At 44.3% G+C, this 72,089-nt stretch overlaps 1 protein-coding gene across 2 annotated transcripts; it reads left to right on the forward strand.

Moving 5' to 3' along the window:
- The first annotated feature begins 9,723 nt into the window (after window positions 1–9,723).
- On the forward strand, window positions 9,724–38,283 carry LOC144497104 (class I histocompatibility antigen, F10 alpha chain-like). Of its 2 annotated transcripts, XM_078217882.1 has the most exons (8): window positions 9,724–9,899; window positions 10,258–10,518; window positions 14,894–14,989; window positions 19,975–20,250; window positions 20,436–20,714; window positions 28,762–28,923; window positions 33,483–33,629; window positions 37,489–38,283. In XM_078217882.1, the coding sequence occupies exons 1-8, from the start codon at window positions 9,848–9,850 to the stop codon at window positions 37,491–37,493; spliced, it is 1,278 nt and encodes a 425-aa protein (XP_078074008.1). In that variant the 5' UTR covers window positions 9,724–9,847; the 3' UTR covers window positions 37,494–38,283. The 2 variants fall into 2 exon arrangements, with proteins under 2 accessions (XP_078074008.1, XP_078074009.1); XM_078217883.1 differs by lacking the exon at window positions 14,894–14,989.
- Window positions 38,284–72,089: the final 33,806 nt, after the last annotated feature.

Below are 72,089 nucleotides of genomic sequence, written 5' to 3' on the forward strand. Positions count from 1 at the left end.
TATCATCTTCTTCTCCTCGATTGCCGCCATCTCTGCCACCTTCTTAGTTGTAGTAGAACAACAATACTTCATCAGCTGCACAATTATGATGATAATCAAAATAAAGATAAAAAGATGTGCAACTCGTTGCAGTATATTCATCCCAATCGATTCGATCCAGCCAGTTGTCCAGCTCCCCATTGAAAACTGCCCTGGTTGTTTCAACTTTTCGACGTCCTTCCGAATGTGGGTTACCAGATTTGTTATGTTCTCTGAAGTGTCTGGAATATAGGTACAGCACTTTGGTCTGATTGAGGCACATGTTCCGCCTCTGGCCACTAAAATAAAGTCCAATGCCATACGATTTTGCAACACAACTGTACGCATTGCAACCATCTGGTCGCTGATCTCGGCCAGTGCTGCAGCTGTATCATTAGCACCTTTTTCTCAAATTGAAGTAATAGCTTCTATTTCCAAAGACAGTTTCATGTGTGAATAGGGTGGCATCATTATACCCAAAAGGTGGTCCAGTCCCACCAAAGCTCGTCTTCTCCTTTCTTTTGGAAATTGGTTTGTGTAGAAAATATATGGGACCACATATCCCAAATAGCAAGATCCCTTCCATCCTGAAGGCAACCATAGGCAGGTTTTGCTTCCACAAATCTAATAAGTTCCATTTAGAGTTGGATAAGTATTTTCCTCTTCAAAACAATATGGAATATTGCAGACTTTATCATCACTAGGTTGATCCAAACAAATTTTGCTGGTTATATCTACTGAATATCTCCACTTGATAGGCCCTAAATCTATCCCATGTCTCTTCTTGCTCTCGATGCATACCATTCCCTGGGCCTCTGAGTCTGCCCCATTTAGAATAAGGCTGGGAGCTGGATTGGTGGTGTCAAAAACAGGTGAGTACCTATTCATGTGACCTGGCACCCCTGTGCAAGATCTATTTCTATAAAAAAAATCTATTCTAACACATTCCTTAATGAATCCTGTCACCGTTGCCCAGTGATCTCTAAAAGTCTGAGTGAGCTGATCCCACACAATTAAGTCTGCCCACAATATTGGGACCGGTCACAAGGGAATTCCTTCCTCTGCATGAATGGGAATGTGAGTGCACATCCAACATTTAGATATGTCATCAGCTGCCTTAGAATATATGTATGCCATTTATAGATAAGTGTTCATATGCAATTCTCGATGGACTGATTGTACTACACATAACTCACTAATACAATTGAATAAAATAGTCATCTTGTCAATAAATGTCTTGTACTACTTGTTAGCTGTTAAAGAATAAAATATACTTTTTCACAACCACACTCCAATCCCATATCTTTATCTTCTAACAGTTCCGGCTTGGCACTCTGTGATGGCTTGATTGATAGTTGTCAATCTTGTTTTTTCTCTCTTCAAATTTATTCATTTTGTCTTTGCGTGCATACGGTCCTATAATTGTAAGCAACAAGGTCCTAAGGCCTCACAATTCGTAACTTAATAATTTAATTATTTACATATTAATCATGCTGCACTTCTTACAATTCAATGGGTTCTCCCTTATGTGGACTGTCTGATGGAACAGGAATTAATTTCACATGAATTGTCACACATGAATGGTTTCTCCCTGGTGTAAATGCATTGGTAGCGACTGAAATTTGATGACTGTGTGATTAGTCAGACACCTCACACATGAATGATTTTCCTGTGTGGATCATCAGATGGACCAGGAGCTTCAATAACTCTGTGAAGCCCTTGTCACACACGCCACACATGAAAGATTTCTCCCAAGTTTCTACATCGGTGAACACAGAGATAATCAGACTGCAAGAATGAATTGTCACACATCTCATACTGGAATGGTCCCTCTCCAGTATGAATGCATTGGTGGACATGGAGTGTTGATGACTGTGTGAATGATTTGTCACACACCTCATATGTGAATGACCTCTCTCATGTGTGGATTTGTTAATGTACATTTAGGGTGTGATGAGTGAGTGATCGATTCATCACAAACTTCACACCTGAACGGTCTCTCTCCTGTGTGTGTAGGGAGACAAAGAGGTCCAATAAATGCAAGAATGATTTATCACATACCTCACATCTGAATAGTTTCTCCCCAGTGTGAATGCGTCTGGAGGGCTTAAGAGTCTGAGAATGCTTTCTTGCCCACTTCCCACGTAAATGGTTTCTCCCGTATGAGTACATGGTGGACACAGAGGTCTGATGACTGCAAGAATGATCTGTCATAAACCTCACATGTTAATAGTTTCTCTCCTGTGTGAATGAGATGGTGTCTCAGGAGCTTGGAGGAACTGGTGAAGCTGCCTCACACACCTCACATGTGAAGGGTTTCTACCCTGTGTGAATCCTCTGATATATTAGGAGGCCTGAAGATTTCTGAAAAGCTTTATCACAAACCTCACATTTGAATCGTTTCTCTTCCATTTGGCTGCCCTTGTCAGAAATTGATACAGATGCAAGTCATGTTTCTCTGAATCCTCACACAGTCACACATGAATAGTCTCTCACCTGTAGGAATAAGTCAGTGGTTCATGAGGCTCTATGAATGATTGAAGCACCCACCACACCTACCACCTATTGCAGCAACAGGTCCACAGCAGACACCATCTCCCTGGCCCTCCACTCAAACTTGGAACACGTGGATAGCAAGGACACTTGTTTCAGACTCCTATTAGTTGACTACAGCTGAGCCTTCAACACCATTATCCCAATACAACTCAACTCAAAACTCTGTGGCTTAGGGTTCAGCTCCTCCCTCTGCGACTGGATCCTAGACTTCCTCCTCCACAGACCACAATCAGTAAGGATAGGTAATGATAAGATAGCTCCTCCACGACTATCCTCAACACCACTGCCCTACAAGGCGGAGTCCTCAGCGCCTTACCCTACTCTTTATACACTTATGACTGCATAGCCAAATTCCCCTCCAACTGCATTTTCAAGTTTGCTGATGACACCATTGTAGTGGGTCTGATCTGAGACAATGATGAGTTGGTGTACAGGAGAGAGATAGATAGTCTGGTGAAATGGTGCAATGACAACAACCTCTCATAAGAACATAAGAACATAAGAAATAGGAGCAGGAGTAGGCCATCTAGCCCCTCGAGCCTGCCCCGCCATTCAATAAGATCATGGCTGATCTGACGTGGATCAGTACCACTTACCCGCCTGATCCCCATAACCCTTAATTCCCTTACCGATCAGGAATCCATCCATCCGCGCTTTAAACATATTCAGCGAGGTAGCCTCCACCACCTCAGTGGGCAGAGAATTCCAGAGATTCACCACCCTCTGGGAGAAGAAGTTCCTCCTCAACTCTGTCTTAAACCGACCCCCCTTTATTTTGAGGCTGTGTCCTCTAGTTTTAACTTCCTTACTAAGTGGAAAGAATCTCTCCGCCTCCACCCTATCCAGCCCCCGCATTATCTTATAAGTCTCCATAAGATCCCCCCTCATCCTTCTAAACTCCAACGAGTACAAACCCAATCTCCTCAGCCTCTCCTCATAATCCAAACCCCTCATCTCCGGTATCAACCTGGTGAACCTTCTCTGCACTCCCTCCAATGCCAATATATCCTTCCTCATATAAGGGGACCAATACTGCACACAGTATTCCAGCTGCAGCCTCACCAATGCCCTGTACAGGTGCATCAAGACATCCCTGCTTTTATATTCTATCCCCCTCGCAATATAGGCCAACATCCCATTTGCCTTCTTGATCACCTGTTGTACCTGCAGACTGGGCTTTTGCGTCTCATGCACAAGGACCCCCAGGTCCCTTTGCACGGTAGCATGTTTTAATTTGTTTCCATTGAGATAGTAATCCCATTTGTTATTATTTCCTCCAAAGTGTATAACCTCGCATTTCTCAACGTTATACTCCATTTGCCATATCCTCGCCCACTCACTCAGCCTGTCCAAATCTCTCTCAATGTCAGCAAAATAAAGGAGATAGTCATTGACTTCAGTAAGCATAGGGGAGGGCATGTCCCTGTTACATCAGCGATGAAACGGAAATGGTCGAGAGCTTCAAGCTTCTAGGTGTTCAGGTTACCAACAGCATGCCCTGATCCCTCCGGGCTGATGCTGTATTTAAGAAAGTCCACCAGCATCTCTACTTTCTCAGGAGGCTAAGGAAATTCAACATGTCCGATACGACACCCCAATTCTTACAGATACACCAAAGAAAGCATCCTTTCAGGATGTATCACAGCTTGGTATGGCTCCTGCTCTGACCAAGACTGTCAGAAATTGCAAAGGGTTGTGAACGTAGCCCAGTTCATTCTCCCATCCATTGACTCCGACTACACTTCTTGCTGCCTTGGAAAAGCAGCGAGCACAATCAAGGACCCCAGACACACACTCTTTCACCTTCTACTGTCGGGAAAAAGACACAAAAGTCTGAGATCACAAACCAACCAACTCAAGAACAGCTTCTTCCCTGCTGTCAGACTTTTGAATGGACCTACCTTATCATAGAATCATAGAAACCCGACAGTGCAGAAAGAGGCCATTTGGCCCATCGTGTCTGCACCGACCACAATCCCACCCAGGCCCTACTCCCATATCCCTACACATTTACCCGCTAATCCCTCTAACCTACGCATCTCAGGACACTAAGGGACAATTTTAGCATGGCCAATCAACCTAACCCACACATCTTTCGACTGTGGGAGGAAACCGGAGCACCCGAAGGAAATCCACGCAGACACGAGGAGAATGTGCAAACTCCACACAGACAGTGACCCAAGCCGGGAATCGAACTCAGGTCCCTGGAGCTGTGAAGCAGCAGTACTAACCACCGTGCTACCGTGCCGCCCATCAGCTTATATTAAGCTGATTTTTCTCTTCTCCCGATCTGTAATTGCAACACTATATTCTGCACCCTCTCCTTTCCTTCTCCCTTCTGTACTCTATGAACAGTATATTTTTGTCTGTATAGCGTGCGAGAAACAATACTTTTCACTGTATACCAATATACGTGACAATAATAAATACAATAATAAATCAAATCAAATCAAACACTTGGAGCCCATGCACACTTCTTGCCACCCTCACCCCGATTGATCATTCACAGCGGAACCTTCAGAAAGGTTGGTTCTGATGGAGAATTCCACACCACTGACCAGTTGGCCACTGCCATCAGACTTTAGAATGGACCTACCTTGCATCAATTTGATCTTTCTCTACACCCTAGCTATGATTGTAACACTACATTCTGCACTCTCTCCTTTCCTTCTCTATGAACTGTATGCTTTGTCCAAATAGCATGCTGCATACGAATGCATGTGACAATAATAAATCAAATCAAAATCAGATCTGATGATATGTAAAATCTCCCCTGACCCAACTGATTTCCAGATGATGGTTTCACTGCCCAGCCTTCTCGAGTTGAGTAAAGTTGTGAAAGGACTGGGTATCTTCCCACAGTTGTGCAGTTGTTCCTTGGGTGATTGTCAGGATCTGTGGTGTCTAGTCTCTCTGTATTCTCTGATGTAGCATGGTGCAATCCTTCAGTAAAACAGGAAAAGGAAACATGATCTCCTCCAACTCCTTTTCCTCCTTTGCTGAAGGGGCTGACTCCTCAGTTAGAGGCAGTTCCACAGTGAGTGTCAGTCTGCTATTTCCCTGTGTGGGGATCAGATACAGGTCTTTTCTTTTTTCTTCACTTGATTGTCACACACACTCTGTTTCCAGCAGGGAGACTGGATAGTGACCAGAAGCAGACAACAGGGCTACTTTCTTTCCCCCGTCCAGGCCCCATCTTCTCAGGCACCATGAAGGCAATGGAAAAGACAGTTGGCTGGAGTGTAAAATGGACTATCAGTCACTATGAGTTCAAGTCGTGCTGGCAAAGACCAGTTTTATGCTAAGAGTATGTGTTAAATATAAAAAAGACAGGAAAATGCAAGTTCAATGCAGATATTGAAATTTCTCCGTGTTGTGCAAATTATTTTTGGAGAAAACAGACTGGCTAATCTCACAGTTATTTCATAGGGTCAACTGTCCTGGCACCATTCTGAAAGACATGCTAATTCATAGAACCCTACAGTGCAGAAAGAGGCCATTCGGCCTATCGAGTCTGCACCAACTCCCACCTAGGCCCTATCCACATATCCCTACATATTTACCCACTAACCCCTTTAACCTATGCATCGCGGGACACTACGGGGCAATTTAGAATACCCAATCAACCTCGCCCGCACATCTTTGGACTGTGGGAGGAAACTGGAGCACCCGGAGGAAACCCACGCAGACACGGGGAGAATGTGCAAACTCCACACACACAGCGACCCGAGCCGGGATTCGAGCTCAGGTCCCTGGAGCTGTGAAGCAGCAGTGCTAACCACTGTGCTACCGTGGCGCCCCGTGCTGGTTAGATGCATTGACCTGAACAGGCACCAGACTGTGGTTTCACAGTAAATTCATTGCAGTGTTAATGTAAGCCTTACATGTGACTAATAAATAAACTTTAAGCATATTTAAACCCAGAATCACTGCAGGCCAGGAAGTCCATGTTATTCCTCAAGAGTCCTTGAGGGCACATCTTGTCAAAGAACAAAGAACAGTACAGCACAGGAAAAAGGCCCCTCAGCCCTCCAAGCCTGTGCCGCTCATTGGTCCAACTCGACCATTCGTTTGTATCCCTCCATTCCCAGACTGCTTATGTGACTATCCAGGTAAGTCTTAAACGATGCCAGGGTGTCTGCCTCCACCAGCCTACTTGGCAGCGCATTCCAGGCCCCCTCCACTCTTTGTGTAAAAAACGTCCCTCTGATATCCGAGTTATACCTCGCCCCTCTCACCTTGAACCCGTGACCCCTCGTGATCGTCACCTCCGACCTGGGAAAAAGCTTCCCACTGTTCACCCTGTCTATACCCTTCATAATTTTGTACACCTCTATTAGGTCTCCCCTCATTCTCCGTCTTTCCAGGGAGAACAAGCCCAGTTTACCCATTCTCTCCTCATAGCTAAGACCCTCCATACCAGGCAACATCCTGGTAAACCTTCTCTGCACTCTCTCCAAAGCCTCCACGTCCTTCTGGTAGTGCGGCGACCAGAACTGGATGCAGTACTCCAAATGTGGCCTAACCAGCATTCTATACAGCTGCAACATCAGACTCCAGCTTTTATACTCTATACCCCGTCCTACAAAGGCAAGCATACCATATGCCTTCTTCACCACCTTCTCCACCTGTGCTGCCACCTTCAAGGATTTGTGGACTTGCACACCTAGGCCCCTGTGTGTTTCTGTGCTCTTGATGGCTCTGCCATTTATTGTATAACTCCCCCCTACATTAGTTCTTCCAAAATGCATCACTTCGCATTTATCTGGATTAAATTCCATCTGCCATTTCTCCGCCCAATTTTCCAGCCTATCTATATCCTGCTGTATTGTCCGACAATGTTCATCGCTATCCGCAAGTCCAGCCATCTTCGTGTCATCCGCAAACTTGCTGATAACACCAGTTACACCTTCTTCCAAATCATTTATATATATCACAAATAGCAGAGGTCCCAGTACAGAGCACTGCGGAACACCACTGGTCCTGGAGAAGCTTGCAGATGCAAGAAGCACATCCTAGGAGAAATGAAGGTGACTCCAACATTGCCTTTTGCACAGGTCCTTGCTTCTATTGCCCCTGTGAACTAGTGTTGAGCTCTCATCTGGATAAGAGCCATCATTGTTGGCTGAAGCTTACATCTTCAACACCTTGGTGGATGTGTGAACAGCAACTGGGGCAGCACGGTGGCACAGTGGTTAGCATGCTGCCTTATAGTGCCAGGGACCCAGGTTTGATACACGGCTTGGGTCATTGTCTGTGTGGAGTCTGAACGTTCTCCCCGTGTCTGCGTTGGTTTCCTCCGGGTACTCCATTTTCCTCCCACAGTCTGAAAGACGTGCTGGTTTGGTGCATTGGCTATGCTAAATTCTCCCTCAGTGTACCTGAACCGACATCGGAGTGTGGTGACAAGGGGATTTTCACAGTAACTTCATTGCAGTGTTAATGTAAGTCTACTTCGGACTCAAATAAATAAACTTTAAACTTAAAAAATAACTTTTAAAAACTTGAATCAAAGCACTACATTTAGTAAGCATGTCCTTTGTAGGTTTCCTTCCATCTCAAAACCAGCAGGTAAGTGTTAAGTTCTTCACCTGTCCTTCAAGGCAACTCCATCCCTTCCAGGTAAAGGACATCCTGAAGGAACAGAGAAGAGTTCCTCCTGCTCATAGATGAATGGAGACATTGTTGCTTGACCTAGGTGATTAGAGCCATGTGCAAGATGCCTTTCCACTTGTCTCCATTCCCTTGAGGCTCTACCATTGCCTTGGTAACAGAGAGGGACTTGTAGCAGACATGGCCAATCTCCAGGCGGATGAAGCTTTGGAGTCAGGAGTTTGTTGTCCCCCATCTGTGCCCCTGGGAGGCATCCACCTCCCTCTCTTTCTCTTCATCCTAGTAAGAAATCTCACAACACATCATCTCTTCACCCTGTCTCTGACTGCAGCCAGTGGCAAGTGGCACACTCCAGACCTTGCTGGATCTTGATGTTTTGAGACCCATGAGCTGGGAAAACGTCTGCTATCATGTGGACTTTGCCAGAGAGAGGAGAACACAAGTGAGCATGGCTGACAAAAAATATAGTTGACCTGAGCTTGCTGTGTTTTATATGAGAAAGGAGGCCAGCTCCCAGTGCCTCCTTCCTTTGCAATGGTCACTATATTTGAGATGGTATATAACTGGAACTTGTAACAGTCTAACCATGGTGGAAAACTAAGAGGTTATCTGCTTTGGAAGGAGGAACAGATGCACAGAGTATTTCTTACATGGTAAGAGATTTCAAAATTTAAATGTGCAAAGGGACCTGGGTGTCCTCATCAATAAGTCACTGAAGGCTAACACACACGTACAACGGTTAATTAGTAAGGTTAGTGATATGTTAGCCTTTATTGCAAGAAGTGGCAGGAGTGGCAGAATTTTGTTTCAGCTGTATAGGAGTTTAGTTAGATGGCAGCTGGTGTAGTGTGTGCAGTTTTGGTCCCTTTAGCTTGCGAAGGATGTTATTGCCATAGAGGGAGTTCAGCAGATATGTTTCCAGGGTGGTGGCACTGTCCTATGAAGAGAGACTGGAATTCATATCAATGTGTTTATTTTTTTTGTCTTTTAGGGCAAACTAAATAAACCAACTCAAATGAACTCAGGGACAAAGTAAAAGGGGTAGCTCCCCAAAAGGAGGGGAAACAGCCCAAACAGAAGTACAAAGGAAACTTAAAACATCAAATCATAATGTGATTATCGGGGTCTATAATGCACCCCAGCCCCTGCGGTGCCCAACGGGCGCAGAAGGCGTCAACTGCACCCATGGACACCGCATGACCCCTTTCCAGGGACACCTGGCTGCGAACGTAGCCGCGGTAGAGGGGCAGACAGTCAGGATGGACGATCCCGTCGATCGCCCGCTGCCTGGACCTGTTAATGGTCAAGATGTTTATCGTGACAGTGATTTATTGTGATCCCAGTCTCCCTCTTTACACTGGGTAGCTGTTGGGCAACGCCTTTTCATTGTCATTCCAGTTCCTGTTGCCCAGCTTCAATCTCACTCTGACTCAGTTTGATCTCCCTGGTAACTGGTGACAGGCGACTAGTTTGACTTTTCATTGGTTGGTCCTGAAAAAGAAATACCCAATCATTCACCCTCTGGCTCTGCGGCTTGCATTCAGGAAATGGTCGCACGTCACGTTTGATGATAAATGGAGTCCTGATAGATTTTTTCGGTCTATAAACAGCAATTGTTCTTCCCTGCCACTGATTGGAACAGGGACCGTGGATTTCCAGAATGTTGCGGATCCTTTTCTCCATCTCCTTGTGTTTTTCCTGCGTCTCTTCCGGTAAGGACAGAATTCAGCCTTTCGTTCTCTCTCTGTCACTGCTACATCTCAGGATCTTTGCAGTAAATTCCCTGAGATTTTACGAGGAGTAACAATGCGTGTCACAACTGCAATGCGTGTCACAATATTAAACTGATCGAGGTTTTTGTATCTAATTTTCTGTGTCCGTCTCGCTCTGTTCCTCTATCTATTTCTCTCTGTTGCTTTCTTTCTCTCTCTCTCTCACTCTTCCCCTTTCCTTCTTATTGTCTCTGTGTTTTTCTGTTTCTCTCTGGGGCTTGTGAATGAACTTCACCTGGTCAGGTGGTGGTGTTTGTAGATGTATATGAACTTGTCTCTTTCATTGTTTTCCATACAGACAGTAATTCCATTACCACGGTGTTTGTGGCAACATCTGGCATTACTGAGTTACCTGAGTATTTTGGTGTAAGTATGATCAATGGAGTTCCAGTGACATCTTACGACAGTGATACCCACCAGACAGTCTCCCGGCAGCAGTGGATGGCAGACTCTTTTGATGGGGAGTACTGGGAATATCTCACAAACCAAGGGAATAAACTTTCTGCCATGGCTAAGGAAAATCTGAGGACAATAATGAAGGGGACAAACCAGACATCCGGTAAGATTAGTGGCTCTGGATCTCTCATTAACTGCCTGTTTAGCTGATACCAGACATCTACCTAACCACAGTTTTACTGCAGTGTGTAACACTGTGGTGTACAGTGCTTGGATCATCCTAGCCACATCTGTCATATATGTATAAAACAGGTGCCCACGCACCCAATATGGTGGACAGGCTAATTACAAACCAGAAGTGTGGCAACAATGAATCATAGATTGATTGCAACAGAGAAGGAAGTCATTCAGCCTGTTGTGTCTGAATCAGCTCGAAGCAAGAACAACTCTGCTAATTCGCACTCCCTTACCCTTTTGACGTTGTCATGTTGGCCTTTCCTGTTAAGTTAATGATCTGAATTCCTTTTGAAAGCTTTGAATGTATTAGCCTCCAATATACCCTCAGGAAAACTCAAACCATACACTTCGTAACAAAGTTTTTAAAAAGAAAGATTTGGCACATCAATAGGGATGTTCATGACCACCAGATGTTTCAAAGCACGTTACAGCTAATGATGTACTTTTGAAGTGCAGGAAATAAGACAGCCATTGCTGGAATTACTGGCACAGACAACAATGTGATCATGACAGATAATCTGTTCATAGATATTGATTCAGGGTTAAATTATGGCCAGGATATTTGGGCTAATTCCCCTGCTCTACTTCAAAATACTGCCATCAGATTTTTACATCCACCAGAGTAGGCAGATGAGGACTGGCTTAACATTTCATCCAAAAGAGGTATCTCCAGCAGTGCAGCACACTCTCAGTGCTGGAGTGTCAGCCTGGATTTTTGAGCTCAAGCCCCAGAGGGAACTTGAATTCAAAACTTTGTGATTGAAATACAATCAATCTAGCCATGGCTGGCCCAGATTTTTCCTTGTGTTGCTATTGGTTGCTTTGCCTTAAAATTGGTGTTGGCTGGTCCTCCACCCTTCCACCAATGGAAACACTTTCTCCTTGTGTCTAGACCCCCTCTAGATTTTGTACATCTTTATCAAAGCTCAACCTCCTTTTCTCTCATTCTTTTGTGAGGAGGATAAGCCTAATTCACAGAATAATAGAATTGTTCCAGTGCAGAAGGAGATTATTTGGCCCATTGTGTAACACCGTCTCTCTAAAGGAGACTCATGACTTAGTGCCATCCCCTGTACCCCTGGACGTTCTTTTTATTCAGATAATCATCTAATGCCGCCTTAAATGCCTCAATTGAATCATATCTCCACAACACTTCCAGGCAGTGCATTCCAGACTCCAACCACTTGTTGTATGAAATAGTTTGCTTCTTTGAAAATCACCTTAAGTCTGTGTACTCTCCTTCTTGACCCTTTTACAAGGGGGAACGGTTTCTCCCTATCTGCTCTGTCCAGCCCCCTCATGGTTTGAATATCTCTATCAACTCTCTCTTAGTTTTCTTCTCTCCAAGAAGAACAGTCCCAACCTCTCCAATCTGTCCTCATAACTGAAGTTTCTCATCCCTGGAACCATTCTTGTAAACCTCTTTTGGAGTCTCCAATGTTTTCACATCATTCCTATAGTATGGCATCCAGAACACAATATTCCAGCTGAGGTGTAACTAATGTCTTGTGTAAGTTAAGCATAACCCTCTTATTCTTGTACTTCTTGTACTGTATGCTTCTATTAATAAGGCCCAGAATACTGTATATTTTATTAACTGCTCTCATGACTTATCCTGTCACCTTCAATGATCAATGCATATATATACACCCAGGTCCAATTATTCCATGTGACTGAAAGGAGTATTCTGTAAACATTTTCTGCACCCTCTCTAATATCTTCACATCTTTCCTAAGATGTGTACCCAGAATTAAACACAGTACTCCAGTTGAGTCTGAATTAGTTATTTTGTAAAGGTTTATCTTTATATTGCATTGGCACACTATGGCTGGAATTCTTCAGCCGCTCTTACCAGGGGGATCATCTGGTCCTGCCGATGATGAAACCCTGCAGTGGGTTTCCCAATGATGGGGGTACGTAGAACAGAAAACCCCTTTGCCAGCGGAGGGACCAGAAGATCCTGCTACCAGTCAATGGCGGGCAGCCTCTACCACAGTGAAACATGCTATGTGGGACGTGGAAAATTGTGTCCTATATCTCGATTTATAAACCCCAGGATCTGAAATGCCTTTTTAACCGGTTTCTCATCCTGACATATCAGCCGAAATGATTTTACTCAGATACCCCAGCAATACAGTGGAGTTCCTGGGGTCCTTAGATCATTAATTTTCCTGATATATATTAATGACCTAGGCTTGGGTGCACATGGAAAACATTTCAAAGTTTGCAGATGACACAAAACTTGGGAGTATTGTGAACAGTGAGGAGGTTCAAGATAGACTTCAAAAGGATAAAGACCAAGGGCCAATGGAATGGGTGGGCAAATAGCAGATTAAATTTAATGAAGAAAATGTGAGCTGATACATTTTTGGAGAATGAACAACAATATAAAATGAAATGTACAATTATAAAGAGGGTGCAGGAGCAGAGGAATCTGAGGACCATGTGCAAATGCATCTGTTGAAGGAGCAGAGGAACCTGGGGACCATGTGTTGATGACAGTACTGGTAGGTGTGATTATAGTATGATCCTTGTGGAAACCAAGACTGGTATTCATGCTAAGGATATCTTCCACTGTGCTTTATAGTACAACCATTGTGCCAAATGGGAAAGATCCATGAGGTGCTATGGGCCACCAGCAGTAGAATTGTACTCAATGACAATCTGTAATTTAATGGCCTGGCATAACCCCAGGCTACCAATACCATCAAGTCATTACTGTAATGGGGAGGCAGTAGTGCAGTACGATTGTCACTCAACTAGTAATGCAGAGACCCAGGGCAATGCTCTGGGGATCCGGATTTGAATCCCACCAGGGCAGATGATAAATTTTCTTTAAAAACTCGATAGTACATCATCAACCATTCTCGATTGTCGTAAAATACCACTGGTTCACAAATGTCCTTTAGGGAAGGAAATCTGCCATCCTTATCTGGTTTGGCCTCGTTGTAATTCCAGACTCACAGCAATGTTGTTAATATTATATAGCCTAGTAAACCTCCTTACTGACATTTGGGGGCTACTGCCAAAATTTGAAGACTTGTCCTATAGACCAGTGAAGCAACAGCCTGACAGTCACAGAGTCACACCTTACACACAACCATGACCATTCCTGGATATGTCCTGTCCCACCAGCAGGACAAATCCAGCAGAGCTGGTGGTGGCACAGTGGTATACAGTCAGGAGGGGTTACCCTGTGAGTCCTCAACATTGACTCTGGACCCCATGAAGTCTCATGTTACCAGGTCAAATATGGGCAAGGAGGTGGGGTCAAGTGAGGTAAGTGCGCGAGAGGCTGCATATTTGCAAGTGCTGGTACACTCATCTTTTAAACCTTTTGTTTTATCCTGATTTCAACACACAATTATTTGATCCTGATGTGTATAATCTGTGCTATGTTCTTGAAAGATCCTGGCTAAATTTTGGCAATGGGGAGCCAAGTTAAGTCTAGGCATTCCTTGTTTGATTGAGGTAGTAGGAGACAACCAGTGTGGGCTCAGTTTGCAGTGCAGTTTTGCTGGTGACTGTGTCTGCACTTCAGCAATGCCTTTGGTGACGAGATGATCGCTGCCATTCTGAGGGAATTTGTGGACAATGGTCTAGGCTCCACGACAGATTGTTGGTGCTCACGTTGATGAACTGTGAGATATCCAAAAGAGAATGGAGGAAGTGGAGAAGAGAATCTTGTCAGTTGAGAAGGTAGTTTCCTCGGTGGAGTTTATCTTAAAGTTTACTTATTAGTGTCACAAGTAGGCTTACATTGACATCGCAATGAAGTTACTGTGAAAATTCCCTGGTCGCCACACTCTGGCACCTGTTCGGGTACACTGAGGGAGACTTTAGCACAGCTTATTCACCTAACCTGCAAATCTTTGGACTGTGGGAGGAAACCGGAGCACCCGGAGGAAATCAACGCAGACACGGGGAGAATGTGCAAACTCCACACAGACAGTGACCCAAGCCAGGAATCGAACCCAGGTCCCTGGCTCTGTGAGACAGCAGTGCTAACCACTGTGCCACCGTGCCATTATATGTTATTCTGTTGTACTGTGCCAAAAAAATGAGAGTTGTGCGGTATTTACCTATTTTTAATGTGCTGTAATCCTTACTTTTACACTGAGAGAGTACATTTTTTGTACCCTTCACTTTTTCTATCGATGAGTAATGCTACAGCAGGGTGGCTAGTAGGTGGTTTGGTACAGAGGTGGTTGGTCTGGCCTGACAAGCCCTCATTGTGGGTGAGGAAAATCCCCATTAGAACTATTACTGTCACATTTTCTTTTGCACTTTTGTTATTTTAGAATTATGGAATCATTGCTGGTCTCCAATGAAGGTCATGATGTGGAGATGCCGGCGTTGGACTGGGGTAAACACAGTAAGAAGACTAACAACACCAGGTTAAAGTCCAACAGGTTTATTTGGTAGCAAAAGCCACTCGCAAAAGTAACTGTTCCAATGAAGGTACAGACAAGTCATGTATCCTGGACAAGACTGGGTTATTTTCTTTCTGTCATTGGAGTATCTAGAAATGGGGGTACTTTGCTTTGTTCAATGTATAAATAGTGATGTGAGTATCCTTAGCCTGTTGGCCCCTATTCTAATGCATTGCTGACCCTAATTTAGTTTGGTTGAGTAAGTTGGGGCAGTAGTAATTGAGCTTATCTGGATCAGGTGGAGGAGTACGTGACCCTCCCATGAGATGTCCCCTTTCGGGTGCTTCTGGACTACACTCCTTCTGACGATTTGGGCTCCCCTGGGGTGGGGGGGCCGGGGTGGGGTGGTGGTAGTGATGCAATATCCTGTTTCTGATGAGATTATGCTGTTCGGTTCCTGGTATGCGTTTTGCAATAATGTACACCGTTCAACCATGTCTGGCATCTATTAACTAAGTGCTGTTACATGAGGTGCTATTACTGGCTCTGATTTGTTACAGTGATTTGGCTGGGCATGGGTGAAGTCTGTTGTGTTGCAATCTTGGCATGGTGTAAGAATCATTGGCATCTGAACCATTAGTCTGAGTATTTGCTGGTCTTTTCTGTATGTAAAAGTGGAATAATGATCACTTTATCATGTACTAGGTTTTGGGAATTTCTAAGAGTTCGTGTTAGAGTTTGTGTTGTTTATAAAAAATGTTAAGATCCTCAATAAAAATATGTTAAAAAACATGGGCAAGGAAACCTCCTACTGATGACCACCCCTCTTTAGCTAATAAATCAGTTCTCCTTCACTTGGAGGAAGCACTGAGAGTGGCAAGGGGACATAATGTACTCTGGGTGGGTGACTTTAATATGCATCACCAAGAGTGGCTTGGTAGTACCACCACAGACTGAGCAGGGTGCTAAAGGGCATAACTGATAGACTGGGTCTGCAGCTGGCGATGATGGAACCAACAAAAGGGAAAAACATACTTGACCTCAGCCTTGCCAACCTGCCTGCTACAGATGTATGGGTAGGAGTTAAGATCATTCAGTCCCTGTGGAGAAGAAGTCCTGGCTTCACATTGAGTATACTCTCCATTGGGCTGTGTGGCGCTATCACTAAAAGGGATAAACTTTGAACAGCTCAAAACTGGACATCCGTGAAGTGTTGTGGGCCATCAGCAACTGTACTCAACCATAATCCATAATCATGGCCCGGCGTATTCCCCGCTCTACCATTACAACCAAGGCAGGGGATCAATTCTGGTCAATGAAGAGTGCAGGAGAGCATTCCAGGAGCAGCACCAGGCATACCTAAAAATGAGATGCCAACCTGGCGCATCCACAGCTACTTGCATGCCAAACAGCATAAGCAGCAAGTAGTAGACAGATCCAAGAGATCCCACAATCAATGGATCAGATCTAAGCTCTGCAATCCTGCCACATCCAGTCGCGAATGGTGATGGACAATTAAACAACTCACTGGAGGCTCCACAAATATCCTCATCCTCAATGATGAGGAGCACAGCACTTCAGTGCAAAAGATAAGGCTGGAGCATTCGCAATAATCTTCAGCCAGAAGTGCCGAGTGGATGATCCATCCCGGCCTTCTGCAGAGGTCTCCAGCATCACAGATATCAGCCTTCAGACAATTCGATTCACTCCACATGATGACAAACAAACCCTAAAGGCATTTGATGCTGTAAAAGCTATGGGCCCGGACAACATTCCGGCAATATTATTGAAGACCTGTGCTCCAGAACTTGCCACACCCAAATCTAAGCTGTTCAAAATCAGCTTCAGCATTACCCAGCAATGTGGAAAATTGCCCAGCTATGTCCTGTGCACAAGAAACAAGAGAAATCCAACAAAGCAATTATCACCCCATCAGTCGACTCCTGATCTTCAGTAAAGTAACGGAAGGGGTCATCAACCGTGCTGTCAAGTGGTATTTACTTCCACCAGGGTTACTCAGCTCCTGATCTTATTACAGCCTTGGTTCAAATATGGACAAAAGAGCTGAACTCCAGAGGTAATATGAGAGTGACTGCCCTTGACATCAAACGACTGAGTATGGCATCAAGGAGCGCTGGCAAAACTGCAGTCAATGGGAATCGGGGGAAAATCTTCCACTGGTTGGAGTCATATCTGGCACAAAGGAAGATGGTTATGGTGGTTGCAAGTCAATCATCTCGGTGCCAAAACATCACAGGGTATTGTCCTCAGCCTAACCATCTTCAGCTGCTTCATCAATGACTTTCCTTCCTCCAAAAAGTCAGAAGTGGGAATGTTTGCTGATGACTGCTCAATGTTCAGTACGATTCATGACTCCTCAGTTTGTGATGATACTGTGTCTTTTATATCATGCTTCTTGTAAGGGGTATGTTTAAAATCAGCTATATTTTACATAGCACTGATTTGTTTGGGCAACAGGCAGCTCCATTGAGAATGCAGGATAATGACTGATTTTAGCTGACTGTGTTCATCTAAAAGGAGTTAATGCATTGGCATTTGCTTAGGTTTCCTTTGGGGTTTCAGAGTAGGGTGTTGTTTAGGTTGGCTGACAGAGTCATGTGTTAATGGGGAGAGCTAAGCTTGCAGGTGAGACGGTGTTTTAAACAGTCAGTTTCTACCTGGTTCTGAAAGAAACAAGAAGTGTCTTTCTATATCTCTCTCTGTCTCTGGAGATTTGCTGTTTGAGGTTGTCAGAAGACCGATGTCTCTATGTCTCTCTCTCTTCCCCGTCCCCCCCGAATTAATTTGTTATAGTTAAACTGTGTCGTTAAGTAAAGTTTGTTTTGAAAAATGCTTGCCAGTTTGTCAGTAGAATCACACCTGGAGTGAAACATCATATCACCACACTAATGTCAAAACAGCCAATAGTTGGGGTCCAGACTAACTTCATAATATATCTTGGGGTTTCTGATCTCATACCCTGACAAGGTGCTGAAGCAGTTCATGTCCAAATGCAGCAAGATCTAGGCAATATCCCGGCTTCAGCTGACGAATGACAAATAACATTTGTGTCACGTAAGGGCCAGATAATGACCATCCTCAACAAGAGGGAATCTAACCATCACCCCTTGACAATGAATGACATTACCATCACAAATACCACATCATCAGAATGGTTGACGAGGGAAGGGCCGTGGATGTCGTCTATATGGACTTTAGTAAAGCGTTTGACAATGTCCCTCATGGTAGGTTGGTGCAAAAGGTTGGATCTCATGGGATAAAGGGGGAGGTGGCTAGATGGGTGGAGAACTGGCTTTCCAGCTGGATGCCTGTGACTAGTGGTGTTCCGCAGGGCCCTGTATTGGGACCTCTGCTGTTTGTGATTTATATAAACGATCTGGAAGAAGGTGTAACTGGGGTGATCAGTAAGTTTGCGGACGACACAAAAATGGCTGGACTTGCAGATAGTGAGGAACATTGTCAGAGGCTACAGAAGGATATAGATAGGCTGGAAATTTGGGCTAAGAAATGGCAGATGGAGTTCAATCCAGATAAATGCGAAGTGATGCATTTTGGTAGAACTAACGTAGGGGGGAGCTATACGATAAATGGCAGAACGCAGAGGGACCTGGGTGTGCAAGTCCACAGATCCTTGAAGGTGACGTCACAGGTGGAGAAGGTAGTGAATAAGACATATGGCATGCTTGCCTTTATAGGACGGGGCATAGAGTATAAAAGTTGGGGTCTGATGTTGTAGTTGTATAGAACGTTGGTTCGGCCGCATTTGGAATACTGCACCCAGTTCTGGTCGCCACACTACCAGAAGGACGTGGAGGCTTTAGAGAGAGTGCAGAGGAGGTTTACCAGGATGTTGCCTGGTATGGAAGGGCTTAGTTATGAGGAGATTGGGTAAACTGGGGTTGTTCTCACTGGAAAGACCAAGGATGAGGGGTGGCCTGATAGAGGTGTATAAAATTATGAAAGGCATAGATAGGGTGAACAGTGGGAAGCTTTTTCCCAGGTCGGTGGTGACCTTCACGAGGGGTCATAGGTTCAAGGTGAGGGGGGGGGGGGGGGGGGGAGGTTTAACACGTATATCAGAAGGACGTATTTTACACAGAGGGTGGTGGGGGCCTGGAATGCGCTGCCAGGCAAGGTGGTGGAGGTGGACACACTGGGAACGTTTAAGACTTACCTAGATAGCCACATGAAAGGAGTGGGAATGGAGGGATACAAAAGAATGGTCTAGTTTGGAGCAGGGAGCGGCACGGGCTTGGAGGGCTGAAGGGCCTGTTCCTGTGCTGTATTGTTCTTTGTATCGAGGACAAAGCAGCCACTTGATTGCTATTCCTTCCATAAACCTTCCTTCCGTCCATCACCAATGAACAGTAGCAGCTGTGTGTACTGTCTACAAGATGAACTGCAGGAATTCATCAAGATTCCTCAGGGAACACCTTCCAAACCCATGACCACTACATCCAGAATGGCAAGGGCAGCAGATACCTGGGAACAACTACCTGGAGGTTCCGCTCCAAGTTACTCACCATCCTAACTTGGAAACACATTGCGTTTCTTCACTATCACTGGGTTAAATCCTGGAACTCCCACCCGAACACTACTGTGGGTGTACCTATACTTCCAGGACTACTGCAGCTCAAGGCGGCAGTCCACTACCACCTACTCAAGAGTAACTCGGGATGGGCAATAAATGCTTGCGCAGCCAGTGATGCCCACATTCCATAAAGTTAAGAAAAAAATTTATTGAACCCATAGAAAGATCTATTATGTAATACAGAACCCACAAAGATTTATTTCTGTAATACTGAGCTCATGGATGGATCTATTGTAATTATGTTGCTGCAGTGCATTTTATTCCTGTAATACTGAGCCCAGAAATGTGTCTAATATTGTAATATATGACAATACTGAACCCATTGAGAAATCCACTAATGAAATAAGGACTCTTTTCCATGAACAGTCTAATCTTTTTCTCTGTTGATCAATGACAGGAGTACACATTCTGCAATGGATAAGGAACATTGAGGTCAGTGAAGATGGCTCCATTAAGAGATCGATGAGTGTTGGATTTGATGGAAAGGACTATATTAGTTTAGAATCAGAGAGAATGAGGTGGGTCGCAACACATCACAATGCAGTGAAGACTAAGGAGAAATGGGATTCTGATGAATCCTGGAACACGTTTTGGAAATGGTTGATGGAAGTAGAACTTGTTGAACGTTTAAAATCACGTCTATATTTTGGCAAAAAATATCTCAACAGGAAAGGTATTTATTTCAGTTTTAATCCCACATTCTGATCTAACTTCACTGATCAATGAAACCATTCTATTTTAGTTCATTTACTAATGTCAGAAGTAGTCTTATATTAACACTTCAGTGAAGTTACTGTGAAAATCCCATTCCATTGAGTATCTATTGTATTGTTTGTGCTTTCACCCTTTCCATTACAGTTCAGCCTGATGTCTTCATCTCCAGAAGTGCGCCCATTGGTCTATATAAGCTGTTCACTCTCTCCTGCCTGGTTACTGGGTTTTATCCTGCAGACATCGAGGTTACTTGGCTAAGGAATGGAGAGGTAATGTCTGAGACACTATCCTCAGGGGTTCGACCGAACCACGATGAGACCCATCAGATCCAGAAAGTGATTGAAATTAATGCTGGGGATGAGGATCAATATTCCTGTCAAATTGAACACAGCAGCCTGGCAGAGTCCAAGATCCATCAGTGGGGTAAGCAATGGTACTGGATGTGTCTGTGCATGTGATGGACAAAGAGAGTGTGAAAGAACATGTAATGACAGAGGGGAGACAACGAAACCCCAAGGCTGTGTATTTTGCACAGTCCAATTTTGAATTGGAGACCAATTTTGAATAGGTTTATAGTGTTATATAGCTGGTCAAGTAAATTTATCAAACAAGTGGTTAACTTCACACAGTTCTTTCAGCCACATCAAAGTGCAATGTTTTTCAATCCCATTGCCCCAAATCTTCAATTTGGGAAATGGGATTCTTAATACCATGCTGACAAATGCACATTTAATATTACAATGGCTTCAATCCTTCATAAAAGCATGCCTGCTTTTATGAAGGATTGAGGTCATTGTCATATTAGCCTGCTAGGGGACCCAGCAGTTAGAGGACAGGGTATTTTTGATTGGCATCTCTCGCGGTTAATGAGTGTTCTTTCTCTATTTTCAAGCTCAGAGCCTAAAAATCCTATTATATTAATGAATTGGTAACAAATAGTTAACAAATCAAATAAATAACTAAGGTTTGAGAGAAATAGCAGTGTGTGCCTTGACTGCAAAACATGGGACTTAGTGGGTGAAGGGAAAATTTGAAAGCAAAAGAGAGGAGTTGAGGCAATACAGCAGTGTAGCAATTTGGCTAAAGACAAGCAGGGTTGGACAGAAAGTGACATGCAACAGTGTATAGGCTTCATGTGTAGAATAGTATATGATGTGGAGATGCCGGTGTTGGACTGGGGTAAACACAGTAAGAAGTTTAACAACACCAGGTTAAAGTCCAACAGGTTTATTTGGTAGCAAAAGCCACACAAGCTTTCGGAGCTCTAATTACGGCATCTCCTCCGGAGCCTTCAACATGTCATTGATGAAGACGAACATCTCGCCAAGGCCATCCCCACACCCCCCACTTCTTGCCTTCAAACAACCGCACAACCTCAAACAGACCATTGTCCGCAGCAAACTACCCAGCCTTCAGGAGAACAGTGACCATGACACCACACAACCCTGCCACAGCAACCCCTGCAAGACGTGCCGGATCATCGACACAGATGCCATCATCTCACGTGAGAACACCATCCACCAGGTACACGGTACATACTCTTGCAATTCGGCCAACGTTGTCTACCTGATACGCTGCAAGAAAGGATGTCCCGAGGCATGGTACATTGGGGAAACTATGCAGATGCTGCGACAACGGATGAATGAACACCGCTCAACAATCACCAGGCAAGACTGTTCTCTTCCTGTTGGGGAGCACTTCAGCGGTCACGGGCATTCGGCCTCTGATATTCGGGTAAGCGTTCTCCAAGGCGGCCTTCGCGACACACGACAGCACAGAGTCGCTGAGCAGAAACTGATAGCCAAGTTCCGCACACACGAGGACGGCCTCAACCGGGATATTGGGTTCATGTCACGCTATTTGTAACCCCCACAGTTGACTGGACCTGCAGAGTTTCACTGGCTGTCTTGTCTGGAGACAATACACATCTTTTTAGCCTGTCTTGATGCTCTCTCCACTTACATTGTTTTGTTTCTTAAAGACTTGATTAGTTGGAAGTATTCGCATTCCAACCATTATTCATGTAAATTGAGTTTGTGTCTTTATATGCTCTGTTTGTGAACAGAATTCCCACTCACCTGAAGAAGGGGCTTAGAGCTCCGAAAGCTTGTGTGGCTTTTGCTACCAAATAAACCTGTTGGACTTTAACCTGGTGTTGTTAAACTTCTTACTCGAATAGTATGCACAAAACCTTCATAAAAGGATTGAGGAACTAGCGAAACAAATCGAGATAAATGGATTTGATATAATCACAATTATTAAAACATGGTTATCAGATGATCAATATCAGGAAATAAATATTGCATGGTACACCATATTTTGAAAAACAGGCAGAATGGAAAAGGAGAAGGAGTAGCCCATATAGTAAAGAATAACAGAGACATGTGAAAGAAAGAAAGAAAGAATCTTGGCTCAGAATTGGAAGTCGTATGGGGGGAGATTAGGAATAGCAAGAATCAGGGAAGAGCCAATTGGAGATGTTTCTGGGCCCCAAACAAAATTTATATAGTTGGGCAGATCATTATGATAAAATTTGTAGTCCTGTAACTAAAGCAATGTACTAATCATGGAGGACTTCAATCTTCATATGGACTGAACAAAAGGTCGGAACAAAGTTGATAGAAAAGTTTTGTGGTGAATTCACATGATTGAGACAAACTCAGGACAGCTTTTTTCAGTTCTCTGGTCAACTATGTCAGTAAACACAGTCGATGATTTAGTTTCACACAGATTGTATTTAAACGCCAAAATCTGGATGAAAGAATACAGGAATGGTTTTCCTTCCGGCTTTGGTCTTTTGGTCTTTGAGCATCCCTCTGTTTTTTTTCCTCATTTTATTTTGTTTTTGTCTCTGGACAGTCATTCTCAATAGGATGTGAAAAACAAAGTGATGGCTGTGATCCAATTAAACTCTTCCTATCAGAACCCGCTACACAAACCCCATCATAACTCCTTACATAACCCCCATTATCACCCCTTACACTACCCTGTCTAACCCTGTTAGAATTTTAAAAGTTTCTTTGAGATCCCCTCTCAATCTTCTAAATTCCAGTGATCATAATCCTAACCGATTTTGTGTCTCCTCATATGACATCCTAGGAATCAGCCTGGTAAACCTTCGCTATTCCCTCTGTATAGCAAGGACATCCTTCCTCAGATAACGATTTCAAATTTGCATACAATACTCCAGATGTGGCCTCATCGATGTCCTATACAATTGCAGCAAAACATCTCTATTCCTATACTGAAATCCTCTCCCCAATAAGGCCAACATACCATTTGCCCTCTTTACTGCCTGCTGTACCTGCACGCTTTCTTTCAGTGACTGACGCATGAGGACACCAAGGTCTCACCGAGTATCCACCTCTCAATTTACACACTTTAAAGTAAACATCTGTCTTCCTATTATTGGCAATCCCATCAATTTCCCCCAAACCATTTCTCTCCTAATGCTGAATTCCATCAGCTCCTCACTAAAACTTGTTTTTCTCAGAAGTTCTGGTACATTATTCATGTCTTCTTTTGTGAAGACAGAAGCAAATTCCAAATTTAGTTCCTCAGCCATTTCTTTGTTCCCCATTATCAATTCTCCCATTTCTGACTGTAAGGGGCCGACATTTGTTTTTGTCAATCTTTTCTCTGTACATATCTATAGAAACTTTTGCAATCAGTTTTCATGTTCGCCGCTATCTTACTTTCATATTCTATTTTACCCTTCTTAATTATGACTCCCATCATCGCCCGCTACACAACCGCATAATAATTTCCTACACTATCTGCATCATCACTCCCTAACCCCATCATCACCCTCTACACTCCCCCACCATCACACCAAGTCAACCCCCATCATCACCCCCTAAACTACACCCATCATTGCACCATAAACCACTCCTACTATCATACCCTGCACTCTACGCCATCATTACCCCATCATCACCCCATCCATCATCACCTACACTACTCCCATGATCACAATCTACATCACCCCCTACACTAAGCCCATCATCACCCACTTCATCACCCACGACACAACTCACATCATCACCCTCTACACTAACCCCATCTTACCCTCCATACTAAACCCATCATTTCCCATGACATTACCCCCATCATCACCGCTGGGCGGCACGGTAGCACAGTGGTTAGCACTGCTGCTTACAGCTCCAGGGACCTGTGTTTGATTCCCGGCTTGGGTCACTGTCTGTGTGGAGTTTGCACATTCTCCTCATGTCTGCGCGGGTTTCCTCCGGGTGCTCCGGTTTCCTCCCACAGTCCAAAGATGTGCGGGTTAGGTTGATTGGCCATGCTAAAATTGCCCCTTAGTGTCCTGAGATGCTTAGGTTAGAGGGATTAGTGGGTAAATATGTAGGGATATGGGGGTAGGGCCTGGGTGGGATTGTGGTGCAGACTCGATGGGCCGAATGGCCTCTTTCTGTACTGTAGGGTTTCTATGATTTCTATGATGATTTCTATGAACCACCCCATCGTCACCCACTGTACAAACACCATCTACCCCATCAACACCATCTATGCTACCCCCATTGTCACCATCTACACAGCCCATGTCGTCATCCTACACTACCCTCATCATCACCCCCTACATTACCCACATTCTCACCCCCTAAACTGCCCGAATCGTCCCCCCCTGTACTACTCCCATCATCGCACCCTATACTTCCCCATCGTTATCCAACACATTATGCTCATCATCAAACCTACACGACCCTGATCTAATCCCCAACACTACCCCCATCATCTCCCCCTAAACGACTGTTATCGTCACCCTCTACACAACCCCCATCATCTCCCCCTACACTTCCTCATCAGCAGCAGCTACATTACCACCATTACCCTCCACACAAGCCCCATCCTCACCCTCTACACAACCCCCATCCTCACCCTCCACACAACCCCCATCCTCACCCTCCGCCACACTCGGCACTGGCCCCATCCTCGCCCTCGGCACTGGCCCCATCCTCGCCCTCGGCACAGACTCTAACGCCAACAATTGGCATACCAGTCACTGACACTTATAAGATCTCTGTCTAATTACACTGTTTCATGGTACCCTCTGTTAACAGTTCACTCCCCCAGCTTTGATTATGCAGCAGTACAGCACTGTCTCAGCATTGACCATTTGACAGTGCAGCTCCCCCTCAGCATTGACTCTGCGAAGGTTCAACACTGCATCATCATGGTTTTTCGGCACTGCAGCACTCACGCAGCACTGACCCTTTGGCATTGCAGCACTGACCGTCCGGCCACCCCTGACACGAGGCCCAACGTCACCTGTGCCACAGACTCTACCGCCAACAACCGGCATACCAGATGTTCACACTTACAAAATCTCTGTCTAATTACACTCTTACATGATATCCTCTGTTAACAGTTCACTCCCTCAGCTTTGACTCTGCAGCAGTACCGCACTGCCCCAGCATTGACCATCCGGCAGTGCAACATTCTGTCCGAATTGACCCTTTAACAGTGCAACAATCCCTCAGAATTGTGCAACGGTTCAACACTGCATCATCATGGTTTCTTTGACAGTGCAGCACTCCCACAGCACTGACCCTTTGACAGTGCAGCACACCCTCAGCATTAATGTTCCCATAGTGCAGCACACCCTCAGCATTAATGTTCCCATAGTGCAGCTCTCCCTCAGCTTTGACCCTCCCACAGTTCAGCGTACCCTCAGCATTGACTCTCCCACAGTGCAATATACCCTCAGCATTGACCCTTCGAAGCTGCAGCACTCCATCAGCGTTGATCCCCACATAGTGCAGCACTCCCTCAACTTTGACTCTCCCAGTGCAGCACTCCCTCAGATTTATCCGCCTACAGTGCAGCACTCCTTCAGCATTGACCCTCCCATAGTGCAGCACTCCCTCAGCATTGACCCTCCCACAATGCAGCGTACCCTCAGTGTTGACCCTCCAACAGTACAGCACTCCCTCAGCACTGACCCTCCCACAGTGCAGCACGCCATCACAATTGATTTTCCACAGTGGAGAACAGCCTTAGCATTGACTCTCCCCGACAGTGCAGCACTCACTCAACATTGACCCGCTGACAATGCAACACCCGCTCAAAATTGTGTCTTCGACATTGTAGCATGCCCTCAGCATTGACCCGCGGAGAGTGCATCTTTGACTCTGACAGTGCATTCACCGTCCAACAGTGCAGCCGCTCTCAGCATTGACAGTTTAATATTGCAGCACTCACTCAGCATTAATTCCCAACTTTGCAGCGCTACCTCAGCATTGCCCTTTTGATGCTCCAACAGTGCAGTACACCCTCAGCACTGACCCTTCAATGCTGCAGCACACCCTCAGCATTGACCCTTTGATGCTGCAGCACTCCCTCAGCATTGACCCTCCGAAAGTGTGGTCACTCTCAGCACTGACCCTATGACAGTGCAGCACTGACCGTCCGTCAGCAGCAATTCTTCAGAATTGACCTTCCCACAGTGCAGCACTCCCAACGCATTGACCGTCCAACAGTGCAGCACGCCATCACAATTGATTTTCCATAGTGGAGAACAGCCTTAGCATTGACTCTCCCCAACAGTGCAGCACTCACTCAACATTGACCCGCTGACAATGCAACACCCGCTCAAAATTGTGTCTTCGACATTGCAGCATGCCCTCAGCATTGACCCGTGGACAGTGCATCTTTGACTCTGACAGTGCATTGACCTTCCGACAGTGCAGCCCGCTCTCAGCATTGACCCTCCCACAGTGCAGCACTCCCTCAACATTGATGCTCCCACATTGCAGCACTCCCTCAGCATTGACCCACCGACAGTGCAGCACGCCCTCAGCATTCACCTTCTGACAATGCAGCACACCCTTAGCATTGATCATCTAACAGTGCAGCACATCCTCAGCATTGACCCTCTAACAGTGCAGCACTCCATCAGCATTGATGCTCCCACAGTGTGTGGCACTCCCTCAGCATTGAGTCGTAAAATAGATAGAAAGCTGGTCAGCAGATAGGAAGCAAAGAGTTGGCATAAATGGGTCTTTTTCCGCATGGCAGTCAGTGACTAGTGGGGATTCGCAAGGATCTGTGCTAGGGCACGAATTGTTCACATTATATATTAATGATTTGGAAGAGGGAACTACATGTATTATCTCCAAATTTGCAGATGATACAAAGTTGGGTGGGAGGGTGAACTGTGAGAAGGATGCAGAGATGCTTCAGCGTGATTTGAACAGGCTGACTGTGTGGGCATAAGCATAGCAGATGCAGTATAATGTGGCAGCAATAATAGGGAGACACATTATTACTTGAATGGGTGTAAATTGAGACAGGTGGATACTCAGCAAGACCTTGGTGTCCTCATGCATCAGTCGCTGAAAGTAAGCAAGTGGGTACAGTAGGCAGTAAAGAAGGCAAATGGTATGTTGGCCTTCATAGAGATAGATTTGAGTATGGGGATATTTTGCTGCAATTGTATAGAGTGTTGTTGAGGTCACACCTGGAGTATTGTGTGCCGTTTTGGTGTCCTTAGAAGGATGTCCTTGCTATAGAGGGAGTACAATGAAGGTTTACCAGGCTGATTCCTGGGCTGTCAGGTCTGTTGTATGAGGAGAGACTAAGTTGGTTAGGATTATATTCACTGGAGTTTAGAAGAGTGAGAGGGGATCTTACAGAAACTTATAAAATTCTAACAGGGTTAGACAGGTTAGATTCAGAATGTTCTCAAATGGGGCAATCCAGAACTAGGGGTCATAGTTTGAGGATAAGGGATAAATCTTTTAGAACTGAGGTGAGGAGAAATTTCTTCACCCAGAGGGTGTTGGATGTGTGGAATTCCCTACCACAGAATGAGATGAGTTCCAAAAGTTATCTGATTTCAAGAAGAAATCTAGGGGCTAAAGGGATCAAGGGATATGGGAGGAAGAGGGATCAGGATATAGAATTTGATGATCAGCCATGATCAAAATGAATGGTGGAGCAGGCTCGAAGGGCCGAATGGCCTACTCCTTGCCTCTCGTTTCTATGTTTCTATTGATGCTCCCACAGTCAGCACTCTCTGTGTTGACCCTGCGACAAGTACAGGACTCCCTCAGTATTGAATCTCTAACAGTGCAGCAGTCCCTCAGCATTGACTCATGTTCCTCTGAGTCGCAGTACAGTGGGAGCCTAGATTCTGCACTCAAGGCTGATGCGTGCCTGTAATGTGCTCATTGCTGCCTGTCAATGGATCCTGTCATCCTCTTCTCAACCTTTTCCTCCAATCTGAGATCCACAATCACTTTTTAACTTGCTGCAAATGCATAATACCTCCCTTAATTTCAGTGAAAATTGGGTGTTTTCTGTCAGCAGGTATGAAACACATCAGTGACGCTGACTCCTAAACTTTACTTTTAATCTTGGGACAGAGAATAAAGACAAGAGGTAACCAGACTATCATAGAACTGCTAATAAACGAAGACAATACTGATATTATTTCAATGTTTTTCAGAAATACCAGAAAGTGGTGGGCACTCACAACTTGGAATTATAGCTGGATCAATAATCAGTGTACTGGCTGCTATATTCGGAATAATTGCAATAGCCATCTGGAAAAGGCCACAGAGAGGGAAAAAAGAATCAGAGAGTGGAGAATCTGGATCTGGGGAATCAGGTGAGGAATGGAGAATTTCCAATACTTGGAATATGGAACACAGAGGGGAGAGTGAAAAAGAGGGGAATATAGAACTGAGGGGGACAGCGTGAATGAGCTGACTCTATTGAATATGAAGGCCAGGATTGTGTGCTCTGTTCTTTGTGATCTAAACAAGGATCTATATTAGTTTAACATAGGTTCCCAATTTTCAGTTGAGTTTCTCTTAAAATAAACCTGGGTGATTTCATAGAATCACATAATCCCTACAGTGCAGAAGGAGGCCATTCAGCCTATCTAGTCTGTACTGGCTCTCTGACAGAGTATCTTACCCAGGCCCTCACCCCCTAACCCCACAAATCTACCATGGCTAATCCATCTAACCTAACCTAGAGAGTATCGAACCATTGCCCTTGACATTCAATGGCATTACCATCGCTGAATCCCCCACTGTCAACATCTTGGGGGTTATCTTTGATCAGAAAATGAACATGGACTAGCCATTAAATACTGTGGCTCCCAGAGCAGGTCAGAATTTGGGAATTCTGCAGAGAATAACTTTCTCCTGATCCCCCAAAGCCTGTCCACCATCTACAAGGTACAAGTCAGGAGTGATGAAAAACTCTTCACTTGCCTAGATGAGTGCAGCTCCACCAAAAATCAAGACACATGATACCACCCAGGACGCACAGTGGCAGCAGTGTATATCATCGACTAGATATACAGCAGCAACTCACCAAGGTTCCTTCAACAGCACCTTTCAAATCCACAACTTCTACAACCTAGAAGGGCTAGAACACTGGATGCATGGGAACACCACCACCTACAATTTCCCCTCCAAATCCATCGCCATCCTGACTTGGAACTGTATCGCTGTTCCATCACTGTCACTGGGTCAAGATCCTCGAACTCCCTCCTTTTCAGCACTGTGGGTGTAGCTGCACCACATGCAGCGTGTCAAGAAAACAGTTCACCACCATCTTCTTGACGGTAGTTAGTGATGGGCAATAAATACTGGTCTGGCCAGCAATGCCACAACCCATGAACATATATATGTTGCTCATGAATGTGATGTGCTTTCTCCAGACACTCTGACCTACAAAGAAATCCTCGTGTTTGTCAATCTTCTTTCAGTTTCCTGTCATCTGAAAATTCCATACCAAATGCAAATCTTTTATTGATGCAGGTAGAGACCCTTCAGCAACACCTGAGGCTTAACAATAGGTCATCCACTGTTGAAATTGTTAGACCCATTGCTCTGACCTTGCAAGATAAATACCGGTTAACTTTGAAGTGCAATTAACTTCAAGCTAGTTTGAAATACATTGACTTCAGGGTTGCTTGCAGTTTCTTAGCCAGGTGCTGCTATTCCTCTACAATTAAACCTTTTAACCACCAACATAAAAACTATATTCTGAAAACTAAATGTTATTTTCTGAAGCATCTAAATTATGACCAAATTATTCTTGATGCCTTTAACCCTTACTCTCTGTTTTATTTTACTATCCACTCTTCTACTTTACCTTGACTTTACATGCACTGGTCCAAGTCTTGAGATTTCCAAATGTTACATTGGGTGGATTTTACTGAGCAATCTGCTGCGTGTTTCATGGTGGCAGGAAGTGGTCCACCATTGACGGGCGAATGGATCTTCTGGTTCTGCCCAGGTGTATGGAGTTTCCCGTTGAAAGCACTCTTCACTGCCATAAAACCCATGGCAGGGGTGAACCATATGTGGGACCGGAAGAACCTGCTGGTGTGAATGGCCAGAAAATCTTGCCCATCGTATTGAAAACCTTTGGAAAATTCAAATAGGGCATCACTCTTGTTCACACTTCCCATTACTTCTTCAAAAATGTCAAAAAGATTGACCAGAAATTTACTTTTGCATTTGAAATCCATGTTAGAAACATCAAAAAACTACAGCACAAAACAGGCGCTTTGGCCCCACAAGTTGTGCCGAACATATCCCTACCTATAACTCTCAATCCTATTAAGTCCCATGTACTCATCCAGGAGTCTCTTAAAAGACCCTATTGAGTTTGCCTCCACCACCACTGACGGCAGCCGATTCCACTCGCGCACCACCCTCTGTGTGAAAAACTTCCCCCTAACATTTCCCCTGTATCTACCCCCCAGCACCTTAAACCTGTATCCTCTCGTAGCAGCCATTTCCACCATGGGAAAAAGCCTCTGAGAGTCACTGTCTGTGTGGAGTTTGCACATTCTCCTCGTGTCTGCGTGGGTTTCCTCCGGGTGCTCCGGTTTCCTCCCACAGTCCAAAGATGTGCGGGTTAGGTTGATTGGCCAGATTAAAAATTGCCCCTTAGAATCCTAAAATGGGTAGGTTAGAGGGATTAGCGGGTAAATATGTGGGGGTAGGGCCTGGGTGGGATTGTGGTCGGTGCAGACTCGATGGGCCGAATGGCCTCCTTCTGCACTGTAGGGTTTCTATGATTCTATGATTCTAGTCCACCCGATCTATGCCTCTCAACATCTTGTATACCTCTATTAGGTCTCCTCTCATCCTACGTCTCTCCAAGGAGAAAAGACCGAGCTCCCTCAATCCATGCCACTCAATCCAGGCAACATCCTTGTAAATCTCCTCTGCACCCTTTCAATCTTTTCCACATCCTTCCTGTAATGAGGCGACCAGAACTGAGCACAGTACTCCAAGTGGGGTCTGACGAGGGTCTTATATAGCTGCATCATTATCCCCGGACTCCTAAACTCAATCCCTCGATTGATAAAGGCCAGCACACCATACGCCTTCTTAACCACCTCCTCCACCTGTGGGGCCGATCTCAGAGTCCTATGGACCCGGAACCCAAGGTCCTTCTGATCCTCTACAGTACTAAGAGTCTTTCCCTTTATATTGTACTCCCTCATCCCATTTGACCTGCCAAAATGGACCACTACGCATTTATCTGGGTTGAAGTCCATCTGCCACTTCTCCGCCCAGTCTTGCATCCTATCAATGTCCCTCTGTAACTTCTGACATCCCTCCAGACTATCCACCACCCCACCAACCTTCGTGTCGTCGGCAAACTTACCAACCCATCCCTCCACTTCCTCATCCAGGTCATTTAAGAAAATGACAAACAGCAAGGGTCCCAGAACAGATCCCTGGTGCACACCACTGGTGACCGACCTCCATTTAGAAAAAGACCCATCTATACCCACTCTCTGCCTCCTTTGGGCAAGCCAGTTCTGGATCCACAGGGCAGCAGCCCCTTGGATCCCATGCCCTCTCACTTTTTCTAGAAGCCTTGCATGGGGGACCTTATCGAACGATGTTAACTACATGTTTTTTGGTCTGGGATTTTTTTTCTGCTATTGGCAAAGTCTGGTGTCGGGCATGAAAAGTGGTGTTGAGTCTCCTGATGGCAATGGTGACATTTTCCACCGTACAGTGCAGGACTTTGAAGAATGGAAAGCAGGGGTTCCAAGTTGCATCGCTGGTGGGCAGCCTCTGATTCATCTGCCCCAACATCAACTCACCACTTTGATGATCTGGGTGCCATTTCTAAGGGCGACCCAACACATCAAGAGCATACCAAGAATATTCTTCACACAGCTGCACCCCCTGGTACAAAACCAGTACCTTCTGGCATTACCCTGGCACCTTTAGCTTTACCCTCTCCCAACTGAGCTCTGCACTCATCTCTGAGCTCCCCTTGGAATACCTCTCACCAGGTGCCCAGTCGTGTACCATGTCATTCTGACATCACGCCGTCATGGATGGATTTTTTTAGACTGGGTGAGGTGGGGGAAGGGGGTATGATTCTAGCATACAGATCCGAAAATGATATGCAAATATATTAGAATGAAGTTCCCGACATTGAACAATGGGAAAGGCAGCCTCCCACTGACACAATCGCTTCCTGCTTTGACATCAACATGAAACATGACTTTGATATTCTTGTAAAATTTTCTGCCAAACCCCTCCTACACGAACGGGAGAAGAAAATCCTGGCTCAGGCATTTTTTTAACCACATCTTTGAGGAAGGGTTATCTTTACTGTGCCTCATAAACTCACTGTTCCTTCGATCCTTGGACATATTCTGATGCCCTCCTTTATACATTGGAATCATGATAGTTATCCTTCAATCCTCTGGCACTTTTCCATTTGCTGATGAGTTTTTATGTAATTGTAACAGTGTCTCTGCGATCTTAACTTCTCAGAATATATATGGATATAATCCATCCAGACCAGTTTATCCTGAATTTGATTTGTTTACTAATTATTTCCCACCTTTCATCTTCAATGTCTTGATATCTATTTTGATCTTTTCTTCCCTTTTAATTTCCCTGGTAAACACAGAGACAAAGTAATTATTCAACATTACTGACCCTTAATCATGTATATTCCTGAATGGCCCTTTTCCTATCCTGTCCCTTTCTTGATTTTCCTTCTGTGATCAATTTCTGAAAAACTTCAAAAATTATTTTTATGTTCTTTGTTAATTTAGTTTCGTAGTTCCCACGTGCCTTCTTTTATTGATTGCTTCCTTAATGTCTTCAAATTCCTTTCTGTCATCCTCTTTTTTAATGCCTATGTACTGGGTGTGTGTTTCAGCACAACTGTTTTTGGAGACCGACCCGTCTCACCATCATCCAGAAACCATGGATAATAATGTGGAACTGGATCTGAGTGAATCTGACCCTCATCTCACCCTGGAGCCTTTTCCGAGCGGGTTAAAAAGTTCACATGACCCAGTGGAAGGTAACAAAACCACAACTGAACAAGAACAGAGTTCCTTCCAAACAGACACTTCAACTGACCTAAAATGTAATCTAGATAACAATATTACAGAACAATTAACCAACTACAAGGAAGGAGAAACAATGCAGAATTTACTAAGACATTATGATCGTCATTGAAAAAGCCCTGGAAATAACTAGTCAGAGTAGAAAAACTCTGAATGGCCCTTTTTAATTTTCCACATATAGATTGGGACTCGCATACTGTTAAAGGTTTAGACGGGGTAGAGTTTGTAAAATGTGTTCAGGAGAATTTTCTACATCAGTATATAGAGGTGCCAACTAGAGAGGATGCGATATTGGATCTCCTATTGGGAAATGAGTTAGGGCAGGTGATGGATGTGAGTGTGAGGGAACACTTTGGATCCAGTGATCATAATGCCATTAGTTTCAACCTGATCATGGATAAGGATAGATCTGGTCCTCGGGTTGAAGTTCTGAACTGGAAAAAGGCCAAATTTGATGAAATGAGAAGGGATCTGGGAAGTGTGGATTGGCACAGGCTGTTCTCTGGTAAGGATGTAAATGGAAAGTGGGAGGCCTTCAAAGGAGAAATTTTGAGAGTGCAGAGTTTGTATGTTCCTGTCAGGATTAAAGGCAAAGTAAATAGGAATAAGGAACCTTGGTTCTCGAGGGAGATTGTAACACTGATTAAGAGGAAGAGAGAGTTGTATGAAATGTACAGGCAGCAAGGAACACATCAGATGCTCGAGGAGTATAAAAAGTGCAAGAAGCTACTTAAGAGGGAAATCAGGAGGGCTAAAAGAAGACATGAGGTTGCTTTGGCAGACAGAGTGAAGGAAAATCCAAAGAGCTTCTATAGGTATGTTAGGAGCAAAAGGATAGTGAGGGATAAAATTGGTCCTCTTGAAGACCAGAGTGGTCGACTGTGTATGGAACCAAAAGAGATGGGGGAGATACTAAATGGTTTTTTTGCATCCGTATTTACTGAGGAAACGGGCATGGAGTCTACGGAAATAGGGCAAACTGGTAGGGAGGCCATGGAACCTTTACAGATTAAAGGGGAGGAGGTGCTCGCTGTCTTGAGGCAAATCAAAGTGGATAAATCCCCAGGACCGGACAGGGTATTCCCACGGACCTTGAGGGAAGTTGAACTTGAAGTTGAAGTTGAACTGGCAGACATATTTAAAATGTCAGTATTCACGGGGGAGGTGCCGGATGATTGGAGGGTGGCTCATGTTGTTCCGTTGTTTAAAAAAGGTTCCAAAAGAAATCCGGGAAATTATCGGCCAGTAAGTTTGACGTCGGTGGTGGGCAAGTTATTGGAAGGTGTGATAAGGGATAGGATCTACAAATATATGGATAGACAGGGACTTATTAGGGAGAGTCAGCATGGCTTTGTGCGTGGTAGGTCATGTTTGAGCAATCTTTTAGAGTTTTTCGAGGAGGTTACCAGGAAAGTGGATGAAGGGAAGGCGGTGCATGTTGTCTACCTGGATTTCAGCAAGGCCTTTGACAAGGTCCCTCATGGGAGGTTAGTTAAGAAGGTTCAGTCGCTAGGTATACATGGGGAGGTAGTAAATTGGATAAGACACTGGCTCAATGGAAGACATGAGTGAGACTTCTTACTGTGCTTACCCCAGTCCAACGCCGGCATCTCCACATCAATGGAAGAAGCCAGAGAGTGGTTGTGGAGGATTGCTTCTCTGAGTGGAGGCCTGTGACTAGTGGTGTGCCGCAGGGATCGGTGTTGGGTCCATTGTTGTTTGTCATCTATATCAATGATCTGGATGATAATGTGGTCAATTGGATCAGCAAGTTTGCTGATGATACAAAGATTGGAGGTGTAGTGGACAGTGAGGAAGGTTTTCAAAGCTTGCAGAGGGATTTGGACCAACTAGAAAAATGGGCTGAAAAATGGCAACTGGAATTTAACGCAGACAAGTGTGAGATATTGCACATTGGAAGGACAAACCAAAGAAGAATGTACAGAGTAAATGGTAGGACTCTGAAGAGTGCAGTTGAACAGAGGGATCTGGGAATACAGGTACAGAATTCCCTAAAAGTGACGTCACAGGTGGATAGGGTCGTAAAGAGTGCCATTGGTACATTGGCCTTTATAAATCGGAGTATCGAGTATAAACGTTGGAGTGTTATGGTAAGGTTATATAAGGCATTGGTGAGGCCGAATTTGGAGTATTGTGTACAGTTTTGGTCACCTAGTTACAGGAAGGATGTAAATAAGATTGAAAGAGTGCAGAGAAGGTTCACAAGGATGTTGCCGGGACTTGAGAAGCTGAGTTACAGAGAGAGATTGAATAGGTTGGGACTTTATTCCCTGGAGCGTAGAAGATTGAGGGGAGATTTGATAGAGGTGTATAAGATTTTGATGGTTATAGATAGAGTGAATGCAAGCAGGCTTTTTCCGCTGAGGCTAGGGGAGAAAAAAACCAGAGGGCATGGGTTAAGGGTGAAAGGAGAAAAGTTTAAAGGGAATATTAGGGGGGGCTTCTTCACGCAGAGAGTGGTGGGAGTGTGGAATGAGCTGCCAGATAAAGTGGTAAATGCGGGGTCACTTTTAACATTTAAGAAAAACTTGGACGGGTTCATGGATGAGAGGGGTGTGGAGGGATATGGTCCAAGTGCAGGTCAGTGGGACTAGGCATAAAATGGTTCGGCACAGACAAGAAGGGCCAAAAGCCTGTTTCTGAGCTGTAATTTTCTATGGTTCTATGGTTCAAACTGGCAGTATTTACAAGGAGCATAGGAATTGAGATAGATGAAGATGACAAGCTTTGTTCACAAGGGAAAGAAAGATCTGAAAAACTTTTATAATTAAAAGAGAAGCCATTTATCAATATAGAATTGGAAACATGCTTTCTTTCAGAGTTCAAATAGTGAGAGGAAAAGAATGAGGAGTGAAAAATGTGAAGCATATGAGGCATAACATCAAAGGCTGTGCTGCTGTTACATTTGAAGGAGATAGACAGTTTTGATGAGTATTATTGATGTCGAAAACACATTTTGAGAAAGATTGGCTGAAAGAATAACCCCATGCATTTATCCTAGCTAGTCCACCTGACACTAAGGGGCAATTTAGCATGGCCAACCACTTACCCCGCACACCTTTGGACTGAGAGAGGAAACCGGAGCACCCAGAGGAAACTCACACAGATATGGGGATAATGTGCAAACTCCACACAGCGACCCAAGCTGGAAATCAAACCCAGGTCCCTGGCGCTGTGAGGCAGCAGTGCTAACCACTGTGCAGCCCCATCTCAAGGATATAATTAATACCTCCAAATTATGAGAATTCCATGGCTGGTACTATTCAGGCATTTAAAGAGAGAGACTGGGCGATGAGGTACAGAATCCACAGGAGACATCGATACCTGTTATTTTCAGTCCAAACTATTTACTCACAGAACTTTAAACAAGAAATTGAAAGAACTTTAAATAAGAAATTGTAACTTTTATCAGTACAAATGATCAGACTGAAAGGATTAAATATTGAAGGAAGGATATTGGTGGGAGAATCACTGCTCTCCCCACAGATCCATCTGGTGGGGCGGCGCGGTAGCACAGTGGTTAGCACTGCTGCCTCACAGTGCTCGGGACCTGGGTTTGATTCCCGGCTTGGGTCACTGTCTGTGTGGAGTTTGCACATTCTCCTCGTGACTGTGTGGGTTTCCTCAGGGTGCTCCGGATTCCTCCCACATTCCGAGAGATGTGCTAGTGAGGTGCATTGACCCGAACAGGCGCCGGACTGTGGCGATGAGGGGAATTTCACAGTAACTTAATTGCAATGTTAATGGAAGCCTTATTTGTGACTAATAAATAAACTTTACTTTACTTTACAGACTGAAAGGGTTAAATATTGGAGGAAGGATATTGCTGGGAGAATCACTGCTCTCCCCTACTGGTCCGACTGGTGAATTGTACATAATGCTGTGTGGCTGTGGGGTGATGTCCTGTGCAATGGTACAAACAGGGAGCACTCACAGCACTGTGCTGAATATCATCGGAGCAGAAGACTGAACAAACAGAGAACCACCATTTCTGACAAACCAATGTAAGAGAATTGTACTACGATGTTGCGAGCAGTATGAATTTCATGAATAAAGACACCAACTGAGTACAAGGACTGCAGAGCTCTCAATAACTGGTACAGATGCTGGAATAACGTTGCTGAGACCAGCGTCAAAACATGAGCCTTTTGGATTAAAAACAGTAAATTCTGAAAAGGTTGAGAATTGGAAATATATAGCTTTCGGGAAGACCATGTGGGGGAGGGAGGAAAAGACAAAGGGAAGGTCTGTAACAGAGCAGAAGCAGGAGACATTAAATGACAAAAAAAATTGGTGGGTCAGAGCCGAATGGAGTCAGAATGGGACAAGTGAAGAAACAAAAGATGGATCCAGAGGAGGTGTGAATGGCAGAATAATGAATAGCCACTGTCTGAAAGATTTTATCCTGAAATTTGAATCTCACTGTAAAACAATGCTTGAATTTTACTGTTCAACAAAATGAATTTTCTTAAATTGCAACATGTTTCTATATTCCATTAGTCAACTGTACTTTATCAAGTGTTTTGAAACTGTATAAACTTTATTCAACTATGACCTGTTTGTCAATAAACAAATAGCTTGATCCAGCTTGGTCTCATCCTTATCGCTTCTCGATCTTATGGCTAAGATCGAGTGTAATTTTTGACGTTGCATCCGGTCTTGGCCAATGAGGTTATAGTGAGGCTTCACTTGAAGCAATTTTTTAAAAGCCATCTGGGCCTTTTGACTAAGATGAAGCTCAGATCAAGCCCAGGAGGGGGTGTAATGTCTTATCCTGTCAGCTTGGATCTTGTTTGATTGAGCCCAAGATAGGGGGTATGGCCTGTCTTGTCAGCTTGGATCTGTTTTCAATTGGATTTTTGATTGGGAATAAAGTACCAAAATGTACAAAAAATCAATTAAATGCAAAGCTGTGCAGCGAATAAGTGATGAGAGAGTAGGTGTCTAACCTGACTGAGTATAATATTATTTTAGTCAAGTTATCCTCTGATACCTTTCACAAGCTTAGTGTCAGAGATCACTTCATTAGTGACCCTCCCAATCTCTACAAATGAGAGTAAATGAACAATATTTGGTAATGTTACCAGGTTCAGTTACTGAATAAACACTGCACCAATCTAATTCTGGTAAAATAAAAGTAAAATACTGCCGATACTGGAAATCTGAAATAACAGAAATTGCTCGAAAATCTCAGCAGGTCTGATAGCATCTGTGGGGAGAGAAATGAGAGTTGACATTTTAGCTCTGAATACGAGCCATTTGAACTCAAAATGTTAACTGTTTTCTTTCCCCACATATACTACTTATCAGACCCACTGAGTCTTTCCAACACTTTCTACTGTCATGCCGAATTCTGGTCTTCAGCATGTTGTCGCAGCCCCTGCAGTTTGAATTTTTTTGGAATATATATCCACCTGGATTTTTATCCTTGAGGTAGCTGGGGAGGGCCGAGAGGGGAAAATTAGAGTCCTTTGCTGATGGAAGCCAGTTGCAAGCTGAGGTCGAACCAGCCAACAAGGGGCTGCTGGGTGCAGAGCAGACTGTTCAAAAGGCCTGCCTCAGTGCTGTGGGACACCAGTTAAAGGAAAAGGTCAAAGGTCCTCCACCCCTCACATGACCTTCACCCTCCAAATATTCCAAATGACCCTCTGTCTCCTCATGCTCCAGTGCCAGGCTCTACCCTCTTTCCTATTTCCCCCTACCTCCACCACCACTGGCACCCTCAGTGCATTCTGAATGCTAGGGAAAACAGTGATATCATCCAATAGTTAAACAGCTGTTTGAGGTAACAAAAAAAGCAAATCCAAGAGCTAGCTTGCAGTTAGCACAGGTAAAGGACCTCCAAGTGAAAGAAATAGAAGTTAAAGAAAAAAAGGGATTAGAAAATCATGGTCCACAGCTTCAACTTTGTGATTTTGAGTTAGATGTAGATCATACATCTCCATGTTGCGTCATCAGAGCTACACCAGTGTTGAGGCACAAGATCTAAGATGAGAACTAGTAGATTATAAAAATAGAACAAAGTTCCTAACTAGGAGTTGAGAGGCGCACTGGGTGTTATCAGATAGAACAATTCATGAGAGGAAGTCAGAGGAAAATCATGTTCACTGTTGGCTGAAAATATATGAGCTAGAAAAAAGATTAGAAAAGTAAAGAGAGTTATCAGTGCCCTCCCTCCTTTGTCCCTCTCCCTTACAGTCCCTCTCTCCTGTGCATGTGCTGATGTCACCATCACTACCTTGGATGCTATGGATCTTCCTTGTCAAATTGCTTGTGGCTCAGGTAGTAATACAGATATTATTACTTTTGTGGTTCTGATTTTTAATTATTGCTGAGATGCTTCTTCTCTAAGTGATTGATAATAGTATAATATTTCTGGGAGTTTTATAAAGGTGAACTGATGCTTATGAACTTTCAAGTTAGGCACCTTTTAAATGGTCAGATGGAGTTTCTGTGAGACAATTAACAGTCAAGGTAATTGGGGAACAGGAAAGCAGTTGTTTGTGAAAAGCTTTGATTCATGAATTTATGACTCCAAATGTGCCAATGGGTTTTTCTGCTTTGAAATAATAGTTAACAGCACTGAACCCAGAATGACATTTTATATTTAAATAAATCATTTATTGTTTTAATTGATCTATATGAGAGGGGCTTGGATTAAAATAGGTTGACAAGGTTGGGCGGCACGGTAGCACAGTGGTTAGCACTGCTGCTTCACAGCTCCAGGGACCTGGGTTCGATTCCCGGCTTGGGTCACTGTCTGTGTGGAATTTGCACGTTCTCCCCGTGTCTGCGTGGGTTTCCTCCGGGTGCTCCGGTTTCCTCCCACAGTCCAAAGACGTGCGAGTTAGGTTGATTGGCTATGCTAAAATTGCCCCTTAATGTCCTGGGATGTGTAGGTTAGAGGGATTAGCGGGTAAATATGTTGGGATATGGGGTAGGGCCTAGGTGGGATTGTGGTCGGCGCAGACTCGATGGGCCAGACGGCCTCTTTCTGCGCTGTAGGCTTTCTATCATTCTTCTATTTCTAAGAGGATGTGACTTTATTCATTGCTTCTCCGCATCTGGAAGGAAATATGTATTAATTTACAATGGAACTTCTGAGGAAGTAAGTGACAGAGCTGTGTCTCTGTTTTCAACCAATAACGAAGGGGTGTCACGTGATGATTTGCATCTTATAGTCAATAGGAGGGGTGAATTTAGACTATCTCCAAAAAGGAAGTGCTGAACAATGAGGCTGAGGAATAAAAGTTGGAGAATTAGTGTCTTTGTTGGCACAGTTAAAGCTTCTGGGGTACAACTCATCTGGATGCAGATCAACATCACTTCAAAGACAAAGAGAGGGACATTGGCTGTGCTGACAACACCTAGAACTCCTACGATCTTGAAAATGTGAAATGTGTATGTTGTCTTCATTGCTTCTTAAGTATCGGGGAAATACTGCTGAATAAGCTCTACTTGATTTGTAAATATCAGTTATTTCGGAACTCTGCGGGAATTCGGTTTCAGGATGCATTTTGTCACCCGGATCCGATTCCTGTACTCTGCCGCAGAGTGTCTGACGAAGTTAAAGGGTCCCTGACGGCGCCCCTTCGCTTTGGGAGATGGTGACATCAGAGCACGCACAGGAGAGGGGGACGGTAAGGGAGAACAGTACAAGAGGGAGGGCACTGATAACTGTCTTTACTTTTCTAACCATTTTTCTAGCTCATATTTTCAGCCAACAGTGAACATGATTTTCCTCTGACTTCCACTCATGAATTGTTCTATCTGATAACATCTGTAGGTCAAGCACAGCTGAGGACCCAAGTGTTAGAAATTAAAATTTCAGACCTTAAGAGTTTTCTTTATTTGATAGGGTTTTATACCTCAAAACCTTACACTGCTTCCTCAGCAAAACCTCTTCCTTGGTCCCATCCATCTTGATGGTCTCCACATGGACCATGACAACATGATTCTTCCCCTCACCAGCCCCGAGGAGATATCCATAACATTCATCCAGCTTTGGTTCCTTGCAAAATTCAACTGAAACTAATCCTCACCCACCTTCCATGCAGCCAGTGATGATGTTAGGGTTTTATTTTGGTTAGAGTGCATGTCTGTCTAAGCTCACCTATCTCAATGACAATATAGCCATCTCTGGCTTATCCTCAAAATGAACTTTAAATGAATTATCCTGAATATCTGATCTGATGAAGGAAATGGGATTTCCAGCTTTTTAAGGTTCACTGATTTTAAACTATATAAGCTTCAACTCCCAAAACACACCAATCTTTCTGGAATTATAGATTCATAGAATCTCTGCACTGCAGAAGGAGGCCATTCATTCCATCAAGACCAACAACAACCCCACCCAACCTTACATATGCTTCCTTTCCTTTTGACTATGGAGGAATTATTTGATTATTTGACTGTGAAGCAGCAGTGGTTAGCACTGCTGCTTCACAGCTCCAGGGACCTGGGTTCGATTCCCGGCTTGGGTCACTGTCTGTGTGGAGTTTGCACATTCTCCTCATGTCTGCGTGGGTTTCCTCCGGGTGCTCCGGTTTCCTCCCACAGTCCAAAGATGTGCGGGTTAGGTTGATTGGCCATGCTAAAATTGCTCCTTAGTGTCCTGAGATGCGTAGGTTAGAGGGATTAGTGGGTAAATATGTAGGGATATGGGGGTAGGGCCTGGGTGGGATTGTGGTCGGTGCAGACTCGATGGGCCAAATGGCCTCTTTCTGTACTGTAGGGTTTCTATGATTTCTTTCTATGATGACTAAATTTCACAAGTTTCATTGTCCAAGGGTCCCTTACTTTACCATCCTTGTCCTTCCTCCTTACTGGAACATGCTGGCCCTGAACTCTAATCAGGTCTTTAAATAACACCCACCATGTCAAGTCTGGACTCGCCCAATATCGGTTGCTCCCAATTAACTCTCTCTAGCTCTTGGCTAATACTGCTGTAGTTTGCCCTCCTCCAAGTTAATACTTTCTCGCAAGGTCCTGACTTATCTTTGTTCGTAACTATCTTAAAACTTAAGGAGTTGCAACCACTATTTCCAAAATGCTCTCCCACCGAAAAGTCGAGTCACCTGACCAGGCTCATTTGCCAATACAAGGTCCAGTATAGCCCCTCCTCGAGTTGGACTATCAAATACCATTTCAAGAAACGCTCTTGAATGCATCTGACAAATTCTGTCATGTCTCAGCCTCTTGCTCGAGCGGGGTCCCAGTCAATATTGGGGAAGTTTAACAACACCATGTTAAAGTCCAACAGGTTTATTTTTTTTATACTTTTACAATTCAATCAAATCAAGTCCAATTCAGAGTCTCAACAAGTTGAGACATTTCCAATTCAAGCTGACAAGACAGGGTGTGCAACCCCTGTCTTGAGCCTGATCTACATGAGCCAAGCTGATTGGAGGAGGCACAGGTCTCTCTCCTCCAAGGCTTGATCTCATTTGCATCTCAGCCAAAAAGCCAAGATGCTACTTTAAAAAATTGCTTCATATGAAAATGAAGCTTAAATGTAACTTAATAACCCCAACCAAGTGCAGCATTCAATCTATACTACTAATACTGCTGTAGTTTGCCCTCCTCCAAGTTAATACTTTCTCGCAAGGTTCTGACTTATCTTTGTTCGTAACTATCTTAAAACTTAAGGAGTTGCAATCACTATTTCCAAAATGCTCTCCCACCGAAAAGTCAAGTCACCTAGTATACAATTGTATACTACACCTGATCTTAGCCAAAAGGCCAAGAGTACTTTAACCTGGTGTTGTTAAACTTCTGACTGTGTTTACCCCAGTCCAATGCCAGCATCCCCACAGGATAGTCAGACTGCCTGAACATTAGTGTGGACATTATGCAATGTAATTATTATAAATTCTGCTCCTTCACTCACCATCTCCTCACTTGGTTTTCAGTCCCTACAGGAAGTGAAGCAGCTGTGAGAGTGGCAAGATTAAAGAAATTCATGTTACTCCAGAAATATTTGGATTGGCTGTGAGAGACGTCAATCAGAGAGCCCACCCACTCTGCCCATTCCCTCCTCTTCCTCTTTCACAGCTGCTTCACTTCCTGTAGGGACTGAAAACCAAGTGAGGAGATGGTGAGTGAAGGAGCAGAATTTATAACATACGTTGGAAAGTAAGTTCTGAAGACGAGATAGAGAATCAGCAGATAGATGTGAATAGGTTAAATGAGTGGGCAAATGGAGTATAATGTGGGAAAATGTGAACTTGCCCATGTCGGCAGGAACAAACACAGCAATATACTTTGGAAATAGAGAGATTACAAAACTCAGTGGCAGAGAGGGATCTGGGTGTCCTGTTACACAAATCACATAAAGTTAGTCTGCAGGTACAAGTGATTAAGGAGGCAAATAGAATATTGGTGTTTATTGCAAAGGGAATGGAGTATTTTTCACTGCAGCTGTACAGGGCTTTGGTGAGGCCACATCTGGACTCGTGTACAGTTTTGGTCTCTTTTTTTAAAAAAGGATACAATTGTGTTAGAAGCACTTCAGAGAAGGTTCACTAGACTCATTGCTGGGATGAAGTGTTTATCTCTGAAGAAAGGTTGAATAGGTTGGGCCTACTGGAGTTGAATGTTTCTTTATTAGTGTCACAAGTAGGCTGATATTAACACTGCAGTGAAGTTACTGTGAAAATCCCCTGATCCCCACTGGCACCTGTTTGGGTACACTGAGAGAATTTAGCATAGTCAATGCACGTCTATTAAAAGATCAGCATGTCTTCTGAACTGTGGGAGGAAACCCATGCAGACATGGGGAGAATGTGCAGACTGCACAGAGAGTGACCCAAAACAGGAATTGAACCTGGGTCCCTGGCGCTATGAGGCTGCAGTGCTAACTAGTGTGCCACAGTACACAAATGAGAAATTCCCTAACTAGAAATATAAAGAATGAGAGTTGATTTAATGCAATATAGAAGTTCCTGAGGGGATTTGGCAGAATGGATCATGGGAAGATGTTTTCTCTTGTGGGGGAGTCTAGCATAGGAGAGACAGGCTTAGAATGAGAGACTCCCTTTAAAGGCAGAGATGAGACTTTTATTTCTCTCTGGAATCTATGGAATTTTCATCTCCAGAAAGCAGAGTTGGGTCACTGATTTTTATACTGAGTTTGATACATTTTTGATAAAGAACAGAGTCAAGTGTTATGGGAGGCAGACAGGAAAGCCATGATCGTATCAAAAGACCTAAGAGCCAAATGGCCTATTTTCCTGTGATGTATCAATTACATAATTTATTCAAGCCTTTGAATTATTTTTAATACAGTGATACAACATGGTTTTGGAGAGAGTTGCCTGGTATGGAGGGCATTAGCGATGAGGAGAGGCTGGAGAAACTTGGTTTGTTCTCACTGGAACGACAGAGGTTGAGGGGCAACCTGATAGAAGTGGACAAGATTATGAGAGGCATGGACAGAGCAGATAGTCAGAAGCTTTTTCCCAGCGTGGAAGAGTCAATTACTAGGGGGCATGGATTTAAGGTGCGAGGAGCAAGATTTAAAGAAAATGTACGAGGCAAGTTTTTTCACATAGAGGGTGGTGGGCGCCTGGAACTCGCTGCCGGGGGAGGTAATGGAAGCAGATATGATAGTGAGTTTTAAGGGGCGGCTGGACAAATACACTTATAGGATGGGAATAGAGGGATATGGTCCCTGGAAGGTAGAGGGTTTTAGTTCAGCCAGGCAGCATGGTCGGTGCAGGGTTGGAGGGCCGAAGGACCTGTTCCTGTGCTGTAATTTTCTTTGTTCCACAAGTAGGCTTACAGTCGGACTGCAATGAAGTTATTGCGAAAATTCCCTGGTCACCATAAAGAACAATACAGCACAGGAACAGGCCCTTCGGCCCTCCAAGCCTGCGCCGCTCCCTGGTCCAAACTAGACCATTCTTTTGTATCCCTCCATTCCCACTCCGTTCATGTGGCTATCTGGGAAAAAGCTTCCCACCGTTCACCCTATCTATGCCTTTCATAATTTTATACACCTCAATTAGGTCACCCCTCATCCTCCGTCTTTCCATGAGAACAACCCCAGTTTACCCAATCTCTCCTCATAACTAAGCCCTTCCATACCAGGCAACATCCTGGTAAACCTCCTCTGCACTCTCTCTGAAGCCTCCACGTCCTTTTGATAGTGTGGCGACCAGAACTGGGCGCAGTATTCCAAATGCGGCCGAACCAACGTTCTATACAACCGCAACATCAGACCCCAACTTTTATACTCTATGCCCCGTCCTGTAAAGGCAAGCATGCCATATGCCTTCTTCACTACCTTCTCCATCTGTGCCGTCACCTTCAAGGATCTGTGGACTTGCACACCCAGGTCCCTCTGCATATCTACACCCTTTATGGTTCTGCCATTTATCGTATAGCTCCCCCCTACGTTAGTTCTACCAAAATGCATCACTTCGCATTTATCTGAATTGAACTCCATCTGCCATTTCTTTGCCCAAATTTCCAGCCTATCTATATCTTTCTGTAGCCGCTGACAATGCTCCTCACTATCTGCAAGTCCAGCCATTTTCGTGTCGTCCGCAAACTTACTGATCACCCCAGTCACACCTTCTTCCAGATCATTTATATAAATCACAAACAGCAGAGGTCCCAATACAGAGCCCTGCGGAACACCACTAGTCACAGGCATCCAGCTGGAAAAAGACCCTTCCACTACCACCCTCTGTCTTCTGTGACCAAGCCAGTTCTCTACCCAGCTAGCCACCTCCCCCTTTATCCCATGAGATCCAACCTTTTTCACCAACCTACCATGAGGGACTTTGTCAAACACTTTACTAAAGTCCATATGGACACATCCATGGCCCTTCCCTCGTCAACCATTCTAGTCACTACTTCAAAAAACTCCACCAGGTTTGTGGAGGTTAGTGAGGCATGAACTCCCTCTCACAAAACCATGCTGACTATCGTTAATGAGTTTATTCCTTTCTAAATGCGCATACATCCTATCTCTAAAAATCCTCTCCAACAACCTCCCTACCACGTACGTCAAGCTCACGTCCAAAGACGTGCGGGTTAGGTTGATTGGCCAGGTTAAAAATTGTCCCTGAGAATCCTGGGATGTGTAGGTTAGAGGGATTAGCGGGTAAATATGTGGGGGTAGGGCCTGGGTGGGATTGTGGTCGGTGCAGACTCGATGGGCCGAATGGCCTCCTTCTGCACTGTAGGGTTTCTATGATTTCTATAATTTCCCGGGTTATCCTTCCTACCCTTCTTAAATAACGGGACAACATTAGCTATCCTCCAATCCTCTGGGACCCCACCTGTGTCCAGTGACGAGACAAAGATTTGCGTCAGAGGCCCAGCGATTTCATCTCTCGTCTCCCTGAGCAGCCTTGGATAGATTCCATCAGGCCCTGGGGATTTGTGAGTCTTTATATTCCCTAAAAAACCTAACACTTCCTCCCTTGTAATGGAGATTTTCTCTAATGGATCAACATTCCCCTCCGAGACACTCCCAGACAACACATCCCTCTCCTTTGTGAATACCGACGCAAAGTATTCATTTAGGATCTCCCCTACTTCTTTGGGCTCTCAGCATAATTCCCCACTTTTGTCCCTGGGAGGTCCGATTTTTTTCCCTGACAACACTTTTGCTCCTAACGTATGAATAAAATGCCTTGGGATTCTCCTTAATCCTGTCTGCCAAGGATTTTTCGTGATCCCTTTTTGCCCTTCTAATTCCTCGTTTGAGTTCTTTCCTACTTCCTTTGTATTCCTGCAGAGCGCCCTCCATTTTTAGCTGCCTGGACCTAACATACGCCACTCTTTTCTTTATGACCAATCGCTCAATTTCCCTGGTTATCCACGGTTCTTGAATCCTACCCTTCCTATCCTTTTTTACAAGCACATGCCTAACCTGCAGCCCTAACAACTGTTCCTTAAAAGACTCCCACATGCCAGGTGTGGATTTACCGTCAAACAGCCTCTCCCAATCAACAGCTGCCAAATTCTGCCTAATCCGGCTTAAGTTAGCCTTCCCCCAATCCAGCACCTTACCCTTGGGACACCACTTATCCTTTTCCATCACTATCCTAAAGCTAACAGAATTGTGGTCACTATTTGCCACATGTTCCCCTACCGAAACTTTGAAGACCTGACCGGGCTCATTCCCCAGTACCAGGTCCAGTATAGCCCCCTCTCTAGTCGGGCTATCTACATATTGTTCCAAAGAACCTTCCTGTACGCATTTTACAAATGCCTCCCCATTCAAACTCCCAGCCCTACGCGATTTCCAGTCTATACCACGGAAATTGAAGTCTCCCACTACAACAACCCTATTTTTCCTGCACCTATCCATTATCTCCTGACATATCCGTTCTTCCACTTCCCTTGGGCTGTTGGGGGGCCTGTAGTATACCCCCAACATAGTGACTGCGCCCTTCCTGTTTCTGAGCTCCACCCACAGTGACTCGTTACACGACCCCTCTGAATTGTCCTCCCTCTGCACCGCTGTAATATGCTCTCTAACAAATACTGCTACTCCCCCACCTCTTTTGGCCCCTCCTCTGTCTCGCCTAAAACACTTGTACCCCGGAATATTTAGCTGCCAGTCCTGTCCCTCTTTCAACCAAGTCTCTGTCACCGCAACCACATCCAAATTCCTCATCAGCATTAAGGCCCTAAGTTCATCTGTCTTACCTGCTACGCTACCTACCATGCTCTAGTGCCTGTTCGGGTACACTGAGGGAGAATTTAGCATGCCCAATGCACCTAACCAGCACATCTTTTGGACTGTGGGAAGAAAGCAGAGCACCCAGAGGAAACTCATGCAGACATGGGGAGAATGTGGTACTCCACACAGTCACCCAAGGCCGATATTGAACTTTGGTTCCTGGCGCTGCGAAGTTGAAGAAGCCACGACAAAAAATGTGTTATTTGACCTTGTGATGTTAATTCAATCAAGACTCATGCCTTCCATTGATTTACTTTAATAAGCCTGACTCTTTTAATTAAAATCTAATTCTAACACCTCAAAACTACCAACAGAGAGAGATCAGAAGAGCGAGGAGCATTGTGGGCAGCATGGTGGCACAATAATAGCATTGCTACTTCACAGCACCAGGAACCAAGGTTCAATACCAACCTTGGTATTATCAGCAAATCCAGCTAGCTATAGACAATTCTATCATAAGGGGAGACATACGTTTCAGTGGCCACAGACGTGACAATACAATGGTATATTGCCTCCCTGGTTCCAGAATCAAGATTGTCACTGAGCAGCTGCAGGACTGAAGGGGGAGGTTGTGACAAGTTGTGGTCCATATTGGTACCAACAACACAGCTAACAAGATGGATGAGGTTCTGAAAGGTGAATACAGATAGTTGGGCAATAAATTAAAAGGCAGGACCTTAAATGTAGCCATCTCAGGGATTACACCCAGTGCCATGTGCTAGCAAATGCAGGAATAGGAGAACAGGCAAAATGAATGTGTGGCTGGAGTGATGGTGGAAGAGGTATGGATTTGGATTCCTGAAGCATTGGGACCAATTCTCGGGAAGACGAGACCTATACAAGCTGGATGGGATGCATCCCAAGAGAACTGGGAACAATATCCTTGCAGGGGTATTGCTGGTACTGTTGGGAGTGTTATGAACCCCACTGATGTTAGATGCGAGGGTATCCCTAAACTTGAAAGAAAATCCCTTGCTTTAAAGCACCACCCCATGAAGTGTATTTTCATAAGCCAAATCCAGCAAATAGTTACCACACAATTGATCTTTATTTCAAAAGCCGCTGCCTTGGATTCAGTGTAGAATCATGCAAGTTTTCAAAACAACAGCTTTTGGCACAAACTTGCTCTCATTTCCAGCTGGGCTTGGCTATGATCTTAGCTGTTTAACCTGCTGCTCATCTCCTGCAGTACAAAGCTAATCCTGCCACTGAAATACTGTTGTTCACCTTTGATGTTATTCTATCCAAAGAACACCTTACAAAACCATGTTTGTAGCATGTAAGTGTGACATGCATTCTTATGTCTCCACTTTGAACACATCTCATCTATTTTTAACACTTGTAATTCGATAACCTATTGTTCTTCATGTCACTTAAGTGAATATGTTGCCCTGCTGTTAAGCTAATTGGTACTGTTAGGAGTGTTATGAACCCCGTGTGTTATGAGCATCCACGGATGCTCGGATGAGGAGGATCGCAACAGACACCTCCAGACGCTGAAATATGCCCTCATAAGAACAGGATATGGCGCTCGACTCATCGATCAACAGTTCCGATGCGCCACAGCGAAAAACCGCACCGACCTCCTCAGAAGACAAACACGGGACACGGTGGACAGAGTACCCTTCATCGTCCAGTACTTCCCCGGAGCGGAGAAGCTACGGCATCTCCTCCGGAGCCTTCAACATGTCATTGATGAAGACGAACATCTCGCCAAGGCCATCCCCACACTCCCACTTCTTGCCTTCAAACAACCACGCAACCTCAAACAGACCATTGTCCGCAGCAAACTACCCAGCCTTCAGGAGAACAGTGACCACGAGACCACATAACCCTGCCACAGCAACCTCTGCAAGACGTGCCAGATCATCGACACGGATGCCATCATCTCACGTGAGAACACCATCTACCAGGTACACGGTACCTACTCTTGCAACTCGGCCAACGTTGTCTACCTGATACGCTGCAAGAAAGGATGTCCCGAGGCATGGTACATTGGGGAAACCATGCAGACGCTACGACAACGGATGAATGAACACCGCTCGACAATCACCAGGCAAGACTGTTCTCTTCCTGTGGGGGAGCAGTTCAGCAGTCATGGGCATTCAGCCTTGGATCTTCAGGTAAGCGTTCTCCAAGGCGGCCTTCACGACACACGACAGTGCAGAGTCGCTGAGCAGAAACTGATAGCCAAGTTCCGCACACATGAGGACGGCCTAAACCGGGATGTTGGATTTATGTCACATTATCAGTAACCCCCACAGCTTGCCTCCTGGACTTGCAGAATTTCACTAGCTGTTCTGTCTGGAGACAATACACATCTCTTTAACCTGTGTTGAATGCTCCCTCCACCCACATTGTCTGTACATTTAAGACCTGGTTGGCTGTAGAGATTTGCATTCTAATCAGTATTCTGTAATTTGATTTCTGTGTCTGTTTGCACTGTTTGAGAACAGATATCCACTCCATCTGACGAAGGAGCTGTGCTCCGAAAGCTTATGGTATTTGCTACCAAATAAACCTGTTGGACTTTAACCTGGTGTTGTGAGACTTCTTACTGTGTTAAGCTAATTTACAGACCAAACCCACCCCCCCATCGAGACAGCTGCACTCTTTTCAATTCCCACTTTTATCCAATTTTTAAAAACATTACTTTATCCAATACTTCTTTAATCTTCATTTTATTCAAATAAATTGACCTTAGGATTTAAACTAGAGTGATGGGAAATGGGAGTCTGCATAGGGAAACACAAGAGAGGGAGGAAAGTTAGAAATGAGCAACAGAAAAACAGAAAAAAGATGTAATGAAGAGGAAGCAAGGGCTAGCAGCAAATAGATCTACAATACAAAATATCATGTATAAATTGTTAAAAAGACAAGTCTCATGGCACTGTATCTGAATGCATGGAATAGTCACGATAAATAAGGTGGATAATTAACAGCACAAATTGGTATACATGGGTATGATACAATTGCGACGACAGAGACATGGCTTCAGGGTGACCAAGGTTAGGAACTACATAGTCAAGGTATTCAATATTTAGGAAGTGTAGCAGGGGATGCTGAAACCCCTGCTTATTAAGGGGCTTTTGAAACAAAGTAGACTGGTCTAAAATAGGGATCATAATGTGCTATATATATACAAAAGGTACCACGATGTGCTTCATACATATGTCATATAAAGATATTGTTTATTGAACACAATATAATCAATAGAAGTGAATTTTTAACAAATATTGTGATTTTAAAATAGTTTTGAATGTCTTGTCAGCTTTGGCCAAGGGCGGGCTGCCCTGAAAGTATAATGGGGAAAAAGCAGAACCAGTCAGGCCAAATTTTCTGGACCAATGAAGTATAGAACTAAATCAGTGAAAGGCTTTGTAAGACCATGCAGCTGTGAGGTACTAAGATAATGAAATGAATGGAAGGATTCAATTGCTAATTAAAATGAATAGGAGCATTCCACTCCTCACCCTTGGCCTGATAAGGTATAGCTAGTTAGGATAACTCCCTGACTCCCTTTTAGTTCTCATAGCATTTGGTGGCAAAGCAAACCTTGAACCTGTCAGACATACAAAGGTAAGGTTTCTAAGCAGCGGGGGGAAAGACGTCCAATTCCAGTTAACCATTGGGTGCCTAATTATGCGAAGGGGTAGAATGCTGTTGACCAAGATAAATAGTGTGCATTACTGTCAATGGACCACCAGTTTATATGACAAATTGAGCAGGGAATACAAATCTTTGAAAATAGTATATCAGATGTATTCAGGTGATGTAATTTTAGAGGGAGATTGGAATCCATCGACATCTCTTTCCCAATGCGTGTTGGTCAAATAAAGAACGTCTTTAACTGCATACTGTCTCTCGCAAGTTTTGCATTAACTAAATTTGGCTCAATGCAGGATCCCCAGAGCGAATCCCCCAGAAAATTGCCCTAAAAATTTGGCGCTGCGAGAAGGGTTCAGTTACTGGCATCTGCACACAAGACCTGTTCCCCAGAAGTGGATGAGTACTTTTGTAATTACCACACAGTAGTTAGAGGGTCACACGTCTGGCAGCCATGAGCTGTAAGTTGTGCGATCTGAACTGGGGAAGGGGTGCGGTACAGTATGATTGTGTAAAGAAACTGCGCTGAGTACAAAGGGCCAGGAATGGAATGCTGGGGTGCTTTGTTAGTGGAGCAAAGAAAAAGATGCATGGTACATAAAGTCATTAAGGGTCAAGCTATGCTTAATGTAAGGGGTCGGGGTGAATTCCATGTGGTTAGCTGGGAATGTTTCCAGTGCCCGGGGCCAGCATGTGTGCAGGAAATGTCTCCAGCTGCAGCTCTTGGAAGCCCATGTTTCGGAACTCGAACGGCGACTGGGAACACGTGGCGCATCTACAAGGTGGAGAGTATCGTGGATAGCATGTATAGATAGGTGGCCACACCGCAGGCTCAGATTTCATAGGCAGGAAGGGAATGGGTGACCACCAGGCAGAGCAAGGCAGGCAGTGCAGGAATCTCTGTGGCTATTCCCCTGCAAAACAGATCTACCATTTTGGATACAGTCGAGGGGAATGGCCTTACAGAGGAAAGCAGCAACAGCCGTTGCATTACGGTTGGTTCTACTGCAGAGGGGAGGAGTAAAAAGTGTGGGAATGCAATAGTTAGAGGGGATTCAATTATAAGGTGTTTCTGTTGCTGCAAACGAGACTCCAGGATAGTATTTTGCTTCCCTGGTGCTGGGGTCAAGGATGTCCCGGAGCAGCTGCAGGACATTCTGAAGGGGGCGGGTGAACAGCCAGTGATCGTATTACACATTGGTGCAAACGACATAGGTAAAAAAACAGATGAGGCCCTAAAAGCAGAGTATAGGGAGCGAGGAAACAAGCTGAAAAGTAGGACCTCAAAGGTAGTGATCACAAGATTACTGCTTGTGTCACGTGCTAGTCAGAGTAGAAACAACAGGATACATGTGATGAATAGGTAGCTGCAAAGGTGGTGTGAGGGGCAGGATTCCTAGGGTATTGGGACCGGTTTTTGGGCAGGATCAGGACTGATGTCCTTGGGCGGGGGGTGGGGTGTACTTGCGAGAGTGGCTGGGGAGTGTTTAAACTAATATGGCAAGGGGATGGGAACCTTGGCAAGGATTCAGAGCAGGGGAATTAAGAACAAGAAAAGAAAGTAAGGCGAATAAGGAAAGTTATAGGCAGAGAAATCAAGGGCTAAAGTCAATTAAGGACTGAGTAAAAAATAGTAGGAAAGCGAAAAGAAACGTTAAAAGTGTCTACCTTAATTTTTTGTACCTGAATGCTCAGAGCATTCAAAACCAAATGGATGAATGAGTTGCACAGATAGATGTGAAGGCATATGATATAATTGGCAGTACGGAGACGTGGCCCCAAGGTGAGCAAGGATGGAACTAAAGATTGAGGGCTATTCAGTGTTTAGGAGGGACAGATGGAAAGGAAAAGGTGGTGGAGGTGCATTGTTGATTAAAGATGATATTGATACGATATTGAGAAAAGAGATTAGCATAGATGATGTGGAATCTGTATGAGTCGAGTTAAAAAATAACTTGGGGCAAAAAACATTGATGGGGGTGGTATACAGATCACCAAACTAGTCGTAATGTTGGGAAAAGCATTAGACAGGAAATCAGATATGTGCAGTGTTAAAGGAACATCTGTGAATCTAGGCAACTTTAAATCTGCATATAGTATGGGAGGGTCGAATTAGAGGAGGAATTTCCAGAGTGCATACTGGATGGTTTTCTGGAGCAATCCGTTGAGGAACCAGCAAGGGATCAGGCCATATTCGATTGGGTGTTGTGCAATGAGAAATCGAGTTGTGAGAGAACCCTTAGGCACGAGTGACCATAATATGGTAGAATTATTTGTCAAAGTGGATAATGATGATGTTGATTCTGAGATGAGGGTCCAATCGCAATAAAGGTAATTATGATGGTTTGAGGCACGAATTGTCCATGACAGATTGGGAAACATTACTGAAAGGAAAGACAATGGACAGGCAATGGCAGACATTTAAAGAACGAATAAGTGAACTCCAGAAGTTGTTTATTCCTGTTTGGCACAAGAGTGGTAAGGGAATTGTGACCAAACTATGGCTTACAAGGGACATTAGAGAGAGTTTCAGATTCAAGGAAGAAGCATACAAATTGGCAAGAAAAAGCAATGGGCCTGAGGATTTGGAGCAGTTTAAAATTCAGCAAAGGGGGACCAAGGGATTGATTAAGAAGGGAAAAATGGAGTATGAAAGTAAGCTTGCAGGGAACATAAAAACTGACTGTAAAAGTTTTTATGGATATGCAGAGAGAAAAAGATTGACACAAATGAATGTAGAATCCTACAGTGCAGAAGGGGGTCATTTGATCCATCGAGTCTGTACCGACCACAATTCCACCCAGGCCCTCTCCCCATAACCCCATGCATTTACCCTAGATGGTACCCCTGATACTAAGGGACAATTTAGCTTGGCCAATCCACCTGACCTGCACATCTTTGCACTGTAGGCCCCTTACAGTTTTGATGTCCTTATCTGAGGAAGGATGTCCTTGGTATAGAGGGAGTACAGCGAAGGTTTACCAGGCTGATTCTTGGGATGGCAGGTCTGTCATATAAGGAGAACTAAGTTGATTAGGATTATATTCACTGGAATTTGGAAAGATGAATGGGGATCTCATAGAAACCTATAAACTTCTAACAGAGTTGGACAGGGTGGATTCAGAAAGAATGCTCCCAATGGTGGGAAAGTCCATAACTTGGGGTCATAATTTGAGGATAAGGGGTAAACCTTTTAGAACTGAGGTGAGGAGAAATTTCTTCACCCAGAGGGTGGTAAATGTGTGGGATTCACGACCGCAGAATGTAGTTGAGGCCAAAAAGTTGTCTGATTTCAAGATGAAATTATTTATATCTCTTGGGGATCAAGGAATATAGGATGAAGGAGGCTTAGCATTGAAGTTGATGATTAGCCATGGTCAAAATGAATGGCGGGGCAGGCTTGAAGGGCTGAATGGCCCACTCCTGCTTCTAGTTTCTATGTTTTTATGATTCTCGAACCAGCTTATGGAGCAGAGCAAAGAAAGCTGCGTGGCAAAGGAAGGCCTTGAAAGACCAGACTATACAAAAGTGCAGATAGTTTGGGCACATGGAATCCTTCATAAAGGATTTTTTAAAAAGCCATGATGTGGAGATGCCAGCGTTGGACTAGGATGGGCACAGTAAAGTAAAGTTAACGTTTATTTATTAGTCACAAGTAAGGCTTGCATTAACACTGCAATTAAGTTACTGTGAAATTCCCATTAGTCACCACACTCTGCTGCCTGTTCAGGTCAATGCACCTAACCAGCACGTCTTTCAGAGTGTGGGAGGAAACTGGAGCACCCGGAGGAAACCCATGCAGACATGGGGAGAACATGCAAACTCCACACAGACAGTGACCCAAGCCAGGATTGACCCTGGGTCCCTGGCTCTGTCAGGCAGCAGTGCTAACCACTGTGCCATCATGCCACCCCCAGTTAGAATCTCCCAACCCCAGGTTAAAGTCCAACAGGTTTATTTGGAATCACGAGCTTTCGGAGCGTTGCTGCTTCATCAGGTAAGTGGAAAGAAAAGTGAAGTGAAGGGACGGTGTTAGTCCCAGCGTAGGAGTCTCCATTGAGAGACTTGGGAGAGGAGCAGGGAGAGGTCAGTGAGGGGCAGGTGTCACTCAACCAGTGGCTGAGGGCTCCAACATCGTAATTTCTGAAGAGGGGAGTTAAGAGTTCAGAGAAGAAAGGGTTAAAGAAACAAGCAGGAAACGAGCTTTCTGTGAGAGAGTGTGTGAGATTGGTTAGGCTGGAGCACCATCATGGAGTGGAGTAGAGTAAGGCAGGTAGTGTAATTTTGTCAGTAGTTAATAATTGGTTTGATGTAAAAAGTGAAGAACTTATTATACTCACAGAACTAAACGCAAATAAGTAATATTGCCTTCAATATTACGATTTGCATTTATTTGTGCGAGTATAATAAATTACTGTCCCCTCAGTTGAGATTTTACGAGAGTGAGATTGATGCAGTGTTAAAATCCAATAAGTTCTTGAAATTCCTTCATTTTGAGAATGGTCAAAGGCCAAGATCATTTTCAAAAGAAAAGATAATATTTTGACAGAGATTTCAGCTCTGCCATGTTGGAAAAGGAAGGTTCTGACAGATCAATTTCAAAATGGTTTTTGTTACATCTGAAAAGTGATAACGAGAGTTAGCTATTCAGCAAAGAGCTTATTTGATTTTATATCATGCCAAGCCTGAGAGCAGAATGGTCAAAATAATTAAACATGTAAATTTAAAGCTTAGACTGGAGGGAGTGTAAAATAAATCTTGTTTTGGATTAACGGTACAATTGGCAATGAAAACATGATTTTAGAGTTAGGTTCTCAGAAGGGAGTCAGTATGGAGTGTTGAATGCTGACCAAAAAAACAGTGGTGACATCATGACGTCCATTTGAGAAAACGTACATCGTCCCTGTTGAAATAAGCAGGTAATTAACCCATCCTGTCCCAGAAGTTTGGTTTTTTGTGTTTTAAAGATTTGCATTGTTATCTCAAATTAAAATCTACAGAGCGGGGATTTAGTGAGGAGTTACATAAGATAGAATGGGAGGAGAAGTTCGAGCTTATATTCACCTGTTTTGAACAACTGTTGTAAATTTTGAATATGGAAAGGTTGAAAACTGTATCCAATACAGTTTAGGCTCAAAGGGAAATAATCCAATCGAATAAATGAACTCTAAAGGAAAGTGAACAGGGTAAAAACAGAGACATTACAGAAGAGATGATAGTGCACAGAGTAGGACAGAATTAAAGGTGGGATTCATTTGATGGATACAGAGATGGGCAGAATTGATAATAGCAGATCAAACAGCCCAAGATGACAAATATTCAGGACACTACATACCAGGCTTTTCTAGTTGGGAGCAGTTTCACAACAGTGACGCCTGTTTAGGAAGGTAAAACTATATGAAGGGGTATGCACCAGTTAATAACCTAATAATATCAGCTCCTCGTCGAGCTTTAAAGCAGCCAACGCCAAAGCCAAGAGGAATCTATTGCACAGAGAATTTTGGAGGTCCTAGGAAAAACTTAGGTGTAAGCAAATGTAATTAGACAGTAAGCCCAAGGAGTGTGCTATGCCTGAGTCCACCAAGTACTGACCAGTCATTCAATATATAACACTTATCCAACTTCAAATGGTACATGTTGGATTTGTGGAGAAAGAGCATATGCTTGGCTTCCTGTTGGATGGAAGGGATCTTGTTACCTTGGATATGTAATTCCGTGCATATATCATGTTCCTGAACTCCCTCATCTGCCAAGACATCAGCGAGCTATTACAGAAATAACGGGTTTTTGGAATAACATTTCCCTAATATGGCTAAAACAAAGCGAGAGATTATAGTGTGCACTCCATTTTAGAACAAGTTTCCAATGATACAGCAACTGTCCTTGCGAAGATCAATGATGAGATGGTTGCCATGTATACTGTGGTAATTCAACATAGAATGGCATTGCACTATATCTTGGCAGCAAAGGCAGGGACATGTGCAGTAATCAGGTCAGAGTGTTGCACGTACATACCAGATAGTTCAGAAAACATAACTAATCTGGTTGGATACATCAAGAAGGACGTGGAGGAACTCAAAGCCCCTGAACTATTTACCATCGGTGGTTGGCTCTCAGGCTGGCTAGACTCTTTGGGAACATCGATTCGGCAAGGGATTATATAATTTTCATTGTGATCTTAGTGTTATTAGTAATTGTATACCTGAAGAAATGTGGATGTGCACGACTTTTTAAGTCCATGGAAAGCACAGCATTAGTATTAGTGATGACAGTCAGAAAATGGAAGAAAGCGTATCAGAAGTCAGGTCATCCACAGGGATTCAAGAATGTTTATTGGGATAAATATGTGGAATTACGGGTACAGGGTCTGGGTGGGATTGTTGCTTGAAAAGGTTCCATGGGCCGAATGGCCACTCACTGCACTGTGGGGATTCTATGATTCTGCATAGACTCTCTGTAAGCCCATGCCACGTGCTATTCTCATAACTCCAAACATTTACCTCACTAATCCCCTAATCTACATATCTTTGGACACCAACAGGCAATTTAGCATGTCCAATTCATCTAACCTGCACATGTTTGAACTGTGGGGGAAAACAGAAACCCATGTAGACACAGTGAGAACATGCAACCTCCACACAGACAATGAACAATGGCCGGAATTGAACCCGGGTCCCAAAGGGAATTTCTTTAAATTGATATAGCCCATTTGGGGTTACAAACGCAGAAACTTCATTTATTCTCTCCGACAAATGTATTTGCCAGTAACCATGAAGTAAGTTCAACTTTTGATATAAGTGGATTGCCCTACTTTTTCCACACAATCCTCCAGCCTTGGAATTGGGTATGAATCAAATTTAATCACAGCATTGAACTTCCGATATGCAGAATCATTGAGTACCATCAGGTTTGGCAACCAACATGATCGGAGAACTCCGCTCGCTTTGACTCAGCTCTGCGATGTCTTCTTGTAGTGTCTCTTCCACTTCCTCTGAACCTACACTGCTTTGAGAGGATTAAGCTGATAGGAGCATTGTTTTATCGGAACAGCATTCCCTACGTCAACCTCGCGTACTATGGCATTAGTCCTCCCCGTTCTATTTCTACATAGATCCTCATCGCACTGTAACAAGTCTTTCAATTCAGTTCTCTGTTCCTGGGACAGATAGTTCACTACCCTATTCCATTCCTATTCCATTGAAGGACTTCTTCATGATTCAATTTATTCTGAGGCTCATCAAAATCATCTAGATTGAATTCGTCACTCTCAGTGGCAGTACCTAATACCTGTTTCCCCGGTTCCTTTGCCTTTTCATAGTACATGTTCACATGACATACCCTATACATTTTCTTTTCCAATCAGACATCTTTACCAGATAATTCACCTGACTTAACCTCTTCTCAATCTGATTCGGACCACTAAATCTTGCTTTGAAGGGATATCCTACCACCAGTAATAGCACAAATACTTTATCCCACATGAAAACTTACAAATTTTAGATTTCATATCTACTTCTTGCTTCATTAGGTGATGTGCCACCTTCAAATGTTGTCTTGCTGATTCACCTGTTTAATCTTTCTCTCACCTCAGATACATAATTCAACTGTGAGATCACTGACTTTGGACCTACTTTTCCTTAATTAATTTTAAAAGTCCTCTTACTTCATGTCCAAATATCAATTCCAATGGAATAAACTGAGTCGTTTAGTTTGATGCCTCTCTAATAGCAAATAATACAAATAATGACCTCATAATTTTTATCCCAATCATTTGGATAATCCTGACAAGCTCTCAACATCGTCTTTAGGGTCTGATGTCACCCTTCCCATGCCCTCTGGGATTCAGGATGGTACGCACTCGATGTGTCTGATGCTTAAATTATCCATGGCCTCTATAAATAATTTGGCAGTAAATTGGACCCTCGGTCTGACTGAATCTCTGAGTAATCCATAATGGGTAATGAAAGCAAGCAGCCCCCTCCACAAGCTTTTTTGCCTTGACATTCCATAATGGCATTGCCTCTGGAAACCTGGTAGACGCATCCATTATGGTTAGCAAATACTTGTTCCCATTTGGTTTGAGGGAGGGGACCTACATTAAAACCCATGTAAAAGGTTCTTCAAATGTGGGAATTGGCATCAGTAGCGCTGGTTTTATCACTACCTGTGGCTTTCCTACTATCTGACATGTATGGCAAAATTCCACCACATCTTTGTTTAATTCGGGCCAATAAAACTTCTTCTTCCTCACTCCTAGATGACCTCCCACAGGTAAGTTGTGTGCTACCCGCAATACTTCCTGTCTGTATTCTACCGGCAATACAATCTGGTGAACTTCGTCCCATTTCTCATCTGCACTAACCTGCCAAGGTATCAATTTCCACCTTAAGATTTTATCCCTAAGTTAATAGCATTCTGAAATACACTCTGATTCCCTTTCCATGTAGGTTTCATAATATAAATCCTTTATGGTCTCATCATTCTGTTGTAACTGCATTAATCTTTCAGAACTAAACTGCCTGATCCTCTACCTTTACCATGTCATCAAACAGTGTGTCAGCTCACGTTCCTGTTCCTCAACTCCTTCCTTTTCCTCTTTTGTTCTCCCTTCCTCTTTTAATTTATGGTTGTGGGATCTTGTCCTCACGCAGTCCAGAAAAATTCCAGGTACTTTTCTTTTAACTCCTCAGTTCCCTGGTTTTCTTTTGGTTTTTCCAGCACAATGGGATCTCTCTCACCTGTGAACCAGCTATATAATTTCCAAGGAAAAACTGTATTCCTGGAATAGCGAAGTTTTCCATCACTCCCACTATCACTTCCCCAGTCTTGATTGGAATTTCCAGCCACATTTTACACAAGGGAACACTAATCCTCTCTCCATTTATTCCAAAGATTACCACTCTCTCGAGCAGTATTTCAGAATCTTTTCATCTCTTGCTATTAGAGACAGACCAGCTCCCGTATCTGTCAATATTTTATTTTTTTACCTACATCTCCTGTTCCACCTCAGTAAGCCTTACCCACACAGTGAAGCCTTTGAAAAGATCGGGTGCTATCTTACTATCCAGTCCGTTCCGAGGCTGTGCACTCTCCTTCAGCTCCTCAATTTCTCTCAGAATCGCCTTCACTGATTTTACTAATCTCATTTGTTGAGCCACTTTTACCACATCCTTTTTCAAAGTGTCTTTCTTAAGCTACCAATTTCTGTTCATGTCTGACTCCTGCCTGACTAATGTACAGGTTCGATGAGCCAGAATGGTCTACTTCTGCATTGTAAGGATCCAAGATATATATTTTTTTCATTCCCTCAACCGCCTTTTCCAAATTCTGCGAGATTGCTGATGAATTAGAATTGATCATCAATGTCCAGATCACAGTTTGCCATCAACTCACCTTCCAACCATTGAAATGTGCCACACGCAGGATTAAAAATCTAATTCAGAATAAACATGATTATCGCAATTTGTGAAGACTCCGCAATCCGTTAATCAGATTATTTAAAATAGTGCTTATTGATGAGGAAGAAAACCAGATGTGGGGATTTCCCCATGATTCTCACAGTTCACAACCCCTCACTCAATTTCACTCCATTAATTTCCAGTTCTGTCTGGCCCCGCTTTGGGAGCATCTATTCCATCATTTCATCCCATTTTACAGACGGATGCTAGTTATAAATTATTAGCACGCCGATCAATTACATACATTACATAGAAAGCCACAGTTCATTGCATTATCATAAAATTCTGAATTGAAAAGACTCCCAAGCTCTTCCTTGCCTTGGATCCATCTTGTGGATAATTCTTATTTCTCCTTATTTCTCAATTGTTCATGGAGATCACTTTGGCGAATTGTTCATACATCTGTCGTGTTCTTGTTGGCTCTCTGCAAAAACAATTCACCTGGTGTCATTTCCCTCGTTTTCCAAAGAGCCCGACAGAGTTTGCATCATTAACCAATTCCATTTGAGTCCCTTGATTGAATCTGCCTACACCACTCTCTCAGTCAGTACATTCCAGACCCTAATCTGCATTGAAAGGCTTTTCATTCATGTCTCCGTTGCTTTTGATCAATCATGGGATAAAAGGGTCCTCTATTGCTCCATTATTCAGTCAATGGAAAAGTTCTCCCCTTTCTGCACTGCCTTTCGTGAAAATTTTTGGGGTCAAGCCGCACACACACGAATAGCTGGTACGGTGTGTTCAAGTCGCGATCAAACAGTTTGATTATCAAAATCTTTCAATATAAACCAATGGCTGGTGGCCAGAGCGGGAGTGATTCCTGGTCAGACAAATTTTGAAAAGATAATTGTCATCTTTATCATCAGTCTCCGCAGCTCCAAACTGCGATGTACGCGTTGCCAAAGCAACTCGGACTGATCGCCCCTCCACATCCGCGCTCTGTTCAGACTCGTGTTGAAATCCTCTATCAAATCACCGCTTTATCTATTCTTTTCCGAAGAAACATACCCACGCAGTCCCAAACTCTCTTGTCTGCCGACCTCACTGAAGTTCCTCATCCTTTGGACCGTTTTTGCGGATCTATTGTGCACAGCAAACCTTCACATCGCCACATGGTGTGGAGAATTTGGCACCGAACCTTTGTTTTCCAGGAGTTCACAATAACTTATTGTTTTTGTACCCTATTTATGTTTTCAAGAGTGCCTTACACACAGACATAGAGGAAATGAAACTTAGATGTTGACAGAGAAAAGTCCAGAACTTCGGGCTTTGACAGCTGAAGGTGTGAGCGCCAAAGGTGCAGATATTTACATCGCTCCGGACGCTAAACTCTTAAACAAAAACAGATCACTGATGCTCAAGAGATCGGAGTTAGATTCCTTTGCGTGAGTTTAATATAAAATCCTAAAACATGGAGGACACAAATAGTTTGCCAAATATTAACGATAGAGGGTTGGCAGCAGGAGAAATACTTAATACAATTAATGTTACCAGAGAGGCAGTGCTGGGTAGACTAGTGGGACTGAAGGTGGACAAGTCCCCGGGTCCGGATGGAATGCATCCCAGGGTATTGAAAGAAATGTCAGAGGTAATAGTGGATGCGTTAGTGATTATTTATCAAAACTCGTTGCATTCTGGGGTAGTGCCGGTTGATTGGAAAACGGCTAATGTTACGCCGCTGTTTAAAAAAGGAAGGAGACAAAAGGCGGGTAACTATAGGCCGGTCAGCTTAACGTCTGTAGTAGGGAAAATGCTGGAATCCATTATTAAAGAGGAGATAGCAGGGCATCTGGATAGAAATGGTTCGATCAATCAGACGCAGCATGGATTCATGAGGGGAAAGTCGTGCTTGACGAACATGTTGGATTTTTATGAAGATGTGACTAGGGCGGTTGATGGAGGAGAACCGGTGGATGCGGTGTTTTTGGATTTCCAAAAGGCGTTTGATAAGGTGCCCCATAAAAGGCTGCTGAAGAGGATTAGGGCACACGGAGTTGGGGGTAGTGTGTTAAAGTGGATTGGGGACTGGCTATCCGACAGGAAGCAAAGAGTCGGAATAAATGGGTGTTTTTCCGGTTGGAGGAAGGTAACTAGTGGCGTGCCGCAGGGATCGGTACTCGGGCCGCAACTATTTACCATTTATATAGATGATCTGGAGGAGGGGACGGAGTGTAGGGTAACGAAGTTTGCAGACGACACAAAGATAAGTGGAAAAGTGAATCGTGTGGAGGACGGAGAAGATCTGCAGAGAGATTTGGACAGGCTGAGTGAGTGGGCGAGGATATGGCAAATGGAGTATAACGTTGAGAAATGCGAGGTTATACACTTTGGAGGAAATAATAACAAATGGGATTACTATCTCAATGGAAACAAATTAAAACATGCTACCGTGCAAAGGGACCTGGGGGTCCTTGTGCATGAGACGCAAAAGCCCAGTCTGCAGGTACAACAGGTGATCAAGAAGGCAAATGGGATGTTGGCCTATATTGCGAGGGGGATAGAATATAAAAGCAGGGATGTCCTGATGCACCTGTACAGGGCATTGGTGAGGCCGCAGCTGGAATACTGTGTGCAGTATTGGTCCCCTTATATGAGGAAGGATATATTGGCATTGGAGGGAGTGCAGCGAAGGTTCACCAGGTTGATACCGGAGATGAGGGGTTTGGATTATGAGGAGAGGCTGAGGAGATTGGGTTTGTACTCGTTGGAGTTTAGAAGGATGAGGGGGGATCTTATGGAGACTTATAAGATAATGCGGGGGCTGGATAGGGTGGAGGCGGAGAGATTCTTTCCACTTAGTAAGGAAGTTAAAACTAGAGGACACAGCCTCAAAATAAAGGGGGGTCGGTTTAAGACAGAGTTGAGGAGGAACTTCTTCTCCCAGAGGGTGGTGAATCTCTGGAATTCTCTGCCCACTGAGGTGGTGGAGGCTACCTCGCTGAATATGTTTAAAGCACGGATGGATGGATTCCTGATTGGTAAGGGAATTAAGGGTTATGGGGATCAGGCGGGTAAGTGGTACTGATCCACGTCAGATCAGCCATGATCTTATTGAATGGCGGGGCAGGCTCGAGGGGCTGGATGGCCTACTCCTGCTCCTATTTCTTATGTTCTTATGTTCTGGTGCCTATGACTATATTGTGTTTTCCTCCATCACGTTCATATTATTTTGCATCTCTCAAGAACAGGTTCTGCAAACTTGTATGTATTTAACCCATGTTCATTAATCATATTGCATTCATTGTAAGCGTTACGTGTATTATTTGGTTATTTTTTAGCGTTGTGAATAAGCGATGATTGCACAGTGTTCTGTACTATCTTTAGTGCTTAAATTACTGAAACAGCCACTGTTCAAAAGCAGCAATTCATGGACATCCCGTTCTATAAATATGTGAAGAGTAAAAGGATGAGACGTGAAGGAATTGGGCCTATAAAAGGTGAAGGCGGGAAAATCTGTACGGAACCAGTAGAAATGGCAGAGGTGCTTAATGAGTATTTTGCCTCGGTTTTCACAGAGGAGAAGGACATGGGTGGATGTACTGTGGGCCTGCGGTGGACTGAAAAGATTGAGTATGTGGACTTTAACAAAGAGGTTGTGCTGGAATCTTTGAATGGCATCAAGATAGATAAGTCGCTGGGTCCAGATGGGATGTACCCCAGGTTAATGAGGGAGACGAGGGAAGAGATTGCAGAGCCTCTGGTGATAATCTTTGCGTCATCGATGGAGAAGGGAGAGGTGCCGGAGGATTGGAGGATTGCGGATGTGGTTCCTATTTTCAAGAAGGGGAATAGGGATAACCCAGGAAATTACCGACCGGTGAGTCTAACCTCAGTGGTTTGTAAGCTGATGGAGAAGATCCTGCGGGACAAGATTTATGAGCATTTGGAGAGGTTTAGTATGCTCAAGAATACTCAGCATGGCTTTGTCAAAGGCAGATCGTGCCTTACGAGCCTGGTGGAGTTCTTCGAAAATGTGACTACACACATTGACGAAGGGAAAGCGGTAGATGTGGTTTATATGCAAGGTGTTCGATAAGGTCCCCCATGCAAGGCTTCTGGAAAAAGTGAGAGGGCATGGGATCCAAGGGGCTGCTGCCCTGTGGATCCAGAACTGTCTTGCCCAAAGGAAGCAGAGAGTGTGTATAGATGGGTGTTTTTCTAAATGGAGGTCGGTCACCAGTGGTGTGCCCCAGGGATCTGTTCTGGGACCCTTGCTGTTTGTCATTTTCATAAATGACCTGGATGAGGAAGTGGAGGGATGGGTTGGTAAGTTTGCCGACGACACGAAGGTTGGTGGGGTGGTGGATAGTCTGAAGTTACAGAGGGACATAGATAGGATGCAAGACTGGGCGGAGAAGTGGCAGATGGACTTCAACCCAGATAAATGCGTAGTGGTCCATTTTAGCAGGTCAAATGGAATGAAGGAGTACAATATAAAGGGAAAGACTCTTAGTGCTGTGGAGGATCAGAAGGACCTTGGGGTCCGGGTCCATAGGACTCTAAAATCGGCCCCGCAGGGGGAGGAGGTAGTTAAGAAGGCGTATGGTGTGCTGGCCTTTATCAATCGAGGGACTGAATTTTGTAGTCCGGGGATAATTATGCAGCTATATAAGACCCTCGTCAGACCCCACTTGGAGTACTGTGCTCAGTTCTGGTCGCCTCATTACAGGAAGGATGTGGAAAAGATTGAAAGGGTGCAGAGGAAACTTACAAGGATGTTGCCTGGATTGAGTGGCATGCCTTATGAGGGTAGGCTGAGGGAGCTTGGTCTTTTCTCCTTGGAGAGACGTAGGATGAGAGGCGATCTAATAGAGGTATATAAGATGTTGAGAGGCATAGATCGGGTGGACTCTCAGAGGCTTTTTCCCAGGGTGGAAATGTTTGCTACAAGAGGACACAGTTTTAAGGTGCTGGGGTGTAGGTACAGGGGAAATGTTAGAGGGAAGTTTTTCACACAGAGGGTGGTGGGCGAGTGGAATCGGCTGCCGTCAGTGGTGGTGGAGGCAAACTCAATAGGGTCTTTTAAGGGACTCCTGGATGAGTACATGGGACTTAATAGGATGGAGGGTTATAGGTAGGCCTCAAAGGGAGGGATATGTTCGGTACAACTTGTGGGGCCGAAGGGCCTGTTTTGTGCTGTAGTTTTCTATGTTTCGATTTTTCTATGTTACACATTACCAGATCTAAGATAACTCGTTCCCTTGTAGGTTCTGTAACATACTGTTCAAGGAAACTATCCCCACAGCATTCTAAGAACACTTCCTCCATCCCACCATGTCCAATTTGAGTCAGCCAATCAATATGCAGGTTAAAATCCCCCATGATTATTGCCGTTCCGTTTTTGCACGCATCCATTATTTGTTTGTTTATAGCCCTCCCCACCTCAACATTATTATTTGGGGGCCTATAGATCACGCCTACTAGTGTCTTTCTCCCCCTACTATTCCTTATCTCTACCCATAATGATTCCATGTTTTGCTCCTTAGAGCCTATGTCGTCCCTCACTACTACCCTGATATTATCCTTTATTAACAGAGCTACCCCACCACCTTTTCCATCCTGTCTATCCTTCCTAAATGCCTGATACCCATGGATATTCATTTCCCAGTCCTGGTACCCTGTAACCACGATTCTGAAATGGCCACGAGATCATACCCATTTGTGCTGATTTGTGCCATCAACTCATTTACTTTGTTCCGAATGCTTCGTGCATTCAGGCAAAGTGTCCATATTCCAGCTTTTACCTGTGAATCATGGAATCCCACAGTGCAGAAGGAGGCCATTCATCCCATCAAGTCTGCATCGACTCTCCCATAGAGCATCTTATCTAGGCCCCATCCCGGTGACCCCACATATTTATCCTGCTAATCGCCCTGACCTACACATCTTGGGACACGAAGGGGCAATTTTAACATGGCCACTCAACCTAATCTGCACATCACTGGAGTGTGGGAGTACCCCAGAGAAACCAATGCAGACACGGGGTGAACATGCAAACTGCAAACAGACAGTTACCCAGGTTGGAATTGAACATGGGCTGCTGGCGCAGTGAGGCACCAGTGCTAACGTCTGTGTCACTGCGTCGTTATGCCACCGTGCCTCCCTGCCAACTGCCAACCAAAAATACTGTGACAAAGCAATCATTGATCATCAACAGTTGGTTTTCTGAGAAGCAAATGCCTCAATTACTCTGGAAATTGAAATTCATGGAAATAATAAACAGTGGTTAATTAGAAATCACTTGAATTTATTTATCTGTTTCACCATTAGCTTTAAGAGAATTAAAGTGTTGTCACAGCTGGAGAATAAATGGCATAAGTCTTGGACTCCCTCCCTATCAGGAGTACATACTGTCTTTGTCTTTTGAGCCTATAGTAGTAAATGGAATTCCTGGAAAACATCAAGAAACAAAAGCGTTTGCAGTTTTAATTTTGAGAAACCCCTAACTTAGTTAGCATAATTGGATATTTAATGTCCTTTAGGGAAGGAAATCTGTCGTCTTTACCTGGTCTGGCCTATATGTGACTCCAGATCCACAGTGATGTGGTTGACTCTCAATTGCCCTCCAAGGGCAACTAGCGATGGGCAATAAATACTGACCAGCCAGCGATGCCCATGTCCCATGAATGAGTAAAAGAATAATATATATAATTTCCTCTCTGATTTATCCTGAGTCACTGCATAGAAGAATCTGTTTGCACGTGAACTCAAAGACTGAAAAATGGTGAGTGGGTCATTTAAGTGTCAATTTGATACAAAAAGCTATGCTTTTATCACGATGTGCAATGGCTGTCGAACTCCAGTTCAATGTAAAGTTATTACTCTTTGCTTTCATTATCAAGCTCAATTTTGACTTTAATTGCATCACTTTCTAACTGGGTATTGGTCATAACGCTTAATGCAACATCCATCATTACTTATTTTTCTGTGCATTAATTATCATGCCAAATTTGTGAATAAATCCAACTATCATTGTCATCGACTTCAGAAAATGTAGTGGAGAACATGCCCCTCTCTACATCAATGGGGATGAAGTAGAAATGGTTGAGCACGTCAAGCTTTTACATGTCCAGATCACCAACAACCTGTCCAAGCCGCCCCCCGCCCCTCCACCCTCCCACCCCTCCCCACCCATGCTAACACTATAGTTGAGAAAGTACACCAACACCTTTAATTTCTCAGAAGGCTAAGAATATTTGGCATGTCAGCTACGACTCTCACCAACTTTTACAAATGTACCATAGAAAGCATTCTTTCTAAACCAGGCCCACCCCATCCCATACCCATAAAGTCCCCACCCTATCCCCATAACCCCGCGCATTTTCCATGGCTAATCCATCTCGCCTACACACCTTTGGACACTAACGGACAAGGTAGTATAGTCAACCCACCTAACCTGCAAATCTTGGGACCATTTATGAAGAGTGACTTCACCATTATCTGTACCATTTATTTATTCATGATTGTAATTTTGGGAAATAAATCTGCCTGGTCTAGCCTACATATGGCCCCAGAGCCACAGGAATGTGCTTGACTCTCAACTGCCCTCTGAAATGGCCTAGCAAGCCACTCAGTTGTATCAATGGCTACAAAGTCTCAACAAACAAATGAAACTGGACGGACCACCTGGCATCGACCTAGGCACCGGAAAACACAATGGCAAAACAAGCAGCCCTGTTGATCCTGAAAAGCCCTCCTGACTAACATCTGCAGTCTATTGCCAAAGTTGGGAGAACTATCTCACAGTCTAGTCAAGCAGCAGCGTGACCTAATCATTCTCACGGATCCATACGTTACATATAACGTCCCAGACACCCCCATTACCACCCCTAGATATGTACTGTCTCACCGATGGGCAGACCCAGCAGAGGTGCAGCACAGCAGTAAGCAGTCGGGAGGGAGTTCCCCTGGGGATACTCAACATTGACTCTGGTCCCATTAAGCCCGATGGCTTTAGGTTAACCATGGGCAAAGAAACCTCTTACTGGTTGCCACATACCATCCTCCTCCAGTTGATGAATCAGTACTCCTCCATGTTGAACAACTCTTGGAGGAAGCACTAAGGGTGGTAAGGGCGCAAACTGTATTCTGGGTGGGTGATTTAAATGTCCACCACAAAGAGTAAGACGTCTCACAACACCAGGTTAAAGTCCAACAGGTTTATTTGGTAGCAAACGCCACTAGCTTTCGGAGCGCTGCTCCTTCGTCAGGTGAGTGAGAGATCTGTTCACAAACAGGGAACATAAAGACACAAACTCAATTTACAGAATAATGATTGGAATGCGAGTCTTTACAGCTAATCAAGTCTTAAAGGTACAGATAATGTGAGTGGAGAGAGCATTACGCAATGGTTAAAGAGATGTGTATTGTCTCCAGACAGGACAGTTAGTGAGATTTTGCAAGTCCAGGCAAGTCATGGGGGTTACAGATAGTGTGACATGAACCCAAGATCCCGGTTGAGGCCGTCCTCATGTGTGCGGAGCTATCTCATGTGAGAACAAGATCCACCAGGTACACGATATATCCTCTTGCAACTCGGCCAACGTTGTCTACCTGATACGCTGCAGGAAAGGATGTCCCGAGGCATGGTACATTGGGGAAACCATGCAGATGCTACGACACCAGATGAATGAACACCGCTGGACAATTACCAGGCAAGAGTGTTCTCTTCCTGTTGGGGAACACTTCAGCGGCCATGGGCATTCGGCCTCTGATCTTCGGGTAAGCATTCTCCAAGGCGGCCTTCACGACACACGACAACGCAGAGTTGCTGAGCAGAGACTGATAGCCAAGTTCTTCACACATGAGGACGGCCTCAACCGGGATCTTGGGTTCATGTCACACTATCTGTAACCTCCACGACTTGCCTGGACTTGCAAAATCTCACTAACTGTCCTGTCTGGAGACAATACACATCTCTTTAACCTGTGCTTAATGTTCTCTCCACTCACATTGTCTGTGCCTTTAAGACTTGATTAGCTGTAAAGACTCGCATTCCAAGCATTATTCTGTAAATTGAGTTTGTGTCTTTATGTGCCCTGTTTGTAAACAGATCTCCCACTCACCTGACGAAGGAGCAGCGCTCCGAAAGCTCGTGGCACTTGCTACCAAACAAACCTGTTGGACTTTAACCTGGTGTTGTGAGACCTCTTACTGTGCTTACCCCAGTCCAACGCCGGCATCTCCACATCACCACAAAGAATGGCATGGCAGAAGCACTACTAATTGAGCTCGTCAGGTCCCAAAGGATATAACTGCTAGACTGGGTCTGCAGCATGTACTGAGGGAACAAGCAAGAGATAAAAACGTACAGGACCTCATTCTTAGCAATCTGCCGGCTGCAGATACATCTGTTCATAACAGTATCAGTAAGGCTGACCAACGCACAGTCATTATGGAGACTAAGTCCCGCCTTCCAATTGACAATAAACTGCATCGTTTTATGTGTCACTATCACCGTGCTAAATAGTACAGACTTTGAACAGAACCAGCAACTCAAGACGGTCACCCATGAGGCACTGTAGGTCATCAACAGCAGCAGAACTCCAGCACAATCTGCAACCTAATGGCCTGGCATATCCCAAACTCAACCATTACCATTAAGCCAAGGGGCCAACCATGGTTCAATGGAGAGTCCAGGAGGGCATATCAGGAGGAGCATCAGGCATACCTAAAAATGAGGTGTTCACCTGGTCAAGCTACCAAACAGGACTAGTTGCATCCCAAGCAGCATAAAAAACAAGTAATAGGCAGAGTATACCGATCCCACAACCAACCAATCATATCAATGCTGTAGTCCTGCCACATCGAGTCGTGAATGGTGATGCAAAATTACACAACATACTGCAAGAGGAGGCTTCAAAACATCCCCTTCGTCCTGATGGAGGAGCCCAGCACATCAGTCCCAAAGATAAGGCTGAAGCATTGGTAGCAATCTTCTGCTAGAAGTGCCGAGTGGATTATCCATCTCGGTCTCCTCCAGTGGTTCCCAGTATCACAGATGTCAGTCTCCAGCCAATTGGATTAACTCTACATGATATCAAGAGACATTGGATACTGCAAAGGTAATGTGCCCTGACAGCATTCCCGCAACAGTACTGAAGAATTGTGCTCCAGAACTTGCTGCTACCCTAACCAAGCTCTTCCAGTACAGTTACAACACTCAGGATGGAGGAGCACTTGCATCTACCCAACAATGTGGAAAATTGTCCAGGTATGTCTTGTAAACAAAATGCAGGACGAATCCAACCTGTCCAATTACGACCACATCTGTCTACTCTGGACCATCAGTAAAGTGATGGAAGGGGTCACCAACAGTGCTATCTAGCAGCACCTGCTCAGCAATAACCTGCTCAGTGACGCCCAGTTTGGGTTTCAGCAGGATCACTCAGCACCTGACCTCATTACAGCCTTGGTTTAAACATGCAAAAGAAGTGAATTGCAGTGGGGAGTGAGGGTGGCAGCTTTTGACATCAAGGCCGAATTCAACGGACAGTGGCATGAAGGAGCCCTAGCGAAACTGGAGTCAATGGGTATTAGGGGGCAAACTGGTTGAAGTCATAGAGCCAACATTTCCAGTCTGGATGAAGGTCAGACCAGAAACATTGTCTTTATTCTCTCTCCATAGA

This window comes from Mustelus asterias, chromosome 8 (genome assembly GCF_964213995.1).
Source record: "Mustelus asterias chromosome 8, sMusAst1.hap1.1, whole genome shotgun sequence".
Lineage (NCBI taxonomy): Eukaryota > Metazoa > Chordata > Chondrichthyes > Carcharhiniformes > Triakidae > Mustelus > Mustelus asterias.

Excerpts from the sequence above, each read along its gene's own strand:
- LOC144497104 (XM_078217882.1), top strand. The coding sequence starts at position 9,848 with ATGTTGCGGATCCTTTTCTCCATCTCCTTGTGTTTTTCCTGCGTCTCT. Across the intron at positions 20,251-20,435 it reads AAAATATCTCAACAGGAAAG|TTCAGCCTGATGTCTTCATC; the intron begins GTATTTATTTCA and ends TTTCCATTACAG. Across the intron at positions 20,715-28,761 it reads GTCCAAGATCCATCAGTGGG|AAATACCAGAAAGTGGTGGG; the intron begins GTAAGCAATGGT and ends AATGTTTTTCAG.